Source organism: Oncorhynchus mykiss, chromosome 1 (assembly GCF_013265735.2).
Source record: "Oncorhynchus mykiss isolate Arlee chromosome 1, USDA_OmykA_1.1, whole genome shotgun sequence".
Lineage (NCBI taxonomy): Eukaryota > Metazoa > Chordata > Actinopteri > Salmoniformes > Salmonidae > Oncorhynchus > Oncorhynchus mykiss.
In genome coordinates this window covers 74,162,108-74,229,649 of record NC_048565.1, presented here as the reverse complement: position 1 = coordinate 74,229,649, position 67,542 = coordinate 74,162,108, and the positions used below count along the sequence as shown (strand labels likewise).

The 67,542-nt window shown below is 40.7% G+C and overlaps 5 protein-coding genes across 8 annotated transcripts in view; 2 read left to right on the top strand and 3 right to left on the bottom strand.

Annotated features, from left to right (window-relative positions):
- The window catches only part of LOC110529206 (serine/threonine-protein phosphatase 2A 55 kDa regulatory subunit B delta isoform), a 4,870-nt gene extending 4,468 nt beyond the window's left edge, over window positions 1–402 (top strand). Inside the window, exon 10 of the mRNA XM_021611333.2 lies at window positions 1–402. This exon is cut by the window's left edge and continues 1,285 nt beyond it. The gene's annotated coding sequence lies outside the window, so the exon portion shown is untranslated.
- Window positions 403–2,884: 2,482 nt separating this feature from the next.
- On the bottom strand, window positions 2,885–10,680 carry bnip3 (BCL2 interacting protein 3). Of its 4 annotated transcripts, none has more exons than XM_021614653.2 (7): window positions 10,443–10,680; window positions 9,891–10,050; window positions 7,064–7,135; window positions 6,518–6,578; window positions 6,197–6,330; window positions 3,789–3,938; window positions 2,885–3,474 (listed from the first exon to the last, which is right to left on the bottom strand). In XM_021614653.2, exons 1-7 carry the CDS (start codon window positions 10,483–10,485, stop codon window positions 3,432–3,434), a joined length of 663 nt encoding a protein of 220 aa, XP_021470328.1. In that variant the 5' UTR covers window positions 10,486–10,680; the 3' UTR covers window positions 2,885–3,431.
- Window positions 10,681–37,229: 26,549 nt separating this feature from the next.
- LOC110529196 (alpha-2A adrenergic receptor-like) lies at window positions 37,230–39,590 on the bottom strand. The gene has a single exon (XM_021611328.2). It carries the CDS (start codon window positions 38,932–38,934, stop codon window positions 37,723–37,725), a length of 1,212 nt encoding a protein of 403 aa, XP_021467003.2. The 5' UTR covers window positions 38,935–39,590; the 3' UTR covers window positions 37,230–37,722.
- Window positions 39,591–39,968: 378 nt separating this feature from the next.
- smndc1 (survival motor neuron domain containing 1) lies at window positions 39,969–45,837 on the top strand. The gene is given in 6 exon segments (NM_001160549.1): window positions 39,969–40,079; window positions 41,385–41,504; window positions 41,651–41,793; window positions 43,565–43,720; window positions 43,851–44,004; window positions 45,043–45,837. Coding segments are annotated over 5 exon segments (711 nt in total). The 5' UTR covers window positions 39,969–40,079; the 3' UTR covers window positions 45,181–45,837.
- Window positions 45,838–45,950: 113 nt separating this feature from the next.
- LOC110529185 (max-interacting protein 1) lies at window positions 45,951–57,917 on the bottom strand. The gene is made up of 6 exons (XM_021611321.2): window positions 57,540–57,917; window positions 53,245–53,347; window positions 52,973–53,002; window positions 51,352–51,466; window positions 48,324–48,501; window positions 45,951–47,782 (listed from the first exon to the last, which is right to left on the bottom strand). Exons 1-6 carry the CDS (start codon window positions 57,754–57,756, stop codon window positions 47,619–47,621), a joined length of 807 nt encoding a protein of 268 aa, XP_021466996.1. The 5' UTR covers window positions 57,757–57,917; the 3' UTR covers window positions 45,951–47,618.
- Between the last annotated feature and the right edge of the window lie 9,625 nt (window positions 57,918–67,542).

Below are 67,542 nucleotides of genomic sequence, written 5' to 3'. Positions count from 1 at the left end.
AGATTTATGTCTCATATTACTGCTGCTATTTGTGGCTGTCTGTGAAACCAAGGTATATAATAGTCAGAGTACTGCACACCATACAGATAGATCTAGTGATAGACAGAGTTCCTCCAAAACATGGAAAGTTCTTTGTGTAGTAAGAGAAGGAGATTCAGACAAACCTCTTCTTACATGTGCCCTTTAAATCATTCATTGGTATGCCACTAAGGTCAAAACTGCATACTTTGTTTTCCAAGTTATATCAATGCAAAAATGAAGGTTAAATAGACCTGTACTGATTTTAAAAACAGGAACAACGGTAACAAAGCCTTTCTCTGTTTAATCATTCTGAACATGGTGGCAGTGTATTCACTTGTTTGATTATGTTGACCAAAGTTAAATAAAATCTAATTGTGTTCATCTGCTTTATGCCTCCATTACTTTAAATGGGTGAGAATAGTCCTGGAGCTATAGTTGAAGTCGGAAGTTTACATACACTTAGGTTGGAGTCATTAAAACTCGTTTTTCAACTACTACACAAATTTCTTGTCGCTTAGGACATCTACATTGTGCATAACACAAGTCATTTTTCCAACAATTGTTTACAGATTATTTCACTTATAATTCACTGTATCACAATTCCAGTGGGTCAGAACTTTACATACACTAAGTTGACTGTGCCTTTAAACAGATTGGAAAATACCAGGAAATTATGTCATGGCTTTAGAAGCTTCTGATAGGCTAATTGACATCATTTGAGTCAATTGGAGGTGTACCTGTGGATGTATTTCAAGGCCTACCTTCAAACTCAGTGCCTCTTTGCTTGACATCATGGGAAAATCAAAAGAAATCAGCCAAGACGTCAGAAAAAAATTGTAGACCGCCACAAGTCTGGTTCATTCTTGGAAGTCATTTCCAAACATCTGAAGGTACCACGTTAATCTGGTACGCAAGTATAAACACCATGGGACCACGCAGCCATCATACCGCTCAGGAAGGAGATGCGTTCTGTCTCCTAGAGATGAACGTACTTTGGTGCGAAAAGTGCAAATCAATCCCAGAACAACAGCAAAGGACCTTGTGAAAATGCTGGAGGAAACCGGTACAAAAGTATCTATATCCACAGTAAAACTAGTCCAATATCGACATAACCTGAAAGGCCGCTCAGCCAGGAAGAAGCCAATGCTCCAAAACCGCCATAAAAAAGCCAGACTACAGTTTGCAACTGCACATGGGGACAAAGATCGTACTTCTTGGAGAAATGTCCTCTGGTCTGATGAAACAAAAATAGAACTGTTTGGCCATAATGACCATCATTATGTTTGGAGGATAAAGGGGGTAGGCTTGCAAGCCGAGGAACACCATCCCAACCGTGAAGCACGGGGGTGGCAGCATCATGTTGTAGGGGTGCTTTGCTGCAGGAGGGTCAGGTGCACTTCACAAAATAGATGGCATCATGCAGAAGGAAAATTATGTGGATACATTGAAGTTAAAGCTTGGTCACAAATGTGTCTTCCAAATGGACAATGACCCCAAGCATACTTCCAAGTTGTGTCAAAATGGCTTAAGGACAACAAAGTCAAGGGCATTGGAGTGGCCATCACAAAGCCCTGTGCAGAACTGAAAAAGCATGTGCGAGCAAGGAGGCCTAAAAACCTGACTCAGTTACACCAGCTCTGTCAAGAGGAATGGGCCAACATTCACCCAACTTATTGTGGGAAGCATGTGGAAGGCTACCCGAAAAGTTTGACCCAAGTTAATCAATTTAAAGGCAATGCTACCAAATACTAATTGAGTGTATGTTAACTTCTGACCCACTGAAAGAAATAAAAGCTGAAATAAATACTCTATACTATTATCCTGACATTTCACATTCTTAAAATAAAGTGGTGGTCCTAACTGACCTAAAACAGGGAATGTTTACTAGGATTAAAATGTCAGGAATTGTGAAAAACTGAGTTTAAATGTATTTGGCTACGGTGTATGTAAACGTCCGACTTCCAACTGTAGATGTATATTCAGTAAATTGCAGAAATCAGAGAAAGTTAGGGAATTAATTTGAGTGCTCAAAAAAATACAATTAAGTAGCAAAGATAGCTTATATGTCTTACTGATCATACAAAAAAATTGGAGACATCTTATTTCACAGTGATATTGACTTATTTGCCTTAAAACTGCATGGTAATTACATAACTTGGGATGCTTTGAAACAAGTGCCACTGCAGATGTGGTACCAGGTACTTCATTCTTTAGAGTACCTGAAAGTACCACTTCTTAGCATATTACGTACCAAATATAGTACCAGCTGTGACTGTAAAATAGTTACCAAATAAAAACATTGTTTTGTATTTGTAACATACTATAGCTATGAAAAACAAACAAAACATTTCATCATGATTATACTCAAATAGTTGCTACATTTATGGACCTAATAGTAGACATGTTTTTATCTGATTGTCAATCACTATGCACGTTCATCCACTCCACTAATTGCATCATTCAAACAGTCCACTGTGCACCAGTCATTGAATGAATGGAAAGAGACAGTTGTTACAAAACACCAAAACATGTAATGACATCAGTGATTGTCATCAGGCCTTCACTCTTGTAGCCTGAATTAAATCATCTTGCTGACAAATTGAGCTTTTTTATAAAAAGAAAAGTTGGGACATCTGAAAAGGGCCTGAAATACAGGACGCAAACAAGTGTCTGTCCTGAGCTCATCAGCAGGGGAAACTGAGGGCTCAGTTGATAATGTTGCAAGTTTGCTAGCTGAATCCAGTCAATATAATGTTGCATGTTTGCTAGCGAAAGCTCAAGACAGACATAAGAGAGATGAATGCAATTGAAAGAACCTGAACCAACGGTCACTGGTATAAACCATGACAGAGTGGTGAGGGTGTTCATTTAATTTGGAATAAGCTTTTATTTTCATCTTTACCACTGTAACAGTACACAATAGAATTTTAAACAAATAGGAAAATAGGTTAAATTAGAGACCCCCCAAAAGTTGGACTTTTGTTGCAATTCACACCCTGCCTTTCACATGTTGCATGAAATGTATTAACCCCAGCTTTTTTCAAAGAAAATGAGTGCAGGAAATTATTTCACAATTAATATTCATTCACATTAATCATTCCCTTAAGAGTAACAAACAGGCAAAACACAAACACAATATGCGTAAGAAAATGAGAAACAATGCCAATTGGCAGCAGTTCAATATAAAACAACATTCTAAAAAAGCGAGAGGAACATGGCAGCACAAATCAGTTCCTGATTCAAGGCATTTCTGGGAGAAAGAAGCAGTCACAGCATTCAGAAGATAAGATGAGGCAATCAGCTAAAATGGAGAATGCTACATCAACCACTTCTCCTTGGATTCTGAAGTTGCCCCCATTTGAAGGCATGCCAGCTGTATGAGTCAGTGGTCTCATAATGCAGCATCAGCTTCAGTAGGTGCTGTATGTGCTGAGGCGCCTCCCAATGTATATCCTGAGAAGAAGAACAGAATAGCAAAGGGCCATTCAAAATATGATTTTGATTCAAGTAAAAATGTATCATGGCTACTCTGAAATATCTATCCATGGCCAGCGGCAAGCTTTCACGAAGCCTACATTTCCTCAACAGGGTAGTGTTTGATTTATTGTATTACAACTCTCAAAAGGCATTTAGCTAAAATACAAAACAATTCGACACCCATCTGGGGCACCATACTTTTAGTAATAGTAAAAGGCAGCTTTTAAAGTATTCAATAGACTGCATGTATTTGTACTGTGTTTTAAGTTACAAAATGCTCAGTCCCTTACCCCAGGCCAACTGCGAGTATATGAGAAATGAATAATGAAGGAAGGAAAAGCTTGAGGAAGTCAGGGGAGAGAACGCCTCCTTTCTTCATGACGTTGGTCTTCCTGATGCTGAGCGAGGCTGAGCGCCTGGGGTGTTTCAGCAGAAACTCCCTACAGAGACACAACACAGTTACAACTGGGTTAATAAATCTTATCTTAAATCAGTGATTACAGGTATTTTTCTGCCATTGAAATTCTTGGGTGGGCCGCCTAAGCATTTTTTCTGGTCGCCTAAGTCTAAACAGTGGGTATGGAAAAACCCTTTCAGTGTCAAATTAAACGACTAAAACCAGATATATAGTGCCTTCAGAAAGTACTCTGACTTTTTCCACATTTTGTTCCGTTACAACCGTATTCTAAAATTGATTCAATAAAATAAAAATCCTCTGCAATCTACACACAATACCCCACAATGACAAAGTGAAAACAGGTTTGAACATCTCTGGAGAGACCCGAAAATAGCTGTGCAGCAACACCTGACAGAGCTCGAGCACAACCTGACAGAACTCGAGAGGATCTGCAGAGAAGAATGGGAGAAACTCCCCAAATACAGGTGTGCCAAGCTTGTAGCGTCATACCCAAGATACAAGGCTGTAATCGCTGCCAAAGGTGCTTCAACAAAGTACTGAGTCAAGGGTCTGAATTTTTTAAATATTTTTTTTACCTGTATTTAAATAATTCTGTAAATGTATATTTCAGTTTTTTTTTATAAATTAGCAAAAATGTCTAAAAACCTGTTTTTGCTTTGTTATTATGCGGTATTGTATGTAGATTGATGAGGGGAAAAAACGATTGAATACATATTTGAATACGGCTGTAACCTAACAAAATGTGGGAAAAGTCGTCTCGGACCGGTAAACCATGCCAATATATCCTCCAAACACAGACTTCGAGAGAATTATCACTTTTATACAACGGGTTACCAACATTTTCAAATAATGATTTACATATTTCCATTAAAAGCGTTATTTTGATTAATGTATTCATACCATTTCATCCTTCCACAAGATATAGTCCCGACACTAATCTAGGGTTGCTACCCAAGCCGACTGGTCGTTGGTTCTATCGGTTCGTTTGCAATAGACGCAACACAGTCGTTCAGTCTTTTTGTTCTTAATGTACAGACACAACCCAGTCGTTCGTTCTAAATGTTCCATTGCCATACTGGCGGGCAACATTCTTATCCCTTGCTTGCTAGCTAGCCAACTACGACTAACTTACAGTCACGTCAAAAAGTGCAGCCAGAATAACCGCTAAGTAAATGCATTTGCGTTTGTTTAAGCTGTTTTCTAGTGACATTTATATGGATCCATCCACAACAATGAGCTAATGGTGAACAATTTCGCCCGGCATAGAAATTGAGCTCTTGTCAGGACACGGTTGTTCAGAGGCGCTAGCCAACAACACAACTAACACAACCACTTCAAACTGAAGCTGGAAAGAAATCAAACTAGCTGCAATTGCTAGCGCCTCTGAACAACCGTATATATATATATATATATATATATATATATATATATATATATATATATATATATATATATATATCCATAAAAAGTATGCTGATTCATGATTTCGACTGGCTGAGAAATGCTGCCTGTCTGTCTCATCCCTGACATGATCATTAATACAGGACAGCTGGAGATGTAATTTGAATATTGAAACAATGTTGCAAATGTCAGAGAGACAGACAGCAAGGTTTATACAAATCTCCACAGTTGAAAACTAAATGTTAGACTAAAATAAATGTGAGATAATGTTTAAATGCTTTTTATAGTGGAGATCAAGTTGATAAACTGTCTGGCTGGGCTGATGAGACAGTGGATTGTACAGGAAATGTTAACTCATAGATTTAGCAGGTGATAACTTGTGGAATAGACACCAGCTGGAATGCGGTTTTAACCAATCAGCATTCATGATTAGATCCACTCATTGTATAAAGATTATGGACAATTATTTGTTTATATATAATCTTTGAGAATTTACAAATCAACAAAATAAAAGCTAGACAGTCAGGGAAAATTGAAAATTCCCAAAACAATGACTTTAGCAGTAATGATTTTGTTATTATGTTTGAGCGAAAGAATACAGCATTAGCCATGGCAAAATGCATATAATTGCAGGAAATTAGCTTTAAAAACGGCAATATTTTTTTCTCAGCTCCATGTTAGAATATGTATAATTGCAGGACATTTGCAACATTTTCACGCAGCTGCATGTCAAAATGTGTAGAATTACAGGAAGTTTGTTTTAAAATAAGTCTCTCAGCCACTAAGACCTTTAAAATTATCTATACAATTCAGCCGTGCCGAAATGTTCTCTCTCTACATTCAATTTCTATCTTCAACATTATGAACATTGGGCCCTACTGTATATAATTACGAGGTACTATGCACTTTGGTGGGTTGTTCTCAGGACGACTGGACCAGTCCCAGATCCAGTCAGCATTCTTCTTCAGTAGATTCTCTACTTCCTGGATTATTTCTTGGTTATCTTCCTCAGACTGAAATCAATTAAGAAATTCCTTAGTAAAACCACTTTCCACATTATAATCACAAACATGTTTGTACTATTCACCGAATGTAAAGTCTGGTATTATCATGAATTATTACCTTCTGAACATCACAATACATTACATATCAGAGATCAACAGAAGACAACCTTACAACCCCTAAGGACCATGTATTTACCTGTGAACTGTTTCCCTCTGAGCCTCTAAACAGAAGAAGAGGAGTCTGTGACCTTAGTGGACTGGAAAGATAGACAATAAAGATGACTCAAGATGACTCAAGACATCCCTAGAACTTTTGAAATGTGTATTAGGTCATCTGCTAAGAAAGAGCATTATAAATGACATAATCCTTATCTCCACATTCTCAGGCCTTGAACAGGGATACCAAGGCTTTGCCTGGAAACCATATGTTGAAATGAACTGAATAAGGGGCAAAAACGAGCATTTGAATAAGGAAAGCTTCCTCTCACAACCTCTACAAGCCAAAATGTTGAATAAAATTATATTTTAATATACTTTGCTGGTTTGCCGTAGGAATATGAGTCAATATATCCACTAAGATGGCGCCGAAGAGGATGGCTGACATTTTACATGCTCCTGACCAAATTGTGCTATTTTGTTCGTTTTTTTTGCGTTGTTTGTAACTTATTTTGTACATAAGTTTGCTGCTACCGTCTCTTATGACCGAAAATAACTTCTGGACTTCAGAACAGCGATTACTCACCACAAACTTTCCTTTAACGAGTCCGACGAGAAGGATACACTGCTCTCCCGGGAACAGGCCCAAATCCCTGTCCTTTGTGTGAAGAAAATACAGAGCAAGAGAGGATGCAGATCAGGTTGCCTTCTGAGAATCCGTAGGCGAGCGAGTAAACTCCCACTGCCTTCCGTTCTACTTGCTAACATGCAAAATAAAATTGATGACATACGATTACGATTATCCTACCAACGGGACATTAAGAACTATAATACCTTATGTTTCACAGAGTTGTGGCTGAACGACGACACGGATAACTGGCAGAACAGAGATGTCACGTCTGGTAAGACGAGGGGTGGGGGTGTGTGTCTTTTTGTCAATAACAGCTGGTGCGCGATGTGTAATATTAAAGAGGTGTCGAGGTATTGCTCGCCTGAGGTAGAGTACCTTACGATAAGCTATCTACCAAGAGAGTTCTCATCTATATTATTCGTAGCCGTCTATTTACCAAAACAGACCGATGCTGGCACTAAGTACTAGAGGTCGACCGATTAATCGGAATGGACGATTAATTAGGGCAGATTTCAAGTTTTCATAACTATCGGAAATCGTTATTTTTGGGCGCCGATTTGCCCAATTTTTTTTTTTTACACCTTTATTTAATCTTTATTTAACTAGGCAAGTCAGTTAAGAACACATTCTTATTTTCAATGACGGCCTAGGAATGGTGGGTTAACTGCCTCGTTCAGGGGCTCGGGGGATCCAATCTTGCAACCTTACAGTTAACTAGTCCAACACAATAACGACCTGCCTCTCTCTCGTTGCACTCCACAAGGAGACTGCCTGTTACGCAAATGCAGTAAGCCAAGGTAAGTTGCTAGCTAGCATTAAACTTATCTTATAAAAAACAATCAATCATAATCACTAGTTAACTACACATGGTTGATGATATTACTAGATATTATCTAGGGTGTCCTGTGTTACATATAATCTGACTGAGCATACAAGCACACAAGTATCTAAGTATCTGACTGAGCGGTGGTAGGCAGAAGCAGGCGCGTAAACATTCATTCAAACAGCACTTTCGTGCGTTTTGCCAGCAGCTCTTCCCTGTGTGTCAAGCATTGTGCTGTTTATGACTTCAAACCTATCAACTCCCGAGATGAGGCTGGTGTGACCGAAGTGAAATGGCTGGCTAGATGGCGTGCGCTAATAGCGTTTCAAACTTCACTCGCTCTGAGCCTTGGGGTGGTTGTTTCCCTTGCTCTGCACGGGTAACGCTTTGATGTGGTGGCTATTGTCGTTGTGTTGCTGGTTCAAGCCCAGGAAGGAGTGAGGAGAGGGACGGAAGCTATACTGTTACACTGGCAATACTAAAGTGCCTATAAGAACATCCAATAGTCAAAGGTTAATGAAATACAAATGGTATAGAGGGAAATAGTCCTATAATAACTACAACCTAAAACTTCTTACCTGGGAATATTGAAGACTCATGTTAAAAGGAACCACCAGCTTTCATATGTTCTCATGTTCTGAGCAAGGAACTGAAACATTAGCTTTCTTACATAGCGCATATTGCACTTTTACGTTCTTCTCCAACACTTTGTTTTTGCATTATTTAAACCAAATTGAACATGTTTCATTATCTACTTGAGGCTAAATTGATTTTATTTATGTATTATATTAAGTTAAAATAAGTGTTGATTCAGTATTGTTGTAATTGTCATTATTACAAATAAAACATTTTTTAAATATATTTGTATTTTTATATATAAAAATAGGCCGATTAATCGGTATCTGCTTTTTTGGTCCTCCAATAATCGGTATCGGCGTTGAAAAATCATAATCAGTCGACCTCTATTAAGTACGCACTCAACGAGGTGTACACCGCCATAAGCAAACAACAAAATGCTCATCCAGAAGCGGCTCTCCTAGTGGCCGGGGATTTTAATGCAGGCAAACTTAAATCAGTTTTACCAAAGTTTTAACAGCATGTCACATGCGGAACCTAAAAATACAATTTATAAAAATATTAAAATACAAAAAAACTCTAGACCACCTTTACTCCACACATAGAGATGCATACAAAGCTCTCCCCTGCCCTCCAATTGGCAAATCTGACCATGATTATATCCTCCTGATTCCTGCTTAGAAGCAAAAACTAAAGCAGGAAGTACCAGTGACTTGCTCAATACGGAAGTGGTCAGATGACACTGATGCTACAGGACTGTTTTGCTAGCAGACTGGAAAATGTTCCGGGATTTATTCAATGGCCTTGTTTTTGTTATTGTGTTACTTTTCATAATTTTTTTATTTAATTTTTACTTTAGTTTATTTGGTAAATATTGTCTTAACTCTTGAACTGCACTGTTGTTTAAAAGCTTGTAAGTAAGCATTTCACAGTAAGGTCTACACTTGTATTCGGCGCATGTGACAAATAAAGTTTGATTTGATTTAGAAAAGTATAATTACATAAAGTTTTCAAAGAGATGGTATAGTGCAGTTCAGAATTCTATAACCTGAAGCATGTGCACAATATAAAAATACGTGTTTACACAGGTCTGCACATGCTTCAGATGATAGAAATCTGAAAGCACTACCAGGGCTTTGAAAATGTATATAATTATACTCTCCTGTGGATATGTTTCACATTCCTACCCTCCAAAATGACCAACTGCACGGGCAAAAGATAAAGTAGTTTAAAATAGAACTGTATTCAACATTCTTGCTTGTAGAGGTCGTGAGAGGTAACTAGAAACACTCATTTCTGCCCGACATAGAATTCAATGCAATTCATCTTCGTGTTTCCTGGGAAACTAAGGCTCAGCACTGTAACCATTTCCTTTCCCCATACCTGTCACATTGTGAGCTTCCTCTCGAGGTACTCCTGCTTGACTCGTGTTGGGCGTCTAGTAGTAACTTCTCCAGGTCTACATCAAGAGCAGTTGTTGAGATCTGCTCCTGGCACACCTGACTCCCACTGCCAGTGTTATAGTGCAACTCCACCCAGGAACCTGGGGATACATATTACCCACAGATATATAGAAACTAGTTTGGAAACTTACTAGTAACGTTAGCTAGATATTTTCATTTGTCGTGTTTAGTGTTGAATCTTGCCAGTGAATGAACAGAAGTATAACGTGATCCAATTCCGTGAGAAATATAACGTTTAATGTAGAACCACATTAACAGTCATAGGTCTAGTTAGTTACGTTAGCTATTATTTGACAGGCCTTAACAATATTCCCCTGACCTGACAATTCCAGTTGAGGCCAACATTAGCTGAACTTACGTTAGGTATATTAGCTAGTTTGTTAGTCAGCTATTGCAGACTTACATAAAAATGATGTGGCCAGCTAACGTTAGCTAAAAAATAGCGTATTTGATGTTTAGTTTCTGTACTGACCCTGCAAGCTCTCCTCATACGGAATTTCCTTCTGAAGCGACATGTTTATTTAAAACGCGTTCGAATCAACGCATAGAGCTCTGTCGACGAACTATAAAACGTTTGGTCTTATTTTAATCGATCACACGAGTAAGCACTAGAAGTTGTTGTGCAACACTACCAGGCAGCAGGAAAACAATTATAACGAAATCTTTTGTTGACATGGGCCAAGTGAAATGTGATTGGCTAGTAACTTATCGGCTGTCGTTGGTGAACATCACGCATGCGCTGCTCACATGTACACTCTGGTCAGAGGAAGAGGTAAAGAGAAAATTCGTCTCCCTCCAGCAGGTGGCGTTTTCCGACCCAGGAATCGATTCTTTTTTGTATGGCGGTCAATGAGAGAGTCAAATTTGGTCAACAAAAAAATGAGTGGCTTATTTACTGTGTCAGGTTAATTTGATTGAATATACGTTCCCTAATGCTTACGTTGTTACGAATGCACTGATATAAGTAGGACACGTGACATCCCCGCAATGTTTAGGGAAAAAAACACTATATCGGAGTTGTGTCGAGATGGCTATGCATATTCATAACATGAGGCTAGTAGCATAGCATCTCTCTCCATTGATACAAATGATTGACGTCAACAACCTTATCGAATATTCAACTATTAAAATAATGAGATGTATCTACCAATCCAAAGAAAGGATAGGCGGGAGCTAGACAGCCTGCTGTGCTGCATTGTGGACAACTAATCCAACTGTTAGGGCAGAAAGACAATTATCTTGACATTATATCCATAATATTTGTTTAGGTACAAGCCTTGGAGCTGGTCGTCACTAGTTACAACAGCCACAAAGTCACAAACCCCACTTACTCCAAATGCCCTATGCACTCTCCTGGCCCCATACACTAAGTCCGAATTTGTCCTGCTAGGTGACCTAAACTGGGACATGTTTAAACCACCTGTCGAAGTCCTAAAGCAATGGGACTCCCTAAATCTTTTTCAGATTACTACCAATCCCACAAGATAACTCCGAAAAACCCAGAAAAGTTTACTCTCCTTGATGTTATCCTCACAAATAATCCTGACAGGTATCAGTCTGGTGTTTTTTGTAAAGACCTTAGTGATCCATGTTTTACAGCCTGTGTTCGTAATGGCTGCTCAGTGAAACGACCTGTCCTGATTTGTCATAGACGCTTGCTAAAAAACTTTAATGAGCAAGCTTTCCTTCATGATCTGGCCTCTGTAAATTGGTATTGAATCAGCTTGAACCTTCTTTTTTTATATTTTCAGTGGTATTGTTGACAAATACGCCCCATAAAGAAAATGATAATTAAAAACAGGTTCAGTCCCTGGTTCGACCATGATCTGGCAGAGTTACACCACCTCAAGAAAATCAATTTGGACTAAAGGCTCGGCACACGCATACTCAGGCTGACTGGCTCTAGTTCAGGCAAATGAGAAATAAGTGCACTCAGGCTATCCGGAAGACCAAAAATGTGTTACTTTAAGGAGCAGTTCTCTCTCTGTGGGTCTAACCCCAATAAGTTCTGGAAAACGGTTAAAGACCTGGAGAATAAACCCTCCTCCTCACAGCTGCCCATGTCCCTTAATGTTGATGATGTGGTTGTTACTGACAAGGAGCACATGGCTGAGCTCTTTAATCACCACTTCATTAAGTCAGGATTCCAATTTGACTCAGTCATGCCTCTTTGCCCGTCTAACATTTACTCATCTGCCACCCCTTCCAATGTGACTAGTCCCGATGCTCCTCCCTCTTTTACCCCTGCCCCACTGCAACGTTTCTCCCTGCAGGCGGTCACTGAGTCCAAGGTGCTAAAGGAGGTCCTTAAACTTGACCCCCAAAAAACATCTGGGTCAGATGGTTTAAAGACCCTTTCTTCTTTAAGGTTGCTGCCCCTATCATCGCCAAGCCTATCTCTGACCTTTTTAACCTCTCTCTCCTCTCTGGGGAGGTTCCCATTGCTTGGAAGGCAGCAACAGTGCATCCTTTATTTAAAGGAGGAGATCAAGCTGATCCTAAATGTTATAGGCCAATTTTTATTTTGCCCTGTTTATCAAAAGTGTTGGGAAAACTTGTCAATAATCAACTGACTGGCTGTCTTGATGTCTATAGTATTCTCTCTGGTATGCAATCTGGTTTCCACTCAGGTTATGGATGTGTCACTGCAACCTTAAAGGTCCTAAATGATGCCACCATTGCCCTTGATTCTAAGCAATGTTATGCTGCTATTTTTATTGACTTGGCCAAAGCTTTTGATATGGTAGACCATTCCATTCTTGTGGGCAGGCTAAAGAGTATTGGTGTCTCTGAGGGGTCTTTGGCCTGATTTGCTAACTACCTCTCTCAAAGAGTGCAGTGTACTGTATAAAGTCAGAACATCTGCTGTCTCAGCCACTGCCTGTCACCTAGGGAGTACCCCAAGGCTCGATCCTAAGCCCCACGCTCTTCTCAATTTACATCAACAACATAGCTCAGGCAGTAGGAAGCACTCTCATCCATTTACAGTGCCTTGCGAAAGTATTCGGCCCCCTTGAACTTTGCGACCTTTTGCCACATTTCAGGCTTCAAACATAAAGATATAAAACTGTATTTTTTTGTGAAGAATCAACAACAAGTGGGACACAATCATGAAGTGGAACGACATTTATTGGATATTTCAAACTTTTTGAACAAATCAAAAACTGAAAAATTGGGCGTGCAAAATTATTCAGCCCCTTTACTTTCAGTGCAGCAAACTCTCTCCAGAAGTTCAGTGAGGATCTCTGAATGATCCAATGTTGACCTAAATGACTAATGATGATAAATACAATCCACCTGTGTGTAATCAAGTCTCCGTATAAATGCACCTGCACTGTGATAGTCTCAGAGGTCCGTTAAAAGCGCAGAAAGCATCATGAAGAACAAGGAACACACCAGGCAGGTTCGAGATACTGTTGTGAAGAAGTTTAAACCCGGATTTGGATACAAAAAGATTTCCCAAGCTTTAAACATCCCAAGGAGCACTGTGCAAGCGATAATATTGAAATGCAAGGAGTATCAGACCACTGCAAATCTACCAAGACCTGGCCGTCCCTCTAAACTTTCAGCTCATTCAAGGAGAAGACTGATCAGAGATGCAGCCAAGAGGCCCATGATCACTCTGGATGAACTGCAGAGATCTACAGCTGAGGTGGGAGACTCTGTCCATAGGACAACAATCAGTCGTATATTGCACAAATCTGGCCTTTATGGAAGAGTGGCAAGAAGAAAGCCATTTCTTAAAGATATCCATAAAAAGTGTCGTTTAAAGTTTGCCACAAGCCACCTGGGAGACACACCAAACATGTGGAAAAAGGTGCTCTGGTCAGATGAAACCAAAATTGAACTTTTTGGCAACAATGCAAAACGTTATGTTTGGCGTAAAAGCAACACAGCTGAACACACCATCCCCACTGTCAAACATGGTGGTGGCAGCATCATGGTTTGGGCCTGCTTTTCTTCAGCAGGGACAGGGAAGATGGTTAAAATTGATGGGAAGATGGATGGAGCCAAATACAGGACCATTCTGGAAGAAAACCTGATGGAGTCTGCAAAAGACCTGAGACTGGGACGGAGATTTATCTTCCAACAAGACAATGATCCAAAACATAAAGCAAAATCTACAATGGAATGGTTCAAAAATAAACATATCCAGGTGTTAGAATGGCCAAGTCAAAGTCCAGACCTGAATCCAATCGAGAATCTGTGGAAAGAACTGAAAACTGCTGTTCACAAATGCTCTCCATCCAACCTCACTGAGCTCGAGCTGTTTTGCAAGGAGGAATGGGAAAAAAATTTAGTCTCTCGATGTGCAAAACTGATAGAGACATACCCCAAGCGACTTACAGCTGTAATCGCAGCAAAAGGTGGCACTACAAAGTATTAACTTAAGGGGGCTGAATAATTTTGCACGCCCAATTTTTCAGTTTTTGATTTGTTAAAAAAGTTTGAAATATCCAATAAATGTCGTTCCACTTCATGATTGTGTCCCACTTGTTGTTGATTCTTCACAAAAAAATACAGTTTTATATATTTATGTTTGAAGCCTGAAATGTGGCAAAAGGTCGCAAAGTTCAAGGGGGCCGAATACTTTCGCAAGGCAATGTAAATAGTCCGGGTTGCCATTTGATTACTTGTTCAGCAGTCTTATGGCTTGGGGGTAGAAGCTGTGAGTGTTTTGGACCTAGACTTGGAGCTCTGGTACCGCTTGCCGGGCGGTAGCAGAGAGAACAGTCTATGACTTGGGTGACTGGAGTCTTTGACAATTTTGTTGGCCTTCCTCTAACACTGCCTAGGAAATAGGTCCTGGATGGCAGGAAGCTTGGCCCCAGTAATGTACTGGGCCGTACACACTACACTCTGTAGCGGCTTACGGTCGACTGCTGAGCAGTTGCGGTCAGGATGCTCTCAATGCTCTCGATGGTGCAGCTGTATACATTTTTCAGGATCTGGGGATCCATGCCAAATCTTTTCAGCTTCCTGAGGGGGAAAAGGTGTTGTCGTGCCCTCTTCATGATTGTCTTGGTGTGTTTGGACCATGATAGGGTGTTGGTGATGAGGATACCAAGGAACTTGAAATTCTTGACCCGCTCCACTACAGCCCCGTTGATGTGAATGGGGGCATGTTTGGCCCTCCGTTTCCTGTAGTCCACAATCAGCTTCTTTGTCTTGCTCACATTGAGGGAGGGGTTGTTGTCCTAGCACCCCACTGCTAGGGGGACTAAGCACGCACACCTGAGGGGCCCCCATGTTGAAAATCAGCGTGGAAGATGTGCTGTTGCCTACCCTTACTACCTGGGGGAGGCCCGTCAGGAAGTCCAGGATCCAGTTGCAGAGGGAGGTGTTTAGTCCCAGGGCCCTTAGTAGGGATGCACCGATATTACATTTTTGTCCGATACCGATATCCAATATTTCCCTTGCCAAAAAAAAAAACTAAGCCGATAACCGATATTTAACATTTTATAAGCATTCTAGTTAAATAGTTGAAACACACACACACACACACACACACACACACACACACACACACACACACTAACCAAAAAGTTATTTTGTTGACATTTACGTATTTCCCCATTACCAGTAAAACATAATCAAAACCTATTTCTTTCACTTACTTGCTGTGCTATTTCATTGTTTATTTGTTCATTCTCAACCAGGATTTCATCATACATGTCAAGCAGTGAAGTTTCAGCTCTGTCTGTCTATGGCCTCTCTTCCTCAGTGCGCACTGTCACTGTGTCCATTTCCATCTTGTCCAGCTATCTAACATTTCACGTAAACCCTGTTTCTTGTCTGCATCGAAATAGCGGTCCTTGTACCTAGCATCGAGCATGGTGGTGACACAGTAAAGAGGCTCAGAGAGAATGCCACCGAATCTCTTGTTCACAGCCTCTTTTACAGTACTTTTGCAAGTTTTAACACCACGGTCTGTGTCTGCAGTTTTGTTGAACAGGCGTTTCAATGCCATGACAGAGGGTATCACGTCTGCTACAGAAGCAGTTGATGAGCTTTTATCTCGTGTCAGTTGTTCGAATGGAGCTAGGAGTTTGTTCATGTTTCCAAGTTTCCAACATGCTCTCAAATGCCGTTGAAATGGCAGCAGTGGTATGAGAACCATGAGCATGCAATATGGCTTTCCTCAGTACGGAATCCTTGTCGACCCACTGTGCTGTCTGACTCAGCATGCTCATGGGGCTGACATCGCTGGTCCAAATGTCAGTCGTGAAGCTAATTGCAATGACACCCAATTTTCTTACTCTTTCAAATGACTGCTCGACTCGAACTTGTTTAGTTGTTGGTGTGCGCTTAGTATTATTCTGCTTTTGTTCTGTGTAGGGCTGTATTGTTAGTGGCGTCATTACGTCATCTACCTACATTATATAGGTATGCAAATCAGCTTTGAAATCGGTTTTGCACATCGCCATTAAACTAGACATCGGGACGATGCCGATGTTGGCATTTTTAGCTAATATCGTCCGATTCCAATATGCTTATTGATATATTGTGCATCCCTAGTCCTTAGCTTAGTGATGAGCTTTGTGAGCACTATGCTGTTTAACGCTGAGCTTTAGTTAGTGAACAGCATTCTCACATAGGTGTTCCTTTTGTCCAGATGGGAAAGGGCAGTGAGGAGTGCGATTGAGATTACGTCATTTGTGGATCTGTTGGGGCGGTATGCGAATTGGAGTGGGTCTAGGGTTTCCGGGATTATGGTGTTGATGTGAGCCATGACCAGCCTTTCAAAGTGCTTCATGGCTATTGATGTGAGTCCTACGGGGCAGTAGTCATCTAGGCAGGTTACCTTCACTTTCCTGAGCACAGGGACTATGGTGGTCTGCTTGAAACATGTAGATATTACAGACTCGGTCAGGGAGAGGTTGAAAATGTCAGTGAAGACATTTGCCAGTTCGTCCTCGCATGCCCTGAGTACACGTCCTGGTAATCCGTCTGTCCGTGCGAATGTTGACCTGTTTAAAGGTCTTGCTCACATCGGCTATGGAGAGCGTGATCACACAGTCATCCGGAACAGCTGGTACTCTCATGCATGCTTTAGTGTTGCTTTCCTTGAAGCAAGCATAAATGGCATTTAGCTCATCTGGTAGGCTTGCTTCACTGGGCAGCTCTTGGCTGGGTTTCCCTTTGTAGTCTGTAATAGTTGTAAGCACTGCCACATCCGACGAGCGTCAGAGCCAGTGTAGTAGGATTCAATCTTAGTCCTGTATTGAATGCTTTGCCTGTTTTATGGTTAGTCTGAGGGCATAGAGGGATTTCTATAAGCGTCCTGATTAGTGTCCCATTCCTTGAAACGGCAGCTCTACCCTTTAGCTCGGTACGGATGTTGCCTGTAATCCAAGAACCAGGAGAATAGAATTATAGTCAACTAAATGCATTGTGAGCAATGATGTATCTTGTGGAAATACAGAAGTTTAGTCAAAGATTCTTATTGGTTTTGCACAAAACCCCATATGTAAATACTCAGTGTCTTCTTTTCATGACTCTTCGGACAAGCTCATAGATAACATTTGGAATAATAGATTCACAATGTATATGAATAATTGAATCCTTATATCTGGAAAAGAAGAGAAGAAGAAGATTTGAAGAACATTGCCATAAGATTGGACTCTTGAGTGGTGCAGCGTTCTAAGGCACTGCATCTCAGTGCTAGAGGCGTCACTACAGACCATGGTTCGATAAATATATCCTTCAAGGCAGTATTTTGTCTTTCTGCAAGTGGCAGTGAAGGTCCATTGTAAATTCCTGGTCTTGGTGTCAAATTCTCTCCCTCTCTGTATGACTTTTTGTTTTGATTAATGTCCTGAATGGACAGATAATTGTGCCTCAAGTCTGAAAGGCTCTGGAATAAAGACAAACTTAATTTGAACTACTTGTGAACTGTAGTTTTGTTTTCTTATCCTAGGGGGACAGAAAATATAGGGAGCTGACATTACAATTGGATGCCAGCTACCTCAAAGTACTGGTTCTTGGCAGGATAAGATGGTTGAAGTTGGGCTTTTTGCTTATTGGTGAGGACTAGCTTAATACAAATTGCCCCAAGATAGAAGCTGTTAGAATCGATAGTCGTTGTAATGTGGACATGCTGTAAGGAGATAAGTTGATTGAAATTAAATTAGGCTATAACTTCAACCAATGGAGAACGTATCCTCATGCAAAGACTGTCCCTTTGGAGTGGGAAAGCTCACACTGGATCATTTCAATCCATGAAAATAAGATAATAGGATGAGAAAAATATAACACAGGTAATAAGATCCTTGAAGGCAGTTCAGTAGTTTTTCTGCAGATGGCAGTGAAGGTCTGTAGTAATTCCTGGATGCCCAACTCTCGCTTTCTTTTGCTTATGAGACCTGTCTTGTTTCAAACTGCCTCTAAATCGGAAGCTGCCCAATGCACTGGACATGACATTTCAACTTCAACACTTCTGGGAATTTATTGTGATGCACAAATCAATTCAGCTTCAGATTCCACATACTGTACCTGCATGTCCTCATTCTCTTTCTCTCTTCCCTATCTCTCTCACACTCACAGTTCAAAATGATATAACATGATATAGATAGAGCCATTGGGAATTCTCGCCAGTCCATAGATGGAAAGACTACTTTTGTCGCACTGCACCACAAAAATTACACTTCAAAGTTAGTATGGGAATTCACCAGCAAACCAGGGGATGCATCAAACAGATACATTTCACACCCGTATTACTACTATACATTCTCAGGAAAATGTATACCATATTATAGCCTGAAATCCAGTATGTTTCCACTAACATTCCCTCCTTGTACTCTGTGTCATTTGTTTGGTACATGACAAGGAGTGACAAGCAGTGGAATGATAGCTAAACAGACTGGTACACATGGTTCACATTAACTATATAATAAGGTTTTACTATATAATTTCTTCCATCCTAATGTATGAACTGAACACATCTCTTCCATGTGCTGTCTGTTGCAGATCGTAATTCTCCCAAGTTGTCCTATAATAATGTGGAACATACTGTATGTTCCCGGCAGGCCCACACAGTTAGCCATTTTTGTAATTTTATCATTAAGTAATCAACAGTATCATAATGTATGAACTGAATACGGTAGATTAATGTAGAATGCACAGTTAAATACTGTACATTTGTTTTACTGCACATTCTAAGACCTTCCTGTAATCTCAACAGTAAAACACTGTAAAATGCACAGTAAAATACAGCAAATGTGTTTTACAGTATTAATTATGGTGTATTGTGAGAAAATGTGGGCAGCGAAAGAGTCTCTGGCTCATTAACATATTTTAAGGTGTGCCTTGTAACGGGCTATATTTGTTGCACCCATGAGTGAGAAGGCTGTACCCCCACAGAATATGGTAATATAATGTTTTTTTTAGGAATTCAACAAACTTTGCCAATTGCTGCCAGTAATTGACTGTAACTCAGAATATAGTACCATACTGCATTTTTGGAATGCCAAAAGCCTTTTGAATACTAGTGGGTATATGGTATTGTTGTTTCTCACTCATTAACATATTTTGAGGCATGTCTTGTAAGAGCCTATATTTCTTGTTCCTGTTTGTGAAAGTGCTGTACCAATTTAAGTGATATGTGGTAGTGGTACTCTAACAATAAAATGTTTAAAAGGGACAGATTAGAATGGCAGCAAGTCTCAAACTTTTAGTGGTTGAGTGGCTAGCCATGTCTTTTTGTTCTGTTTTGCTCTTTAGTCACAGTCAGTTTAGAAGCCTTTGTTAAGACTTAAAGTGCAAATGATATCAACACCAAATATCAGTTGGTATGTTGTATTATAAACTGTGTGGTTCGAGCTCTGAATGCTGACTGGCTGACAGCCGTGGTATATCAGGCCATATACCACGGGTTAGACAAAACATGTATTTTTACTGCTCTAATTACGTTGGTAACCAGTTTATGATAGCAATAAGGCACCTCGGTGGTTTGTGATATATGGCCAACATACCACGGCTAAGGGAAGTATCCAGGCACTCCGCAAACAGGTACAAAAGTATCTATATTCACAGTAAACGAGTCCTATATCGACATAACCTGAAAGGCCGCTCAGCAAGGAAGAAGCCATTGGTCCAAAACTGCCATAAAAAAGCCAGGCTACGGTTTGCAACTGCAAATGGGGACGAAGATCATACTTTTTGGAGAAATGTCCTCTGGTCTGATGAAACAAAAATAGAACTGTTTGGCCATAATGACCATCGTTATGTTTGATGTAAAAAGGGGGAGGCTTGCAAGCCGAAGAAAACCATCCCATCCGTGAAGCATGGGGAGGCAACATCATGTTGGGGGTACTTCGCTGCAGGAGGGACAGGTGCACTTCACAAAATAGATGGCATCATGAAGCAGGAAATATATGTTGATATATTAAAGCAACATCTGAAGACATCAGTCAGGAAGTTAAAGCTTGGTCGCAAATGGGTCTTCCAAATGGACAATGACCCCAAGCATACTTCCAAAGTTGTGGCAAAATGGCTGAAGGACAACAAAGTCAAGGTATTGGAGTGGCCATCACAAATACCTGACCTCAATCCTATAGAAAATGTGTGGGCAGAACTGAAAAAGCGTGTGCGAGCAAGGAGGCCTACAAACCTGACTCAGTTACATGAGCTCTGCCAGGAAGAATGGGACAAAATTCACCCAACTTATTGTGGGAAGCTTGTGGAAGGCTACCCGAAACATTTGACCCAAGTTAAACAATTTAAAGGCAATGCTACCATATACTAATTTAGTGTATGTAAACTTCTGACCCACTGGGAATGTGATGAAAGAAATAAAAGCTGAAATAAATCATTCTCTCTACTATTATTCTGACAATTCATATTCTTAAAATAAAGTGGTGATCCTAACTGACCTAAGACAGGGACTTTTTACTAGGATTAAATGTCAGGAACTTTGAAACACTGAGTTTAAATGTATTTGGCTAAGGTGTATGTAAACTTCCGACTTCAACTGTATATTTACTGCAGCATACTGTAAATGATGGTGCATTGTGGAGAAGTATTGAGGGAGGAGAAAGAATCGCTGGGACATTAACATATTTTAAGACTTGCTTTAAGTGCCAATATTTGTTGTACCTGTTAGTGAGAGTCCTGTACCAATGTAAGTGATATATGGTAGTAGGTCCATAAGAATGAAATGTCTGTAGGGAACAGATCAGACTGGTAGTGTGTCTTAAACGTTTTAATGGTTAAATATTTACCCATGTCCATTTGATTTGTTTTGCCCTGTATTCACAGACAGTTTGGAAGCCTTTATTTAGGCCTCTACAAGTGCAAGTGACATAAAACATCAAGTATTCTTTAAAATGCAAATGCCTTTAGCCAACCTGCTTGCCCTAATCCCTTGTAATTACAGTAAAATACTGTAGAAATTATTGTCTTACAGTTTAATAGTCACTTTTAATGTATTATACTGCGCTTCATTGCTCTGGTATCAAGTTACTGTGAATATCTCAGTATATCAAAAGATAGCTTGTTGTCATTTTTTTTGCTCCTTCTTCAAAGTAGCCATCCTTTGCCTTGATACTTCTACATTATTCATTATTCATCTCATATGTATATGTATATACTGTGCTCTATATCATCTACTGCATCTTTATGTAATACATGTATCACTAGCCACTTTAACTATGCCACTTTGTTTACATACTCATCTCATATGTATATACTGCACTCAATACCATCTACTGTATCTTGCCTATGCCGCTCTGTACCATCACTCATTCATATGTAACAGTACAAGTTTTAGACCGTTTTAGACCTTCCTCCTTTTTCCGCAGCAACCAGTAATCCAGGTCAACAGCATCAATGTAACAGTACAAGTTTTAACCGTCCCCTCGCCCATACCCGGGCGCGAACCAGGGACCTTCTGCACACATCAACAGTCACCCTCGAAGCATCGTTACCCATCGCGCCACAAAAGCCGCGGCCCTTGCAGAGCAAGGGGAACTGCTACTTCAAGGTCTCAGAGCAAGTGACGTCACTGATTGAAACGCTATTTAGCGCCCACGCTAACTAAGCTAGCCGTTTCACATCTGTTACACATATATCTTTATGTAGATATTCTTATCCCCTTACACTTGTGTCTATAAGGTAGTAGTTTTGGAATTGTTAGCTAGATTACTTGTTGGTTATTACTGCATTGTCGGAACTAGAAGCACAAGCATTTCGCTACACTCGCATCAACATCTGCTAACCATGTGTATGTGACAAATAAAATTTGATTTGATTTGATGACAGCTTTGCACACTCTTGGAATTATCTCAAACAGCTTCATGAGGAATACTTTTCCAACAGTCTTTAAGGAGTTCCCAAATATGCTGAGCACTTGTTGGCTGCTTTTCCTTCCCTCTGCAGTGCATCTCATCCCAAACCATCTCAATTGGGTTGAGGTCAGGTGATTGTGGAGGCCATGTCATCTGATGCAGCACTCCATCACTCTCCTTGGTCAAATAGCCCTTACACAGCCTGGAGGTGTGTTTGTCCTATTGAAAAACAAATGACAGTCCCACTGACAAATGACAGTCCCCGCAAACCAGATGGGATGGCATATCGCTGCAGAATGCTGTGGTAGCCATGCTGGTGGGAACCACACATGCAGAGATCATCCATTCACCTATACTGCATCTCACAAAGACAAGGCGGTTGGAACCAAAAATCTTAAATTTGGACTCATCAGACCAAAGGACAGATTTCTACCGGTCTAATGTCCATTGCTCTTGTTTCTTGGCCCAAGCAAGTCTCTTCTTCTTTTTGGTGTCCTTTAGTAGTAGTTTCTTTACATCAATTCAACCATGAAGGCCTGATTCATGTGGTCTCCTCTGAACAGTTGATGTTGAGATGTGTCTGTTAGTTGACCTACGTATGTGAAACATTTATTTGGGCTGTAATCTGAGGTGCAGTTAACTCCGATGAATTTATCCTCTGGAGCAGAGGTAACTCTGGGTCTTCCGTTCCTGTGCCCAGTCCTCATGAGTGACGGTTTCATCATAGCGCTTGATGGTTTTTGAGACTGCATATGAAGAAACTTTCAAAGTTCTTTCAATTTTCTGGATTGACTGACCTTCATGTCTTAATGTAATGATGGACTGTCATTTCTCTTTGCTTATTTGAGCTGTTCTTGCCATAATATCGACTTTGTCTTTTACCACCCCTACCTTGTCACAACAGAACTGATTGGCTCAAACACATTAATAAGAAGGAAAGACATTTCACAAATTAACTTTTAAAAAGCATACCTGTTAATTGAAATGCATTCCAGGTGACTACCTCATGAAGCTGGTTGAGAGAATGCCAAGAGTGTGCAAAGCCGTCATCAAGGCAAAGGGTGGCTACTTTGAAGAATCTCAAATATAACATATATTTTGATTTAACACTTTTTTGGGGTGACTACATGATTCCATATATGTTATTTCATAGTTTTGATGTCTTCACTATTATTCTACAATGTAGAAAATAGTAAAAATAAAGAAAATGAGTAGGAATGAAATTAGTAGGTGTGTCCAAACGTATGACTGGTACTGAATGTACAGTATTTGTTGATTAATATACTTCTACTTTATGCTTTTTGTTAAGTTTTACAATCGTTTTTTTGTTTTAGTGCATTCTGCGGTTTGAAGATCATTCAAAAAACAAAACATGTTGAAATGTCCCATCTTATTGCAGGGAAGACCCCTCTCCCCATTCTGTTCCATCATCCTTTTCAGATCTGCTGGAAATGGATGACTCATTACTTTTTGACAAGATAGTGTCTTCCATCAAAGTGAAGGACACACACACACACACACACAGCGAGAGAGAGAGAGAGAGAGAGAGAGAGAGAGAGAGAGAGAGAGACATTCTGACTACCCAAATCCGCAGAGGACACGGAATATATCCAAATTCATTAGCATTCATGGTCTGTAGCTCCGGGATGTTCTTAGTTCTTTTAATCAAAATTACAACCAGGGGTATAATGAAGGCATGCGTCATGCATGGTCAGCTATGCATACATTACAATTAAAAGCTTTGGTTGAGCACAGTTTTTAACTGACACTAAAATGGTTGAATGTGAATGCATGTGTATTAATCTCAATTGTTCAAAGTGATGAGGAAATTGTGGAAGCAAAGACGGTAGCCTATTTGTTGAACCTTTGAATTGATAATTGCTGAAAGTAATGCTGTCATCACAGATAAGTTATGTTCATTTACATATGGATGTTACAGGCATGATCAAACAAATATGACCTTTGAACCTATAACCCCTTTGATTTAGCGTCATTTTAACGCTGATTTTTGCTTTTATTCCCGGTTACGATAGCATTGCTACACATTCGCACACATACAGTTTTTACTCTGGATTTACGTCAACGATTTATTTCCCACTCTAAGGCTCTCGAACATGGTCGCAATTTATGGCTGGGACACCAAGGCTGGTAAAAGTATGCTTTATAAACTGCGTATGGCAGTAGTTCCCACTGCTTTCACATCGCTCTCAAGTCTGCCTCTCCCTATTTCACCCTTCTATATAAGCCACAGTAAGTCACAGTGATTCTGGAAAATTCGACTGTGCTGTCTGAAACATTGCTGGTGTAGTCAGTGCCAGAGGGGGTTTCACGCAGTAGGGAGAGAGGGTCAAATACAATACTGAACAGGTTGAGGGAGGAGCGCCTGTAAGAATGAGAAAAAGTATGAAACCAAGGCACAAAGTGTCAGAGCACATGCCAAGAATACTGAGAGGGTCAAGTGTACATAATCAAACAAAGATCCTGCAAGACCACAACAAAGAGGGGAATAGCTAGGCCTACTAGAAAAGCAAAAGGAAAAATTCTAACCACAAATAGGTGTGAAGTGGCATACAAAATCCAAGTCCAGGGACTTGTTAAAAAGCCTAAGTGGGCTCCTGAGTGGCGCAGTGGTCTAAGGCACTGCATCGCAAAGCTTGAGGCGTCACTACAGACCCGGGTTCGTGTCACAACCAGCCGTGACCGGGAGTCCTATAGAGTAGCTCACAATTGGCCCAGCTTCGTTAGAGGAGGGTTTGGCCGGGGGGAGTTTACTTGTCTCATTGTGTTCTTGTGGCAGGTGGGGTCCCTGCAGGCTGACGACGGTTGTCAGTTGAGCAGTGTTTCCTCTGACACGTTGGTTAAGCAGGCAGGTGTTAAGAAGTGTGGTTTGGCAGGTCATGTTTTGGAGGATGCATGACTTGACCTCTCCTGAGCCCGTTGCAGTGATGAGACAAGATAGTGATTGGATATCATGAAAAAGGGGATCAGTTTTTAAATACACCCTGATGATGGTGTAAGCCTATAAACTGAGCAGAGTTGGGACAATGTTTTGAATAAATACAAAACAATGGCAATGAATTGAAAATATCACTCTCTATGGACCATCTCTCAAAAGACAGTTGAAGAAGTTGGTCTAGTTTTTTCTTATTTCTGATCTTCGAGTGGACATTTGTAGACAAGGGAACATTTATTAATTTCAGTCTTCTCTTAGCATGAAGTCGGCTAGGCTATATTGTGTTGGGGATATTGCAATATTTTTCCTTGTGTAGGACATACAGCAACCGTACCTCGCTATTAACAAACGGTACCCTATCTTTGCCAAGGTAATTGATTGTGTTTTTCTTGCCCTTGTACTAATTGTATTGCCAATATTCTTGAGATTTACCAGATACAACATAGGATTATATATGGTACATTTTCTACACCTCTACCTCACTGAGTTGAGTTGATTTTAATTTTTACAGGGACAGTGCACATTAATCAACGTTTCAGTATAAGTGTCGGTTTTAGCCAGCCGGCTCATTTTCAACCGCAGTACCTGGGCAGGTAATTAAAAACAATTACAATATAGACAATCATTGAGCAGTGAGCACACGCAGAGCAACATAGGACAAGCAAAACGTAGCATACAGACAGAGCAACATAGGACAAGCAAGACGTAGCATACAGACAGAGCAACATAGGACAAGCAAGACGTAGCATACAGACAGAGCAACATAGGACAAGCAAGACGTAGCACAGAGTACAGATTACAGAGTTTCTATTTTCAGAGGTAGGCCAACTTATTATTCAGCCACTGTAATACCACAGCAAGTTGTTGAATAACTTAATGTTTGTATCTTGAAATTCCCATATTTTCAATGACAGCCTACTAGGGAACAGTGGGTTAACTGCCTTGTTCAGGGGCAGAACGACAGATTACCTTGTTACCTTGTCAGCTCAGGAATTCGAACCAGCAACCTTTTGGTTACTGGCCCAACGCTCTAACCACTAGGCTACCTGCCGCCCCAGCAAATGAGCTGCTAAGTATAGTCTGTCCAATTGGAGTGCTCATTAATCTGCCTCGCTACTGTTTGATGACTGATCAGGCTAAAAAGAGATGACTAACTTGTCTTGCAGTAACTCAGCTCTACTAAGCAGTGTTTTCTATTAGATCAAACCCCTGGTTATTCTCAGAAAGTGATGCTAGTGTACTGTTTTGTGGCCATTGAGACCACTCCTATTGGGATGTTATTAAACGGCTGAGCTTTTAACAAGCATGAGATCTCTCTTCCACGAGAAAGATAATGAGAGAGAGTGATCGCTTGGATGAACAAATTCCATTGGTTTCTTTCTTTGCTTTGCTCATCAGAAAATGCAAAACGTGCTTGTCTGAGAAGATTTCATGACCCCCATGGGAAACTCACAGAGCATAGTGCATGTGGATTTAACAAAGGATAACACACCAATCAAAAATGGAGATTTCAGTTTCTATGGGACAGCCAGGGGAGCTTCTGTAGAGTACACTCAGACTGTCTGTGTTTTACAGACTGTATCAAATAGCAAAGTTTGATTTTTTATTTATATAGGCCTATTGCTTTGAAAGTTTGATGAATTATTCAAACACTACACAACACTTTCACAAAGAACATCTCATCTGGTGTTCAATTGTAGCACTGTGAAAACAAAATACAGAATACCTTTTTCAGGTGCTAAGAGTAAAAATGTGTGAGCATTTTTTATAGTGATTACATCTGTACACTAAGCCAGGTGCTTCATTACTTAAAGATGAAAAGGTCAGGACTATGGGACATCAAATCAGGATCAGATATCTCCAAGCAGTCAAAGATTATGCACTGTATGTTCTCAAAGCCATACCCATTTTTACGTGCTTAAATTTATATCGATATTCACCTGATTAGAACTCATCTTCATATTCATGTAGTTAAAACATAGCTACTGTATATCAGCAGTAAACCTACTATCTCACACGTCAAAGACTCAAAGACTTTATCAAATGGTGTATGATTGCTAGATGGTTTGGATCATCAGTTTGGATTACTTTCTCTGATTTGTCACTGAAACCCCTACTGTGTAATGATTGGCCAGGATTTAATGTGGTATTCGTAAATCAAACATTCTTATGAGAAGTCTATTAAGTTTGCCTCACTAGAGGTCACTACTTTCCAGACAAATGAGGTACCAGGATTTTCTGGAGACACTCTGCCACAGATTGTATTTTGAGTGCATTGACACACATTTATAAAGTCCTCCCACCATATAAATGTAAACAACTAAAATACACTAATGGATCCTTTGAGTGAACTTATCTGACCCCATGAGAGTGAGTGAGTGAGAGAGAGAGAGAGAGAGAGAGAGAGAGAGAGAGAGAGAGAGAGAGCGAGAGAGAGAGAGAGAGAGAGAGGGCATATTGTTTACAGAGGGATGTACTGTATCATAAGTTGTCAAGTCCTTGAACATTTCCAGTCGGTTCAACACTCTTAGAAAAAAATGTTCTTTGGCAGACACAATAGAGGAACCATTTTTGGTTCCGTTCTTCAAAGGGTTATCCTATGGGGATAGCCGAAGAACCCTTTTAGGTTCTAGATAGCACTAATTTTTTAACCCGTTTTCTCCCTAATTTCGTGGAATCCAATTGGTATTTACAGTCTTGTCTCATCGCTGCAACTTCCATAAAGACTCGGGAGAGGCGAAGGTCAAGAGCCGTGCGTCCTCAGTAACACAACCCAACCAATCCGCACTGCTTCATGACACAATGCCCACTTAACCCGGAAGCCAGCCGCACCAATGTGTCGGAGGAAACACCGTGCACCCGGCAAACGTGTCAGCGTGCACTGCGCCCGGCCCGCCACTGGAGTCGCTAGTGCGTGATGGGACAAGGACATCCCTCCCGGCCAAACCCTCCCCTAACCCGGACGACGCTGGGCCAATTGTGCGCCGCCCCATGGGTCTCCTGGTCGCGGCCGGCTGCGACAGAACCTGGACTCAAACCCAGAATCTCTAGTGGAACAGCTAAGCTCCTTTTTTTCTAATAGTGTACACTCTATTCAAATAAAACTGCCAAAGAGTGTGTCTCTGCTCATAGTTCTTCTTACTAATGGAATGGTTTTTCACAACTCATCACATGAATCAGAAGTAAAGATGCTCTCCCCTGCATCCACTTGCAGCTCTCGTTTCTCTCTGTAACAAATTCTACAGTACATTGATGCCAAACCCTGCTCTGGCTAATCTCCCACCCTGGACGCCATAATTCTCTTTTAGTCGCCTCACCTTGTCTACACTATCAATCTACTTCAATTCCAGCCTGGCCTTTTCCTCTGCTCTGCTCTCCTCCCCTCCCCTGTTGTATCCACCTTCCCTGATGCCTGGTTCCACCTCTACCCAGCAGCTCAGATCAGATTCCCATCATTGCTGTATTTTATCTCTCTAGTCAGCAGTCAGCAGTGCTGGATCACAAATTACCCCTCAGTATGTTGTCAATTACCATTCCACTCGCTGTATATTACGGTGCTATGTGCCATAAATCACACCTCAATGGTCTTTCTGCTTCTGCTAGCCGCTGCAAGTGCCATTGGATTGTCCAGACATCCAGATATTCTCTCATTTAGACAGGTGTTCTCTGGCAGAATGATAAAATACTACACATATCCATCCAATAGCACTGTCAAGTGCTGCATGGCTTTAGCACTGAAGGACTTCAAGATGTTTCCATTGTTACATATCTCGTGATTAAACGTCCTGGTAGACACAAGAGCCTGAGAATTTATCAGCAAGAGGGTAGAAATGTCTGTCAACTAGGTGCAAATGTATGGTCTTTTAAAATGATAAACAACAACGGCACACATGAACACCCACAACAGAGGACGATGGTGTGATTGACCATCACACTCAGATTTGTAGGCGCAAGGAATCTCTCGAAAAGGAGCGGTGTTCTGCTTTTGATGTTTGGATGAAAAACGTACCCAAATTAAACGGCCTATTTCTCAGACCCAGAAGCTAGAATATGCATATAATTGTCAGATTAGGATAGAAAACACTCTACCGTTTCCAAAACTGTCAAAAAATTGTCTGTGAGTATAACAGGACTGATATTGCAGGCAAAAACCTGAGGAAAATCCAACTAGGAAGTGCCTCTTATTTTGAAAGCTCCCTGTTCCATTGCATGCCTTCCCTCCATTTAAAGGGATATCAACCAGATTCCTTTTCCTATGGCTTCCACATGGTGTGAACAGTCTTTAGACATAATTTCAGCCTTTTATTCTGAAAAAATGAGCGAGAACGATCACATCGCGTCAGTGGATGGCTGGGTGCCAGCAGAGTTTTGCATGCGCAACAGCTTGGAGCAGACATTTTCTCTCTCTCTCCTATTGAAAAAGCTATGGTCCAGTTAAAATATTATCAATTATTTATTGTAAAAACAACCTGGATGCTGGCCTTCTAGGCAGAGTTGCAAAGAAAAAGCCATATCTCAGACCTGCCAATAAAAATAAAAGATTAAGATGGGCAAAAGAACACAGATACTAGACAGAGGAACTCTGCCTAGAAGGCCAGCATCTCAGGGGTCGCCTCTTCCCTGTTGACATTGAGACTGGTGTTTTGTGGGTACTATTTAATGAAGCTGCCAGTTGAGGACTTGTGAGGGGTCTATTTCTCAAACTAGACACTCTATTGTACTTGTCCTCTTGCTCAGTTGTGCACCGGGGCCTCCCACTCCTCTTTCTATTCTGGTTAGGGCCAGTTTGCACTGTTCTGTGAAGGGAGTAGTTCACAGCGTTGTACGAGATCTTCAGTTTCTTGGAAATTACTCACATGGAATAGCCTTCATTTCTCAGAACAAGAATAGACAGACGAGTTTCAGAAGAATGTTCTTTGTTTCTGGCCATTTGGAGCCTGTAATCGAATCCACAAATGCTGTTGAAGGCCAGTTTTATTCCTTCTTTAAATCAGTACAACCGTTTTCAGCTGTGCTAACATAATTGCAAAAGGGTTTTCTAATGAGCAATTAGCCTTTTAAAATGATAAACTTGGATTAGCAAACACAACGTGCCATTGGAACACAGGAATGACGGTTGCTGATAATGGGCCTCTGTAAACCCATGTAGATATTCCATTAAAAATACGCTGTTTCCAGCTACAATAGTCATTTACAACATGAACAATGTCTTCACTGTATTTCTGATCAATTTGATGTTATTTTAATGGACAAAAAAAATGCTTTTCTTTCAAAAACAAGGACATTTCTAAGTGACCCCAAACTTTTGAACAGTAGAGTACATTTATATCTGTCACTTTAGCTTCCTTGGATTTAGCATGTAATCAGTTACTGCCAACCCTGTGCACGCACACACAGTATTTGCATTCTGGCAACCTGAATTCAATGCTCCAACCATTTATTCTTAAAGAACATTATGAATAAGGCGCACCCATCCCTTATTCTCAAAGACTTTGGAAACCATATGAAACCATGTTGTCCCGTGTAGAGACTCAAATAGAGACTCAAATAGTTTATTAAATTAAACTATTATAGTATGTGACTCCTGGTGACAGCTGCAACTGGCTAATGCTATTGTCTATGTTATCCGTAATGTAACTCAACTTTATATAGCGAGGTACCGTGGCCAGCAAAATGTTTACATCTTTGTGTTTTATTCCATAACAACAGGCATAAGGATGTGTTTCTGGCAGAGAGCCTTTGTCTGTAGTTACCATGGAGATAACACAGCACCATTATCTCTCTGTCCATCCCAACAGGACAGGCTGGTCTCAGACTCTCAGCAGGATGTGACATAATGAGGTCACCACACTGCAAATGTCCTTATTTCAGCCAAGTTGCTCTAAATGGATGTCGAAATTTGACATATTTCCATATCCTGAGGACCTCGGGAAATGACTTCAAAACCAGACACTAGGACAACAGTGAGCGCTGTTGCCATCAAGTAGGGTTGGGTATTGCTAGGGCGTTGTGGATAGGTGTAATCTCATGACTCTGGATCAGAAGGTTGTGTGTTTGATCCCAGTCCTAGACACAGTTGTTTTATGTTGACCATGAGAAGCAAGATTAACTTCACCATTCAGAATGATTGCCTAAACTTAACCCTTATTAACTTTTAAAAAATTTGACTTTTGGAGAAACGGAATATACAGAGCAGCAGGAGCAACAGAAACACAGAGAACGTGGATCAAATCAAATCATATTTTATTGGTCCCATACACATATTTAGCAGGTGTTAGAGAAATGCTTGTGTTCCTAGCTCCAACATGAACATCTGATGCTGCAGTGAGACTGTGAGAGCTTGTTGCTTATTTACCAAGGGGGTCATTCCGACCTGAGTTAAGCGCAGGTAAATGGAACGTAATTCCCTTTTTATGCACTTTCCTCCCTAGGTGTATTCTGACCTTGAACTTAAGCATGAGAATAGCATGCTATTTTCACCTGCTATTCGTTTGGGGTGGATATCAAAGAAATCAAGGTGTGGCAGAGGTGTGTCTACAGATACACCGTATTTTGGCCTTGACTTAATTCCCTCATAATTCCACCACCTTTATGCATGATGAAATTATGAATAAGGTCGGGCAACCTAGCGGTTCCAAGTGGAACAACATTTACTTTATTTTTTCTCATAGAAATAACACCAGGCATGCTCCATATATTGTAATTTACAAATTGATAAGAGGCTAAAATATTGATAAGAGCTAGGTAAACAAGGACATTCAGAGACTTGTCCTGAAGCCACTCCTGCACTGTCTTGGCTGTGTGCTTATGGTTATTGTCCTGTTGGAAGGTGAACATTTGCCCCAGTCTGAGGTCCTGAGCGCTCTGGAGCAGGTTTTCATTAAGGATCTCTCTGTACTTTGCTCCGTTCATCTTTCCCTCGATTCTGACTAGTCTCACAATCCTTGCAGCTGAAACAAATCTCCACAGCATGATGCTGCCACCACCATGCTTCACCGTTCTGAGGCTGTCAGGTTTCCACCAGACATGACGCTTGGCATTCAGGCCAAAGAGGTCAAGGTTGGTTTCATCAGACCAGATGAACTCCAAGTGGGCTGTCATGTGCCTTTTACTGAGGAGTGGCTTCCATCTGGCCACTCTACCTTAAAGGCCTGATTGGTGGAGTGCAACAGAGATGTTTTTTCTTCTGGATGGTTCTGCCATCTCCACAGAGGAACTCTGGAGCTCTGTCAGAGTGACCATCGGGTTCTTGGTCACCTCCCTGACCAAGGACTTTCTCCCCCGATTGCTCAGTTTGGCCGGGCAGCCAGCTCTAGGAGTCTTGGTGGTTCCAAATTTCCTCAATTTAAGAATGATGGAGGCCACTGTGTTCTTGGGGACCTTCAATGCTGCTGACATTTTTTGGTACCCTTCCCCCAGATCTGTACCTCGACACAATCCTGTCAACATTTCTAAAAACCTGTTTTCTCTTTGGCATTATGGGGTATTGTGTGTAGATTGATGAGAAAAAAAAAATATTTAATCAATTTTAGAATAAGGTTGTAACGTAACAAAATGTGGAAAAAGGAAAGGGTTCTGCATACTTTTCGAATGCACTGTCAGATGGTTCGTGGGAATCCATCAAAGATGGATCTATAATTTACCATCTGTGGTGAGTAATAGTTGTTGTATTTTAAGACTGGCAACATGGCTAACCCCAAGTATGTGTAGCACAGGAATGTTAAACAGCAGAACTTATGCAACAGAGACATAGTCCATCAACTGGAATGAGAAAGGACTTTTGGAGATGAGTTATGAGAATAACAAAGGGTGTGTATTTTACTGTGTGCCTTCCTCACTGGCAAATACAGATATGAAAATGTTTTATAACAACAACAAAATGAAATAACTAACATTTGAACTGATAATAAGAATGCCGCCATCATTCTGTTGTATAATACTTGAAGAACGAGTGCAAACTTGTTTCAAAAGGAAACAAATAGAGTAGCCTCTAACATTTCCACAGAATAAAAGAGCATGCTAATCAAAGAAACTGTCTGGCACAGAGGCAACCATAAATAAGGCTGTGAATATAACCTCACAATGAAATTACATGCACCATAATGTGTGTGCAGGGCCTATAACAATAACCAATAAAATGTGGCTCTTGGTATGTTTCTTGTTTGACTTGGGGGAAGGATGTAATGATATCTCAAACTGTAGCGTTATCATTTCTTGAGAGCTGAACTGTTCTGTGTTCAATATTGTTGTGCCAGCCATGACCTTGTAGGCATAATTTCCCTCTCATTTGATTGCCTTGTTCTCATTGGTAGTTTGGGGAGGAGGGGGCTCTTTGAAGGCAATGCAATTTGTTTTGATCAAAAGTTTCATCACCCAATTGTGAGCAGATGATGAAACATAAGGAGATCTTGGCTCCCCGGAATACACTTATCATGTTCCAATTGCCCTCCTGAATAGGGCTTAATGTAATGTTCACGTTCTAGATTTTCTGCCATTTTGATTTGATTTCAGTGCTATATTCCCTTGCTCATGTTCATAATATGTCATTCTCAAATAAGCTTTTATTCAAATGTTTATTCCTTATGGAGACCATTTCTAGTCCAATTAGCCTGATGAGCTAAGGAAGGACATAACACAGAATATGGTGTGTGATGAATTAAAGGAGAGTTCCACAGCATGTTGCATAATCCTTACTTATGTGATAACGTAAACAGAACAATTTCTAACTACAGCGCATTCGGAAAGTATTCAGACTCCTTGACATCTCTGCACAGCTATTTTCAGGTCTCTCCAGAGATGTTCGATCGGGTTCAAGTCCGAGCTCTGGCTGGGCCACTCAAGGACATTCAGAGACACTCCTGCGTTGTCTTGGCTGTGTGCTTAGGGTCGTTGTCCTGTTGGAAGGTGAAACTTCACCCCAGTCTGAGATCCTGAGCACTCTGCATCAGGTTTTCATCAGGAATCTGTCTGTACTTTGCTCCATTCATCTTTCCCTCAATCCTGACTAGTTTCCCAGTCCTTGCCGCTGAAAAACATCCACACACCATGATGTTTCCACCACCATGCTTGACCGTAGGGATGGTGCCAGGTTTCCTCCAGACATGATGCTTGGCATTCAGGGCAAAGAGTTTGATCTTGTTTCTCATGGTCTGAGAGTCCTTTAGGTGCCTTTTGGCAAACTGCAAGCGAGCTGTCATGTGCCTTTTACTGAGGAGTGGCATCCGCCTGGCCACTCTACCATAAAGGCCCGATTGATGTAGTGCTGCAGAGATGGTTGTCCTTCTGGAAGGTTCTCCCATTTCCACAGAGGAACTCTGGAGCGCTGTCAGAGTGACCATCAGGTTCTAGGTAACCTCCCTGACCAAGGCCTTTCTCCCCTGATTGCTCAGTTTGGCAAGGTGGCCAGCTCTAGGAAGAGCCTTGGTGGTTCCAAACTTCCTCCATTTAAGAATGTTGGAGGCCACTGTGTTCTTGGGGCCTTCAGTGCAGCAGAAATGTTTTGGTACCCTTCCCCAGATCTGTACCTCGACACAATCCTGTCTCCGAGCTCTACGGACAATTCCTTCAACCTCATGGCTTGGTTTTTGCTCTGACATGCACTGTCAACTGTGGGACTTTATATAGACAGGTGTTTTGCCTTTCCAAATAATATCCAATCACTTGACTTTAACACAGGTGGACCACAGGGGGACTCATCTCAAGGATGATCAATGGAAACAGGATGCACCTGAGCTCAATTTCATGTCTCATACTAAAGGGTCTGAATATTTATGTAAATAAGGTATATAATAAGGTATATATATATAATTTTTTTTCACCTTTATTTAACCAGATAGGCTAGTTGAGAACAAGTTCTCATTTACAACTGCGACCTGGCCAAGATAAAGCACAGCAGTGTGAACAGACAACAACACAGAGTTACACATGGAGTAAACAATAAACAAGTCAATAACACTGTAGAAAAAAAAGAAGAGTCTATATACATTGTGTGCAAAAGGCATGAGGAGGTAGGCGAATAATTACAATTTTGCAGATTAACACAGGAGTGATAAATGATCAGATGGTCATGTGCAGGTAGAGATACTGGTGTACAAATATGTATATATATATATATACATATTTTCAAACAAGTTAAGGGGTCTGAATACTTTCCGAATGCACCATATATAGTATGGAAACCCGTTTTTTCTTCCGGTCACATTGATAAGGCAATATTATTCCTCTATTTGGATTCATTCAAGCTATCTGAAATGGGGGTGTTAAAGCAAATGCAAGTCCCCAGAGAGAAGGAAGTGAAGACAACTGCATAGACAGGTTGGTTGTTTAGCAACAAAACCGATGCGTGCACAACTATGGGGCAAAACAGACAGGGTTGGCATAGATTGTTGACAACATGTAAACTATATTTAGTCTCCAATGTTTCTTGAAAAAATATATTTACACAGTGAGCACCTCTTGTCTCTCAAATACATCGTTACAGATGTTGGTTACTTGGCTCGCAAATCTTTTGCTATATTAGCATTAGCATAGATATGACATCTGTCAAACACCTCAAAACAAGACACGGTATCAAGAACAAGATAAAACTAGCTGAAATGAGCCACATACGATTCCCCACATGGCAGCTTCTTGTCATTGTTGCTAGCTATCTGGCCATCCAGAATTATAACCACACACAGCCTTCCGCTCCATTGAAGCACACATCGTTTCGTGACATTGTCAGCTAACCGGTCTATACATACTATGATTATATAGTTTGTTTTGCTATGGATCATCAACAGGGGTTGCAGTGACTCATGTGTGCATCACTAACATAGCATAGTTTACTACTCTCTGATGGCAGAAATCCAACACCCATCAATTAAAGGAAAATTCCACCCAAAAACTATCTTTTGTTATTTGTTTCATTAGTTCATTGTTGACATAGTCCCAAAATGTTTTGCTTGTCAGCAATCAAGTTTTCAAGATATGCAACTTTCAAAATATAAAAATCATCCCCATATGATGCATTATGCATCATATGATGCAACAAAATATATCTATTTTGAAAGTTATATATCTTGAAAACTTGATCGGTGACAAGCAAAAACATTTGAGACTCAACAATGGGCTAATGAAACAAATACCAAAATATATTTTTGGGGTGGACTTTTCCTTTAATGTATTGATGTTTCACTGAAAAAAATGATAACCTTTTCTTTTTTTGTGTTCATCCTGCCTATTTGCAGGCCGTGAGTGAAAGATCATATAAATAATATACTGTATTTAGCATGCACCATAAAAATCAGTTGATTCTGGGTGGATTACCGGCATGGTGTTTCCTCTCGCTACTGATAAAGACAGAAATAATCAAATTATACTGGTAGGGATGTCTGCAGTAGGATGATTCAGTCTGTCTTGCCATGTGGGAAACCAGGGATCTCTTTCTGTTATCTCCTCTGGGTCTGTGCAATATGGTACATGAAGGTTGAAACATTGTCCTTATTCAGTAGGTAGAATACAATGAACACGTTTAGAGCGTAGTGTTTTGAGTTATAGTACTGGTTTTCTGGAACATTTACATCATGTACAAAAATCATACCCCTCAAACTCAATTGGTATCCCAATGCATGTATGCTTATAGAACTTACTGTAATATTCAGGGAATACTGTAAGATTCAGGGAATACTGTAATATTCAGGGAATACTGTAATATTCAGGGAATACTGTAATATTCAGGGAATAAGGTAATATTCAGGGAAGACATGTTTAAATATGTTTATTCATAATACATGCATATGCTCCCTGACAGTATGCATGAAAGAATTATAGCCTAGATATTAACATTTAGCATTACATCATGGGCAGCAGTTAGCCTAGTGGTTAGAGGGTTGGGCCAGTAACTGAAAGGTTGCTGGTTTGAATCCCAGAGCCTACTGGGTGAAAAATATTTAGCTCCAGGGTCACCATACTACCATGGCTGATCCTGTAAAACGTGACATCTCACTGCACCTATCCGGTGTATGTGACAATAAAAACATACTTTTTAAAATGTATTTTTATTAAGCAAGATCCATGGAGATATTAGCCAGCTCCCTCACAACATGCGTGAAGTAATAAACAACATGGCATTCATTAGTTTCAAAGTCAAATACATCTAAATGGTTGTAGTGGGATTAAAGATTGTAATGAACTCAAAACTGTTGTACATTGACACACACATAAAAACAGTAACAGATGCATTACAAATTGATCACAGTTTGCTTGCAGCACCCCACTGGGCACAAACGTCAATTTAACGTATATTCCAAATTGGTTCTACGTAATTTCATTGAAATTACGTTGAAACAACATTGATTCAACCAATGTGTGCCCAGTGGGACCGAACTGAATATGGAACATTTTGGGAAGTTGGGAAGTTTTTCCAAATAGGTACATTTTCTTTTCATAAGAGACTGTACATGACTCCAACTTGTAAACAATGAAATCTGTATTCAGACAGGAAATAGTAGCTAGTCCAGAAAAAAGCTCATTCATAGCCCTCGTCGATCCCTTTTGCAAAGGATCTTTTTGAAAGACCTCCTGAAGTCATTGTTGAATATAGTGTATATGACTGGATTCAGCGAGCTATTGCAGTATCCGAACCAGAAAAAGAAATTGAACAATGACTCAGGGACACAGCAAGAGTCACATATTGCGGTGAGTGTGTACGTGAAGAAGAAGGGGAACCAGCAGACAACAAACACTCCCATGACCACAGCCAGAACAAATGTGAAGCGTTTCTCTCGGTTCTGCCTTCCTTTCCACCGGCTCACTTTCACATACTGCTGTGCATCATCACCTTTAGGGGACGGTTCTGCTAGTTTCACCTGACACACTTTGGTCTTTTCCTTGCTCCGCTTCATTTTGATGGAGCACTGGTTCTCATTCCCATCAGACGAGGAGCACTCTTCCTCCATATTTAGTCCATTGACCTCCGCGTCCTCCTCCACTCCATCTCTCCCTCCTTTGTTCCCTCTCTCCAAAGGGTCCTGCTGAACTAAGCCATACTGACTTTTCTCTGGATTATTGTTTTCTCTTCTCCTCTCACCCGGAGGGGCCCTGGTTCTCTTCTTGGCAACCTGGTAAATTCGAACGTACACCAGAATCATGATCACACATGGGGCGAAGAATGAGGCGGTGCTGGAGAATATGATGTACCACTTCTCCTCATTGATCTTACATGTGGGACCCTCCTCTTTGGCTCCTTCCTTCTCCATCGAAATGAGAGGTGGGAATGATATAATGGCAGCCAGCACCCACACGAATAACACTATGCATTTGATCCTGCGTGGCGTCCTTTTTGAGTTGTACTCAATGGCTTGAGTGACCGACCAGTATCTGTCCAGACTTATGGCACACAGATGTGTGATGGACGAGGTGCAGAACAGAACATCCAGGGCCAGGTAGATCTCACACCACACTTGACCAAAGTACCAATATCCCATCAGTTCATTAGCAAGAGAAAAGGGCATTACCAGAGTGGCCACTAAAATGTCTGCACATGCTAAGGACACTAAAAACAAGTTCTGAGGGGCTCTTAGGGCCCGGCTGGTGAACACAGCGATGACCACTAGGACATTGCCGAACACTGTGAGTAGAATAAGGATACCCACCAGTATTGTCAGAGGCACAGAAGTCTGCACAGTGTAAGGGAGCCTAGCAGGCAAAGTCCCGTTGCTGTTGGTCAAGTTATCACAACCCATAAGGATGAAGCATGTGTCTGTATAAGAAGAGTCCTTGTTCGAAGAGCCACAACCGATCCACTATTTTCACACATTTGTTAATGAAGCAGAAGTAGCCTTCATTTTTGCCCACTGGGGAAAATTATGTCATATGAACAATCTAACAAACAAATAATCTCAATGTTAGTTATTTTTGTTGATAAAAAAAGTTGATAAAAAAATAAATAACCAGGTAAAAGAGAAAATACTCCTTAAACAGAACTGTAGTTTTACTCCCTCTTTGTTTTCCAGCATCCAAAACCTCAGCTTTACCAACTACATATTCAGGAAAAAAGTGGTTAATCGTTATCCTTCAAAAACGTCAAATGGCCCCACGTTGTGCGTAGAATAGCATCTGAGCAGGATGATATTTCTCTGCCCACTGAAACAGTAGTTGGTGAAACAGACCTTTATGTGGCAGAGGATGGGATTGCTGCTTTATATATGGTTTGGAGACTCCGGTTCCCAGTCAGTATATTTCAGTGAGAATTATGGGCGGGGTCCAACTACCATCGCAGCTACAGATTAGTTGTATTGCTGCTTTCCAAATTGAACATTGACAAAATATCGTCATTCTGAATATTCTCCGGATATACATATATATTTTGTATTTTGTGACTACGTCTACTGTTTATTAATGAGCCAAATTAGACATTGATAAAAATGTTAATGACAGGAAATAGCCCAAGATAAACGCTGCAAGGAGTAAATTATAGTTTAATATACTAATTGGAGCGGGGGTTAAATTGACATGACATGTTGAAGACAACATAATGGCTTTTATTTAAGAAGACAATATATTATAGAATAAGATTTACAGTCAGAGTTGACCTTTTACAGGTAATTCGTTAGGGAGTCGAATCAAAGACACAATTGTTAAATTTAATCACCATGGACAGAAATTATTGGGATAAAGCCCCATCTGCTGACAAAGTGCGATATGACACTTTAGGATACTGTAGTATCGCGAGAAGAACATGTTATATCAACAATCGGCATTTCCGGTCAAATTTGCTGAGGAGGAAAGGAACTGTTTTGTTGTTGTCGTCTACGATTTGAGTTATTAGAAACAATTTAAGTGAAATCTGAATATCCTGAGTCTATTAATTTGAAGCAAATACGAGAAGGTAAGATTATTAATGAACATTTAATCATTTTGAATTAGTTTTTTTATTGCCAAAATTGTCATTGCTGCCAGCGGTCGCTGTGTTGTGATGATGGCCTAGCTGCTAACGTTACTTGCTAACTAGTGGTAGCTAACATTCTAGCTAGCGATGCCTATTTGAAATTAATTTGAAAAGTCGGTAGCTAGATTTTCATACCTATCAGAGTATGGAAATATAGGTCAATAACTAACTAGTTACTTTAAAAACGAGTGAAATGTGTTAATTAACCTTCCCCTAACACCGAAATGTAACTAGCTAACGTTAGCTAAGCCTACTACTACTTAGCTTTGTAGCTAGCTAACTTATTTGCTATTTGTTGGTCGTCCCAACTTGCCACAAAGTCATAATTATAGATAAACCGCCTATATCTACAATCTCTGGTTATATTCAGTTTTTAAATCTTACCATAAACTTTACCACACTGCTAACCTTATGCCCAACCATGTCCCTTGATCATGACTCAGTGTCATTCAATTTCACACAAGTATTTGCTTTGGACAAAGCCGTCTTCGGAAGGGGGGGACTTTTGTTAAGAGCAGCGACGCTCGGCCTGAACATTAACACGCATCGCTTGCGTTTATGTTTTGGAAGCATAAGGAGCAGATTTCATATCTTTTCAAATCGGCGGAAAAAAGGTTCATACTCACCTTTTATGGATTTTGGGTTCCCGCGCGGACATATTTCCATGTTACAGCGCTTGTTTATGAAAACAGATGGAAGACCGAGTGGAGTAGCTGTGCTAATAGGCTGTCAAACACCAGTGGCGTAAAGTACTTAAGTATTACTTTAAAGTATTTATACTTCAAGTTGTTTTTGGGTGTATGTGTACTAAACTATTTATATTTTAGACAACTTTTCCTGCAATATATTTCTAAAGAAAATGTTGTACTTCTTACTCCATACATTTTCCCTGACAACCAAAAGTACATTAAAAAATGTCTAGGATAACACAACTTATTTCCATTGTGGTCCTCTTCAAAAATGTAAATCGTGTTACACATTCACAGCTAAAAGCTGAATTGTAATAAATATCACCAAAAATAATTAAAGTAAGCAAAGACCAAAACAATAACACATTTAAAGTCCTTCACTGTCCAACCCCGTTAGTTGCGACTACTTGCGTGTAGCCTGGCTCGGCCTTGCACGTCTTTCCACTGCCTTGCCACTGCCTTGCCATCCTTGCTGAGTTGTTTATTTGCTATTGTCACTTTGCTTCAAGTGTAATTTTACTATGTTGTATCCCCCCTTTCATTGTCCATTTATTAGATGTCAGAAGATTTGTTGAAACAGTTGGGCAGCTACAAAGCCCAGTTACAACAAGTGGAAGCCGCCTTATCAACCGATCCTGAGAACGAAGACCTTCTCAAATTACAGAAAGACTTATCGGTAACTAGCTATCCATGTCACAAGTATTATCCATTACATTTTTTTTTTTAAGTCAATGAGTGTCAATAGGTTTCTTAGTGTGTCGGCCTTCAAATGTGATTATTATCTAGGAACAAAATGACCTCAATGTTATGTATCCTTCACAGGAAGTCATAGACTTGACAAAAGACCTCCTGACGTCGCAGCCCTCTGAAGGTACTGCTAGTGCCAACAGCTCTGATGCAGCCCCCTTGAAACACAGCTGGAGCGTTGGGGACAGGTGTATGACTGTGTGGAGTCAGGATGGACAGTGAGTGTCACCAGAAGTTCCTCAGTCAATATTAACATACACTGAACAAAAATATAAATGCAACAATTTCAAACATTTTACAGAGTTACAGTTCATATAAGGAAATCAGGTAATTTTAATTAATTAATTAGGCCCTAATCTATGGATATCACATAACTGGGAATACAGATATGCATCTGTTGGTCACATATGCCTTAAAAAAGGTAGAGGCATGGATCAGAACCAGTCAATATTTGGTGTGACCACCATTTGCCTCATGTACCGCGACACATCTCCTTCGCATAGAAATTGTCAGGCTGTTGACTGTGGCCTGTGGAATTTTGTCCCAATCTTCAATAGCTGTGTGAAGTTGGTGGATATTGGCGGGAACTGGAACGCGCTGTCGATCCAGAGGATCCCAAACATGCTCAATGGGTGACATGTCTGGTGAGTATGCAGACCATGGAAGAACACGGACACTATCATCTTCCAGGAATTGTGTACAGGTCCTTGCGACGTAGGGCTGTGCATTATCGTGCTGAAACATGGGTTGATGGTGGCAGATGAATGGCACGACAATGGGCCTCAGGATCTAGTCACAGTATATCTGTGCATTCAAATTGCTATTGATAAAATGCAATTGTTAGTTGTCCGTAGCTTATGCATGCCCATACCATAACCCCACCGCCACCATGGGGCACTCTGTTCACAATGTTGACATCAGCAAACCGCTTGCCCACACGATGCCATTAACGTGGTCTGCGCTTGTGAGGCCGGTTGGACATACTGCTAAATTCTCTAAAATGACAGAGGCGGTTTAACATTAAATTATCTGGCAAGAGCTCTGGTGGATATCCCTGCACACTCCTTCAAAACCCAGCGGGGCACTCTGTTCATAATGTTGACATCAACAAACCGCTTGCCCAAACCACTCCACACACGGTCTGCCATCTGCCTGGTAAAATTTAAACTGGGGTTCATCTGTGGAAAGCACACTTTTCCAGTGTGGCAGTGGCCATCGAAAGTGAAGATTTTTCCATTGAAGTCGGTTTATGACTCTGAAATGCAGTCATGTCAAGACTCTGGTGAGGACGACGGGCATGCAGATGAGCTTCCCTCAGAAGATTTCTGACTGTTTGTGCAGAGGTCCTTCTGTTGTGCAAACCTACAGTTTCATCAGCTGTCCAGGTGGCTGGTCTCAGACGATCCCACAAGTGAAGAAGCTGGATGTGGTGGTCCTGGGCTGGCATGGTTCCATGTGGTCTGTGCTTGTGGGGCCGGTTGGACGTACTACCAAATTCTCTAAAACTACGTTGGAGGCGGCTTATGGTAGAGCAATTAACATTCAATTCTCTGGCAACAGCTCTGTTGGACATTCCTGCAGTCAAAATGCCAGTTGCACGCTCCCTCAACTTGAGACGTCTATGGCATTTTAGTGGCCTTTTATTGTCCCCAGCACAAAACAATTATGGGACCAACACTTTACGTGTTGCGTTTATAGTTTTGTTCAGTGTAAAATAATCAACTGATAAATGACTAATTTTACAATGATGCTAAGTGGGATGGTAATCTTTGTTAATCTTGCTTGCACACCATGGTCTTGACTTACCATTTGACCTACACTCTAGTAATTTATTTGTTCAACAAAACTATTGTGAGATATTTTTAATTAAGAGCCTAGGCCCTAAATAAGAACAATAACGCACTCAACTGTATTTCTTCACAATGTTGTGTAGTAGGGCTTGGGTCTGTGGCTCGTACTCACCTGCTTACAGCCGTGATTCTTTGACAGGGTGTATGAGGCTGAGATTGAGGAGATAGACGGCGAGAACGGCACGGCGGCCATTACCTTCTTCGGCTACGGGAACGCAGAGGTGGTGCCACTGCAGAACCTCAAACCTGCCGAGGAGGGCAAGCATTCTGAGGAGGACGGGAAACCCAAGTCCAGGTAGGAGAGACGACACTTATGTTAAATATGTCCTGTGTAGTAGGGTCAGGAGTTTTTCACTTTTCCGTGATGTCCCGAACAGTCCGTGGAGGATCAAAAATTGTAACTTTGTGTGTGCATGCCATGACAGGAAAGAGCAGATAGCAGACCAGAGGGAGTACAAGAAGAAGAAGGCCCAGAAGAAGGTGCTGAGGATGAAGGAGCTGGAACAGGAGCGAGAAGACCAGAAATCCAAGTGGCAAAGTTTCAACAACAAGGCCTACAACAAGAACAAGAAAGGACAGGTAACACATGTTCATCTACTTTACACACACAACTTAGCACTAGAAAAGCCAGGCCCCGTCATTTTTTTTACTCAACATTCAAACAGTCAAATACATTTCATGTATGCTATTGCAAAAATAATAAATACAATAGCATTTTCATTAGTTTGTTACTGTAGACTATACACAAAAATGAAAACACACCACAATTCAGTATTAAATCCATCACAAGGAAATCCATCATTATTCCATTTTGGTAGGTCTTAAGAAACACCCTAAGAAAATCTATTTCAAAAGAACAGAATACCATATTTGAAGTTGTATTATGTTACTAGTCTGTGTTTAGTAGCCTGGGCTATATGCTGCAGCGGGTGCTCGTGTGTGTTAAATGCATGAATTTTCAGTTGTTCTTGGAAAAAGTGATATTTTGAAATGCAGCCTGTTGTGGTTTGGCAAAAGTATTTTGTTTTTTTAGAATCCTTAGAATATGCTATTTCAAAACGTCTTACCTGTGTGAACCTCGGTAGGGTGATTTGAAGAAGTCGCTTTTTGGTAAACTCTGGTCCCCCCTTTGTCAATTACGCAAGCATCAATTACAATTTGACAGATGATAATATTGTCGCCCATCATACTTTTGTCAATTTAATATTTTCTTTAGGCTACATCTATTATATATGAAATTAGTTTTGATATAGTTTAGGTAGGTGTAGTTTCGATGGGCCCCGTTATCAGACGGGCAGCCAACTGTCCGGTGAAAAGAGGGGGGGTTACATTTCCTCCCCAAACTGCTTACAACACGAACTCTGTGATATTGAAATTCTAACAACATCAGCGGGTTAAAGACTTATTTAGGAAAATGGCAAAGATGAATGGGGACGCGACTTAGAAAATGGCAAAGATATTACAATTTGAAATTCATGCGAAGTTCAAATGAGTCTCTGCGCTTCAAGTCTTAAACTAAGTAACATTTCAGATGTTATTTGTGCATTCTCAGCCATTGCGTTGTTGCAGGAGAGAGTACCATCACAAATAGTCTGAGATTTGCATTGTGTGTTGCAGGTGAAGAGGAGTATATTTGCATCGCCGGAGAGCGTAAACGGAAAGGTGGGAGTAGGAACATGTGGCATAGCAGACAAACCCATGACCACGTATCACGACACATCCAAATATAACGTCAGGCATCTCATGCCACAGTGACCAAAAATGTTTTCTTGGTGTTTGAAGTATCCCATTGTATAGTAGGAGGATCAGTGTTTACCATTGTGTTTATATGGCTTAGGTTACTCAAGTAAAGGAGCTTTGAAACTAATCGCTTACTCACCATTGGTTGGCTCATTGGAATATTGTTCTTACCGGTATGTCATATAGAACAGCAGAATTCTTAATAAAATAAATTACCCCTGTAATGGATCAGCACAAATAAGTGTACTCAAGTGTTTAGATTGTGGTGACATGTCTGGATTGCTGTATCTTTCTGAATGCAACAAAGGCAAAAACTATAATATGTGCATGTTTCAATGTTACACATTTATTATAGCTTTTTCAGGGTGAACTGGGCTATATTAGACATTTTTACTTTTTGCTGTTTAGTGGTAATAACTATTTTTAAAGCATTTCAGTTTTGTACATTTACAGTAAAACAAATTGTCATTTTTGTTGAGGTAAGATGTCCCTCTCATTTTGCCCTGAAATTACGAGTAGGTTTCCATATTGGTACTGAATGTTTAACAGTTCCTCCAGATGGCAGTAATGCATTTTGTACCATCTTTGTTTCCGTGACGTACATCAATGACCTTGTATCACTGCTGGCGACGTATGCTTTTCTTTTTCTCAATTAAAATCAGGGATGAGTTGTGTAGTCTCCTGTTTGTGATTTATTGCCAGATTGCATCTGTCTGGTGCTAGCGCAGAAGTGTACTGCATAGAAAATACATTATTTCAGTAATGAAGTGTATATATGATTATAGCTTTGGACACACCAATAACAAGGAACAACTGGACACTATAGGTACCTGGGGTGGTAAAGGTTTATTGATCTAGTTTAAGGGACCACTACCAGGAAACACAAAATGGTAGCAGGGGGCCAGCAACATGTTCTTTTGTAAAAGTCACCTTTGATGGCTGATTTAGCACAGTAGTGTTAAGAGACACTTTCTTAGGACAAGTCTTTTTCATAGTGCGTTTTACAAATTACCCAACACTGACACTGAATAAAGACTTGGAACTAAGAAACCTGTGCAAGAGTCAATTTAGCCATGTTAAGACACAGTTGGTGGTGATAATCTATTTAGTTGTACCACAAAAATATGGGTATGGTCATAAGATGACATTTCCAATTTGGTTAGTGGAATAGTCTTGCAGTGCAATTAGGGGAAAGTGATTTTTGTACATAAATACTCAGAATATACAGTGTCAGGGTTTTAACATTGGAATGCTTCTTAGCTACAATGCAACAAATAAGTTACTAAGTAAAAACTCTTGTCATGTGTTCATCAATACAAAGACATGAGCTCTCAACTGGTCAATCTAAAGCCCATGATGAAAAAATGGAGAACTACATTCAATACACATGCAACATGACTTGTTCAAACCATTATCTTAATATTGATTACTATTTGTAATTAAAGCTATTGAAGTTACAAAATAAGCACATTCAATTTGGTGTTGATGGCCAAAATGGTGTGCCTAAAACAGCCAACTTAAGAGTTGACATGACTGGCAAGTGTTATTGCTTCAGAATTGTGCTTGGGCCTTGAAGTGCGGTATATCTCATAGCTGCCTAATGTATACAAACAATTATTTTGAAATCTCAACGGGGATAAATGTCACTCACAACAGACCAGAGTGATACATTTAGCGTGTTGTGTACCATTGCACTAGCTTTTGTCTAAGAACTTGTCAACGCTCAGTTCAAAACCACAAGACTTATATAAAACCAAACATTACAGTTGTCAAAACATCCAAATAATATTATCCATTCATTTCATAATTCAAGTGTGACCAAGACAGTACAGCACGATAAATATTGGGAAAATAAATACATTTCTCAATCATATGGTAGGAATAACATTGGTGGCTTGTCAAAGATTTGGGGTATAACTGTGGGTACTGTATAAGAAAAGCGGTTTGGATTGGAGATAGAGAAGCCCTAGTAACTTGCTTGGTGATTGACAAGAATTGTTTCTTTTCTCAGATGGTCATCTGCTAGGGGTTTCCAAAGTGGGGGGGAAAGTTGCCCTTGTCACTGGTGAGCTTCTGGCTGGTTTTATGTCATTTTTGTGCTGGTTTTAGGAGGAGACGGGTAACAGACACATCAGAGTCAAGATTTTACAGTTGAGGTAAGATCTGTCCTTTCAAACTGTAGGTGGGGTTTAGCTTTTAGCTGGTTCTTGATTTAGGCTGGTTCTTAGGTGAGTCCAGATTTAGACTGCATAAGGAGTAAAACTTCAGGTTGGTTCATAGTATAGGACCAGTTATAGACCGCAGGTGGAGTGGAGTTTTAGACTGGTTCTTAGAAGCCCAGTTTAGACTGCAGGTGTGGATGAGGAACTGCAGGTGTGGATGAGGAGCGTCAGGATGATTCTTAGAAGGCCCGTTTAGACTGCAGGTGTGGATTAGGAGCTTCAGGCTGGTTCTTAGGAGGAAAAGGCCAGTTTTAGGCTGCAGGTGGAGTAGCCCTCGTCGCTGGCTAGGCTCTGCCGACTGTTGTGGTCTTCCAAGTCACTGCAGCCATTGGTGCTGATACTGTCCAACTCTCCGTGGGAGAAGTCGGTGCTTTCCACGTCCACCTTGATCTCTTCTACAGAAATTAGAGTCAGAGGAAAATATTTAATAATGATCCTCCCACACTTATTAATCAGGTAAATGTATTGAGTGACAATTAATGCTTGATGACACCCAATGCTACACTATATAGACTGTAACACATGTAAATTCTATTGACTGGTTTGAAATGGAACTGAAATATAACATTGCCACAGACAAAATACAGTGAGCTACAAAAGTATTGGGACAGTGATGGTTTTGTTTTGGCACTACTCCAGCACTTTGGATTTTCAATTTGAAACAATGACTGAGGTTAAAGTGCAGACTGTCAGCTTTAAATTGAGGGTATTTTCATCCATATCGCGATGAGCAGTTTAGAAATTACAGCACTTTTTGTACATAAGCCCCCCCCCCCCCCCCCCCATTTTTGGGGACCAAAAGTATTGGGACAAATTCACCTATATGTATTAAAGAAGTAAAAAGTTTAGTATTTGCTCCCATATGTTTGGGGTGTGTTTCAGATTATTCTGTTCCCTCTAAGGGACTAACTAAGCTCTGTGGAATGGTTGGCTCACCTTGGTCCGAGTCAGAGTGCTCTGAGGCCAAAGGGGAACCTAGGCTGTCCATACGGACCCTGTCCCTGTCTCCGCCTCCGGGGGTCTGCAGGTGGGCCAGCTGCCTCTGCAGGTGCCTCTGCTCTCGCTCCAGGCTTTCCAGCTGGTGCTGGCTCCTCCGGTCCATCTCCTCTAGTTTCTACAAACATTCAGAGAGGACAGAGAGTTAATCAACCTAATGTGTGCATAACCCTTAATATTTTATTAATAATAGTTGCATATATATATATTTTCTAAATGTAACCTTTATTTAACATTTAAATGGTGTAGGCTAAAGAGCAGCTATTTATCAAATTTCCTCATACATCTGCACATCCCAAGTGGCACAGTGGTCTAAGGCACTGCCTCTCAGTGCTACAGACCCTGGTTCGATCCTGGGCTGTATCATAACTGGCCATGATTGGGAGTCCGATAGGGCGGCACACAATTGGCCCAGCGTCGTCAGGGTTAGGGGAGGTTTTGGCTGGGGTAGGCCGTCATTGTAAAAATAAGAATGTGTTCTTAACTGACTTGCCTGGTTAAATAAATAAATACAATGAAACTGAAAACATTCAGTTTTACTGTACAAATGATAAAATCTTCAACAGCTGCCATTTACAAACATTTTAAATGGAATGTTTTTATTTTCATTTTACTCTACTCTTGCAACATTCAAGATTGAGGGACAAACTGTGTGTTGTGAGCCTGAATAATCATATGTGAATTCATCAACATCAGACCAGGCTAAAAATACCAACAGATCCAAACGGCTGTAGTGGCAAAGTAATTCCTGACATTTTTGTATGATGGCCAATTGTAGACCTGAATTTGCTGCTTGGTGGAAAACAAAAGGCAACAGCTGTGTTGGTTAAGGCTGAACATACAAGCCACACTTCCTTTCATTTTGTATTTTAATTCCGAAACACATTAATGTGCCAAAAATCGCAGATCAATTGCAAAGGCTTTTTCCGAGTTAACAAGGGGGAGACAAATAGGTTCTCCAGACTATGGGCCGGTTGCAGGCTTAAGCAGTCACCCTCCCCCTCCAAGAGAATACATTGTATTCGTAAAGTACTCAGACCCATTTACTTTTTACACATTCTGTTACGTTACATCCTTATTCTAAAATGGATTCAATTGTTTTTGTTCCTCATCAATCTATACACAATTCCCCATAATGACAAGGCACATTTTTGCTAATGTATTCAATATAAAAAAAACTGAAATATAACATTAACATAAGTATTCAAACCCTTTACATCCACACAGCATGATGCTGCCACCACCATGCTTCACCGTATAGATGGTAGCAGGTTTCCTCCAGACGTGACGCTCGGCATTCAGGCGAAAGAGTTCAATCTTGGTTTCACCAGACCAGAGAATCTTGTTTCTCATGGTCTGAGAGTCCTTTAGGTGCCTTTTGGGAAACTCCAAGTGGGCTGTCACGTGCCTTTTCCTGAGGAGTGGCTTCCGTCTGGCCACTCTACCATAAAGACCTGATTGGAGGAGTGCAGCATAGATGGTTGTCCTTCTGGAAGGTTCTCCCATCTCCACAGAGGAACTCTGGAGCTCTGTCAGAGTGACCATCAGGTTCTTGGTCACCTCCCTGACCAGGACCCTTCTCTCTTGATTGCTCAGTTTGGCCGGGCGACCAGGTCTAGGAAGAGTCTTGATGGTTCCAAACTTCTTCCATTTAGGAATGATGGAGGCGACTGTTCTCGGGGACCTTCAATGCTGCAGAATTATTTTTGTAACCTTCCCCAGATCTGTGCCTTGACACAATTCTGTCTCGGAGCTCTATGAACAACTCATTCGACCTCATTGCTTGGTTTTTGCTCTGACATGCACTATCAACTGTGAGACCTTATATAGACAGGTGTGTGCCTTTCCAATCAATGGAAATGGGATGCACCTGAGCTTAATTTCAAGTCTCATAGCAGAAGGGTCTGAATACTTAGGTAAATAAGGTAGTTCTGTTTTTGCTAAAATATCTAAAAACCTGTTTTGACTTTAATTATAAGGTGTTGTGTGTAGATTGATGAGGAAAATGTTTTATTTAATCAATAAAAAAAAAGCTGTAACGTAACAAAATGTGGAACAAGTCAAGGGGTCTGAATCCTTTTCGAAAGGTACTATATATATATTTTTTTTTTAGGAACTCTATTGGGGTCTCAACTTACTATTGAGAGTAAGAATAGGAAAATACACCTGGTGAAATTTGGTTGTGCATCAGCAGTTTCTCTCTGGTTAGAGTAGGCTGTGTCAGTCACTCAATTAGGCATGTCGGCTAACTATTTTTAGATTGGTAGTTAGATAGCTGGCTAGACTATCTAAACTTGTAGTAATCATGGCCGAATACCAACCGGACATGCAGGGCACGTGCCCAGGAGCCCTGACCTCCAGTGGGCCCCCATAGATTTTTTTTGTCATTCTCACTCAATTAGCTGAGTGAGAATTAGCTGTAAAATTAGCTGTAAAACTGCAGAAATGTTCCATAGCAAAACTAATAGAATTGCATGACATTTTGTATAAAATTGCCTCATTGCAAAATGACTTAATTTATAACTGCAAAATCTTCTGTACACACATTGCAAAATGTGTACAATTTCAGGAAATTAACTTTAAAATGTACATTTTTCTCTCATTAGAGCTGGCCCTGTCCAAACTACCTCTACAACTAGATAAAATGGGGGAAAAACCTTTCTAACCAATCATGTTTGATCAATCAGTTAGACCCATTGAAAGGTATATTCACATTTTCATTGGATTTGCTTGAGTTCCATTGGATTTGCTTGAGTCAGACCCAGAAGTGTGCAGTCAGGAGTAGCAAGTGATTTACAGGCTGAGAAAGTAGATCACATTGTGTTTCTGTGCTGCAGTGCTATGGCAGGTCATGGGAGCACAAAGCTTCTCTATCCATAGGCTAGGGGCTTCAATTTAACCATTCACCAGATCCCATGACACCATGGTCCCCATGACACCACCATGGCGGCATTGTTGACTACAATACCTTAATGTGACCCTTGGCCTTGTTAAGCAACCCCAGGGTAGTGTGCCGACTGCAGTCTGGTCCCAGTGGGATCAACATCTTTAACCTCTCCAAACACAGGCGGAGATGTGCTCGTCTGAGAGGGGGAAGAAACAATAGAGGACTAATCTTTAGTGAAAACAGTAATAGGAACAGTCCCTCTACATCCAGATGCAATTCTTGGAATTGAATGACATGATTGATTTTATACATAAATTAATACCTTGATGAGGCCCTATTATTCCCATCCCCTCCACATCAATGGATGAATACATTCATATATTTGGACAAATTAGACAATCTGTTTTTTTTAGTAATGACATTACCTATAAAAGCAGACCCTTTATATTTTTTTCCATTTTGTTGGATAGACAGGCTAATCCATTACTTAGATGGAATACATAGTCTGTGCCCAGAGCTATGAGCTGACAGGCAGGCAGACAATCTCATTTTAAGGCCAGGGCCTTTGCGCCATAAGAACTGAACATCCTAGTGTCTTGATTTGGAAGGGCATTATTCTTACTATCAAATGTTTTGAAATGTAGGTCAAGTTGGGATGTCAACTCCTGTCTGGCTAATGATGACCAACCCTTTGTAGTGCAAAGAGTCTGTTTGAGATTACGTTTTTATCATCCAGATGCCTGGCCCTTCGCTCTCTGTGATCTACATGATTCCCACACTGGCTGCTCTCTACAGATTAGCACTTGTATTTTGGGAACCGTGCCCTGACATGTGCTTTTCATTGGAAACAAAGATCAGGTCCTATGCAATAAGATGATTTTCAATGCACAGAAAAGCTTAGTTTATGTGGAGGGAGGCACACCGTCTAAAACAAGCAGTTCCAGTTCCAACTGTGGAAACGTATGGTTAAGAACCTGTACTGGACTACACGCCCTAATTTGCCTTGCAAAACAGACATATTTGTTCTATGCATTATGCTTCCCCCAGAATGCTAGCAATGACCACCACTGTACAAACAAGCTTGAAATGTAGAAGATATTGATCAAATAAGTGGTGTTTGAAGTCCAGCCATCAAATAATAAATAAGCCAGTATTACATTTTCAAATTGTGGGTCAATATATTTAGCATATCACCAGGATATGCAAATAATATATGCAGCCTCCAGAGTATTTTGGATTATCAGCTTGAAGTTCCATTTTGAAAAGACAGCTTGCTCTAGAGATAAACTCCCCGGAAATAGCTATTTGCCACATTACTTAAAATTGTATGAAATTTGTAGAAAAACAATATTTCCATCCCTGTATTACATGTGTGCTATCAAGCAATGTATCGGTCTGCACAGTTGAATGATTTTGTGGACACATACGATATAAGCATAAGATATAAGACCATAAGATATAAGTACAATATCTCTTTGACTAATGAATTATCTTGTAACTCAAGTGTTTTACCCCGTGGGACACAGTTGTGTGAGCAAATCACAGTTCGGTGGGGAACGGAGTAGAGAAGAAAATGGCAGATTAATGCAAATGTGGTACTTACAGAGACCTTCAATTGATCAATAATAACCATTAACTGTCAATGGAAATACTCATAATGGACTCTAACACAGAATGATGGTCACAACCCCTTCTGACTCACCTGTTTTTTTCCAGCTCATTGTGTGCTGACCTGGGTGTAAAATAAAATGGACAGGTTATAGACATAAATCAAAAAACAAGATTTTAGCAAGAGAGAGAAAAAAAAGACTGGTTTGACAGTTTTTCTAGTTGCACTGTTTTTCCACCCACATTTGACTGATGTTGGAGCCAAGTCCAATAATGAAGAAGGGATAAAAATGAAATGTTATCATGCAACTGTAACATGGGTATTTATAATAAGAGTTATGAATAATTATGACAAGATTAATTTACCTGTTGTGAATATTGTCCATTTTCTTATTCTTGAATTTCCGTTGTCTCTGATGATGCGTGCTTTGAGTTGCAGGGTATGTTGAGGCATATCCATGTTCACATTCTGGTGATGAAATATACACTAAGTATACAAAACAGTAAGAACACCTGCTCTTACCATGACATAGACTGACCAGGTGAATCAAGGTGAAAGCTATGATCCATTTTGGATGTCACTTGTTAAATCCACTTCAGTCAGTGTAGATGAAGGAGAAGAGATGGGTTAAAGAAGGATTTTTAAGCCTTCAGACAACTGAGACATTGACTGTGTATGTGTGCCATTCAGAGGTTGAATGGGCAAGACAAAAGATGAATGTGCCTTTGAACGGGGTATGGTAGTAGGTGCCAGACGCACCGGTTTGTGTCTAGAACTGAAAAGCTGTTGGGTTTTTCAAGCTCAACAGTTTCCTGTGTGTATCAACAATAGGGGGGTACCTAATATTTGGTATACTCAGTGTATATAAGTAACACATTATACACTACAAATTCTGTCATTTCCGTCAGACAAAGACTTACTTTCATGGTAGTGTTTTGTTCTGTAACATTTGTGACATCAAGCTATAGTCTAAAGTCCCAACACAACGGGGAATGCACAGACAACATGTCACATACCCCACTCCCTCCTCTTTAGATATGCTGAAAATTCCAATAATCTTTCAATGTTGGCAAACAGAACTCATATACTGTTGATTATTGTAATATATACACTACCATTCAAAAGTTTGGGGTCACTTAAAAATGTCCTTGTTTTTGAAAGAAAAAAATGTTGTCCATTAAAATAACATCAAATTGATCAGAAGTGGAAACGGCTGATTTTTTATGGAATATCTACAGAGGCCCATTATCAGCAACCATCACTCCTGTGTTCCAATGGCACATTGTGTTAGCTAATCCAAGTTTATCATTTTAAAATGCTAATTGATCATTAGAAAACCCCTTTTAAATGATGTTAGCACAGCTGAAAACTGTTGTCCTGAATAAATAATTGACTGGCAGCTTCATTAAATAGTACCTGCAAAACACCCGTCTCAACGTCAACAGTGAAGAGGCGAGTCCGGGACACTGGCCTTCTAGGCAGAGTGCTTCTGTTCAGTGTGTGTTCTTTTGCCCATCTTAATCTTTTCTTTTTATTGGCCAGTCTGAGATACGGCTTTTTTTGCAACTCTGCCTACAAGGCCAGCATCCCAGAGTCACCTCTTCACTGTTGACATTGAGACTGGTGTTTTTGTGGGTACTATTTCATGAAGCTGCCAGTTGAGGACTTGTGAGGCGTCTGTTTCTCAAACTAGACACTAATGTACTTGTCCTCTTGCTCAGTTGTGCACTGGGGCCTCCCACTCCTCTTTCTATTCTGTTTAGAGCCAGTTTGCGCTGTTCTGTGAAGAGAGTAGTACACAGCAATGTATGAGATCTTCGGTTTCTTGGCAATTTCTCACATGGAAAAGCCTTCATTTCTCAGAACAAGAATAGACTGAAGAGTTGCAGAAGAAAGTTCTTTGTTTCTGACCATTTTGAGCCTGTAATCAAACCCACATATGCTGATGCTCCAGATACTCAACAAGTCTAAAGAAGGCCAGTTGTATTGCTTCTTTAATCAGTACAACCGTTTTCAGCTGTGCTAACATATTTGCAAAAGGGTTTTCAAATGATCAATTAGCCTTTTAAAGTGATAAACTTGGATTAGCTAACACAACGTGCCATTGGAAAACAGGAGTGATGATTGCTGATAATGTAAATGTAAATATTCAATTTTTAAAAAATCAGCCGTTTCCAGCTACAATAGTCCTTTATAACATTAACAAGGCCTTCAATGTATTTCAGATCAATTTGATGTTATTTTAATGGACAACTTTTTAAAATTTTCTTTCAAAAACAAGGACATTTCTAAGTGACCAAACGTTTGAACGGTAGTGTATGTGTGTATATATATATGCCTGTAGCTTGACCCAACACTGTCGTTTACCTTCTCAACAGCTGACAAGAGGACAGTTTTAAAGCCACCTGCAATGCATTTTGGGATAAATTCCATAAAGGTTATTTTGTTTGAGCAGCAACCACTGATGTATATATACACACTAGATTACTGATAGGGGGCTCTGTGTTGAAGCCACTGTTCCTCCATCTTGGCACACCCCCACCACTAAGGCAGTCGTCCTGATGAGCCCTTCCCAGGCCCAGCAAGGTTATGCTGGCTAGCTGGCAACAGCAGCATGGTGCTAGTTGAAACTTGTCATCTGGATTTGTTCACCATCTCCAATTCTTTCCATTCCACTTGATTTTATTTAGAGTAGGATAGCTGCCTACACGAGAAATAACTTGTAATATTGATTGTTACCATCTGGATGTCACTGTGATGCAGTCTACACTGCTCAATGGGGAGAGTTTGCGCTGAAAGCCGGCAACACAACCACACTGGACACAGTGTCCATTGCTCCCGCTTGCCACAGTAAGGAGAGGGAAGCGGCCGCTAGATAGTGCAGCCAATATCACGCCAGGGTGACAACTAAAGAAGATTTATTGTAGTGATTTTCACCGAAAATGTACAAAGTTATGGCTTTAACATTAACATTTCATTTTTGTAAAATAATCACTCTTGTAAAAACAGAATTATTCTAAACACTCCCATGTCCTAACTTTGGCAGACAAGTTTACAATTCCAGCTGAAGTTCCTATCCACAAGCATAAAATAGCTAGATGGGAAGGGCTCATCAGGACAACTGACTGAAACGGACTGAACTGAATCTGTTCATCTCCACTCATCAAACGTCATCAATTTGGGCACCAAGCATGTCAGTATAGCTTATAAATGTTTTGGAAGCTATAGAAATGCATTTATTAATGTCTACATTCGTTTTTGACACATTGTATTAAATTACAAACACCTTAATGCATACTTTTAAATTATATGTGAGCTAAGTATGAATTATTTCAGATAACTAATGTTACTGTCCCCACTACAAAAAAACAAAAAATATTAAATACATGTAATTGTGTCCTTGAAACGTTTAATTGAATTACTGTATAATTCCATTAATTCCTATGGAGGCCTGCTACTACCGGGGAGTGCCAATATGGCCGACATGTTGCTTCAAAACCACTCAAATGCCAATAAATAGCAACGTCATAAATCCAGTTTATATACATCATTGGCAGCAACCTAGTGTTCGTGCTGCAAAGCACGTAGGCCTAAACCTATATTTTGTACATGGTTTATTGAAAAATACCAACGAACTCTTTCTTCAAGACATAGGCCTATTCATTAATTAGGTAATGATGGAATATCACATAGTAGGCTATTACAGTACGCAATGAAATGCATATAGAAGACTAAAATGTCCATAAGCCTACAAATCCCAGAGACACATTGCAAATCGGATTTCGACGTCAAAGTTGAACCTGTGTTTGATTGGATATCTGCAAGGACTCGCAAGATGGGAACATGTGTTTAGTCCAATCAAAACGGTACATTTTGTTCCATGTGGATAGAGAGGAAGCGCAATTGACAGGAATAACGAAATTATAGGGATGGAATAATAGGGGTTCTCTATTTAGTTTTTGCACAATATGCCGAGTTTTCTCAAATAAAATTAATATTTGTAAGAGGTTTGATTTGCTTCATTTGACTTTGGTCTGAGATAAACAGGCCGCATAGGAATTAAATTGCTTTTCTTCGGCCTGCAGGCACCCACAGATAGAAGTTGAAGGAAACCCTATGCTAAATGTTGAGTAAACTAGATTTGAAAAAAGAAAGGTGAGTGAGTTTGATAGATCGATTAGCCTATTATGTAGCCTAAATATTTTAATGCGTAATTCGACGTGCTCAAAGGAAGACAGTCTATTTTACAAACACAGGGATGCCTTCACGGATACCATTAGGCTGTTTAGTTTAGACTGTCTCTAAGGAAAGGAATTAATGGAGCCATAGGCAAGTCTCATCCAATTGGAAAATGCGCAATGTAATATACATTTAAATACGGTTACCGTTCATGGAAAATGCCAGAGGGTGAGAAAGTAATTCGATGTCACGGGTTTGTTTTTGACCATGTATTGTTATTTGTAGGCTATAGGCTCTATTTCATTTAAACCAATTTGCATTGGCATAATAGGTTTAAATATTATTCACAATCAGGCAAATTGCCTCATGTTTACGGTTGCCTCTCATGTTTGCGTCTTTTGTCGCCATTTCGGTCCATTGCATTGTTGTCTGCCTTGGCCAGTCTGCGTCTGAAATCACCAGAATAGACCACATTACTTACTTCCGTTGTTCTTTTCATGGTTTTCAATGTAATTTGCTGCATCCAGCAACACCTGAACGTTTTTCATAAAAGTGTCGATTTGCTCCATTGCGGAACATTCGGAGTATATGACGTCGTTAATAGAATAACCAGACATCTCGCTAAAATCTTGTTGGTCCATGGACTCATCCGACTCCAAAACAACCTCGTTGGATTTCAACTCGCTCTGCTGTCTCATATATTTAACTATTTTATTTTATGACAACTGCCAGTGAGACTGAAGGTCCTCTTGTCCAGACTGTACAGTGCAGAGAGAGACTGAAATGAACTGGAGTAGATGAAATTGTGCAGTCCTTGAGCCACTTGCCCTACCTACTTGGTGGTTAATCCCTCCCACCAACGCATGCGTCGCATTCAACATTGTCAACTGTATTGAAGCGTCATAAACATATTGCTGGAAAGTAACATTAATACATGTAGCCTATGTAGTCTTAAACGCACTACATCAGTATGCTCAATATAGATAAACAATTACAACTACCTGAAATGGACTGAACAATATACTTAAAATGTTTTGCTCAAGTGATCACTCCACCTTCATGATACAAATAGTTCACATAATTTGTAACACATTATTTCATATATTTGGTTTTAGACTGGTTCAAATAATTGCTTTACTTGTCTTGTATATTGTTACCATCATTATGACTAGCATCTGTATAAAAAAAAACAAACTTAAGTTATGAGGTAAAAACAAATGAGGCTGGAGGTCATTGAATGTTATCAGTTCTAAAAAATCAAGTGTGACCAAGGAGAGAGGAAATGAACCTGCTGGAAATGTCTTCCTCTACCTATCACATCAAGTCCTCACATAAAGTGCATTGTCATCCGGCCTCAATCACTTTGATGTATTGAAATTGGATGCTCTGCAGGGCCTTGATGTGGTTGGGAATGTGCCTCCAAAGTTACAGTTTAGAGTATGAGTACACACTGTGGAAGCATTTGGGATTATAAATCCCACGTGTTCCTTCCCCAAAGTTTAGGGCTCTATACAATCACGGCTGTAAAGTTCAACTTCCGGGATGCGGGTTGAATAGAGCCCTTAGTTACTTTAGCACCCCCTGTTGCTACTTTGAGACAGTTTTAAAACATACAGTGCCTTCAGAAAGTATTCATATCCCTTGACTTATTCCACATTTTGATGTGTTACAGCCAGAATTCAAAATGTATTAAATACCTTTTAACCCAGCTACACACAATACCACATAATGACAAAGTGAAAACATGTTTTCAGACATTTTTGCAAATGCAGCCACCACCATACTAGAAAATATGAAGAGTGGTACGCAGTAATATGTTGTGTTGGATTTTCCCTGAACATAATGCTTTGTATTCACAACATAAATTTCATTACTTTGGCAAATGTTTTGCAGTTTTACTCTAGTGCCTTATTGTAAACAGGATGCATGTTTTGGAATATTTGTATTCTGTGCAGGCTTCCTTCTTTTCACTCTGTCGTGTAGGTTAGTATTATGGAGTAACTACAATGTTGTTGATGCATCTTTAGTTTTCTCCTATCACAGCCATTAAACTCTGTAACTGTTTTAAAGTCAACATTGAAATCCCTGAGCGGTTTCATCCCTCTCCAGCATCTGAGTTAGGAAGGACACCTGTATCTTTGTAGTGACTGGGTGTATTGATACACCATCCAAAGTTTAACTTCACCATTCTCAAAGGGATATTCAATGTCTGCTTTTTTTTTTACCCATCTACCAATAGGTGCCCTTATTTGCAAGGCATTGGAAAGTCTCCCTCGTCTTTGTGGTTGAATCTGTAGTTGAAATTCACTGCTCAGCTGACGGACATTGCGTATAATTAAATGTGTGGGGTACAGAGATGAGGTAGTTGTTAAAAAATCATGTTAAACACTATTATTGCACACATAGTGAGTCCATACAATTTATTATGTGACTTTGTACTCCTGGACTTGCCAGGACTTACTCCTGGACTTGCCAATTTGTACTCCTGGACTTTGCCATAACAAAGGTATTAAATACTTATTTACTCAAGACATTTCAGCTTTTCATTTTTTTGTAAAAATCACAAAAGACATTCCACTTTTACATTATGGGGTATTGTGTGTAGGCCAGTGACACAATCTCAATTTAATCAAATTTAAATTCTGTCTGTAACACAACAAAATGTGGAAAAAGTCAAAGGGTGTGAATACTTTCTGAAGACACTGTAAACATAACATATTCTGGAGACAAGCTTTATTTACCAAGTTAGCATTTTGTATTGTTATGTTTGACTTCAATAGACTTGACTTCTGAAAGAGTCAACTCTAAATAAATTGTTCCATTGTGGGACCACTTCAAATGAAGTACAGAATAATATTTATTGGCCCATATATATAGGATACCATGAAATGACCATATTTCACCATCTAAAATTGAAAGCCTCAGAGCTCTACAATAAAACTTACTTTGAAATTGAATTCATTTCTAGTGGACGGTCTATTACTATTGTGCCTTTGACTGATTAAGAAGTCATTTTTTCCTTGGCAGGAAAGGAAGGGGGAGGACAGAGGGTAGAGGGGCTGGCTTTTAGGGGGCAGCCATGCGTGTGAGCCTGTGTTGTGCAACTGAGACAATGGCCGCAGATGGCTGCCCCACTGCAGAAGCAACCGTGGCTGTGGCTGTCACGGACGCCTGGGAGAGAGAACACCCTCCCACGGAGTCTATTTCAGCTGCCTGGCAAAGACTCTCTCACACACACACACACACACACACACACACACACACACACACACACACACACACACACACACACACACACACACACACACACACACACACACACACACACACACACAGAGAGTTAGAGAAAGGGAGTGAGACAGATGCTCATGTTAAAAGCGTATGAGGACTGGGTTTAGGTACGAATAGTCAAGGCCTTTTAGTATAAAACACGTTTTGTGTGGTACACTGAGGCTCAGCATTTCTTAAGAAAAACTATTTCAGCTAGCACTCTAGTAGGCCTTTCCTACAGTCTGTCCCTTGCCAGGACTTGCTCGGTGCAATCCGCTGTTATTAACTATATTCGTTGACTTGCTGAGACGCATGCTCAGGGATAGTCAGCTGTGTAGTGAGGTTAACCAGGTTCAATCCGCTGTCTTTTTCTTATTGGATAGATATACACTTAGTTTTTTTACCTAATTAATATGCAAATTCAAAGCACACTCATAGAGCAGAGAGGGTGAGGATTTTGTCGAGACTAGAGAATGTCCTGTCCATATTGCAGACTGGGCTAGTGGACAGACTGTCAGCTCTCTACTTTGACACAGACAACATAGAAAACTGACCCAGTGTAGGATGTGACCCCAACTGGAGTAATCTGAAAAGCTTGAGGATTACACCAGTGGCTCGGCTGTCACAGAGGAGGCAAAGTCACACGTGTGTGTGTGTGTGTGTGTGTGTGTGTCAGTCAAACCAGCAGTCCCTATGGTTACCCTCAGTAGGGAGTGTATCACATGTAATGTTCTGAACAGCAAGCTGTGTGTTCTTAAAGAGGAAGGAAAACTATAGATAATAGGCATGTGGAAATTACTAACATTGTCTCTTTCAGCGTGTACAGACATCATGTGGGTGATTTTTCTAATGCAGGTCACATTTTGAATTGCAATTGTGTCTCCTGACTAATAACAAATGCTATCACATAGTGGACAGAAATAAGTCATATTGAACATATATAAATGCAACATGCAACAATTTAAAATATTTTACTGAGTTCCAGTTCATACAGTGTAAGGAAATCAGTCAATTGAAATAACTTCATTAGACCCTAATCTGTGGATTTCACATGATTGTGCAGGGGTGCAGCCATGGCTTGGGCTTGGAGGGCATTGATTCTAACATACAGCGACAATAAAAAGTATTTGAACCCTTTGGAATTACCTGTTTTTCTGCATAAATTAGTCATGAAATTAGATCTGATCTTCATCCTAGTCACAACAAAAGACAAACACAGTGTTCTTAAACTAATAGCACACAAATGATTGTATTTTTCTTGTCTATATTGAATACATCATTTAAACATTCACAGTGTAGGTTGGAAAAAGTATGTGAACCCCTAAGCTAATGACTTTTCCAAAAGCTAATTGGAGTCAGGAGTCAACTAACCTGGAGTCCAATCAATGAGACGAGATTGGAGATGTTGGTGAGAATTGCCTTGCCCTATAAAAACACTCACACAATTTGAGTTTGCTATTCACAAGAAGCATTGCCTGATGTGAACCATGCCTCGAACAAAAGAGATCTCAGAAGACCTAAAATGAAGAATTGTTGACTTGCATGAAGCTGAAAAAGGTTACAAAAGTATGTCTAAAAGCCTTGATGTTCATTCAATTTAAAAATATATATATTTCACCTTTATTTAATCAGGTAGACTAGTTGAGAACAAGTTCTCATTTGCAAGTCCGACCTGGCCAAGATAAAGCATAGCAATTTGACACATACAAAAACACAGAGTTACACATGAAATAAACAAAACATAGTCAATAATACAGTAGAACAAAATAAAACAAAAAGTCTATATACAGTGAGTGCAAATGAGGTAAGATAAGGGAGTTAAGACGATGGTGGCTAAATAATTACAATATAGCAATTAAACACTGGAATGGTAGATGTGCAGAAGATGAATGTGCAAGTAGAGATCCTGGGGTGCAAAGGAGCAAGATAAATAAATACTGTATGGGGATGAGGTAGGTAGATAGATGGGCTGTTTACAGATGGGCTATGTGCAGTGATCTGTGAGCTGCTCTGACAGCTGGTGCTTAAAGCTAGTGACGAAGATATGAGTCTCCAGCTTCAGAGATTTTTGCAGTTCGTTCCAGTCATTGAAGGAAAGACGACCAAATGAGGAATTGGCTTTGGGGGTGACCAATGAGATATACCTGCTGGAGCGCGTGCTACGAGTGGGTGCTGCTATGGTGACCGTTGAGCTGAGATAAGGTGGGGCTTTACCTAGCAGAGACTTGTAGATAACCTGTAGCCAGTGGGGTTGGCGACGAGTATGAAGCGAGGGCCAACCAACGAGAGCGTACAGGTCGCAATGGTGGGTAGTGTATGGGGCTTTGGTGACAAAATTGATGATACTGTGAGAGACTGCATCCAGTTTGCTGAGTAGAGTGTTGGAGGCTATTTTATAGATGACATCACCGAAGTCAAGGATAGGTAGGATGGTCAGTTTTACGAGGGTATGTTTGGCAGCATGAGTGAAGGATGCTTTGTTGTGATATCGGAAGCAAATTCTAGATTTAATTTTGGACTGGAGATGATTAATGTGAGTCTGGAAGGAGAGTTTACAGTCTAACCAGACACCTAGGTTTTTGTAGTTGTCCACGTATTCTAAGTCAGAGCCATCCAGAGTAGTGATGCAGGTGCGGGCAGTGATCGGTTGAATAGCATGTATTTAGTTTTACTTGCATTTAAGAGCAGTTGGAGGCCACGGAAGGAGAGTTGTATGGCATTGAAGCTCGTCTGGAGGTTAGTTAACACAGTGTCCAAAGAGGGGCCAGAAGTATACAGAATGGTGTCGTATGCGTAGAGGTGTATCAGAGAATCACCAGCAGCAAGAGCAACATCATTGATGTATACAGAGAAGAGAGTCGGCCCGAGGATTGAACCTTGTGGCACCCCCATAGAGACTGCCAGAGGTCCAGACAACAAGCCCTCCGATTTGACACACTGAACTCTATCAGAGAAGTAGGTGGTAAACCAGGCAAGGCAATCATTTGAGAAACCAAGGCTGTCGAGTCTGCCAATAAGAATGTGGGGATTGACTAAGCCTTTGCCAGGTCGATGAATACGGCTGCACAGTAATGTCTCTTATCGATGGCGGTTATGATGTCGTTTAGGACCTTGAGCGTGGCTGAGGTGCACCCATGACCAGCTCTGAAACCAGATTGCATAGCGGAGAAGGTACGGTGGGATTCGAAATGGTCGGTAATCTGTTTGTTAACTTGGCTTTCGAAGACCTTAGAAAGACAGGGTAGGATAGATATAGGTCTGTAGCAGTTTGGGTCTAGAGTGTCACCCCCTTTGAAGAGGGGGATGACCGCGGCAGCTTTCCAATCTTTGGGAATCTCAGACGATACGAAAGAGAGGTTGAACAGGCTAGTAATAGGGGTTGCAACAATTTTGCCAGATCATTTTAGAAAGAGAGGGTCCAGATTGTCTAGCCCGGCTGATTTGTAGTGGTCCAGATTTTGCAGCTCTTTCAGAACATCAGCTATCTGGATTTGGGTAGAGGAGAAATGGTGGGGGCTTTGGCGGGTTGCTGTAGAGGGTGCCGGGCAGTTGACCGGGGTAGGGGTAGCCAGGTGGAAAGCATGGCCAGCCATAGAGAAATGCTTATTGAAATTCTCAATTATAGTGGATTTATCGGTGGTGACAATGTTTCCTAGCCTCAGAGCAGTGGGCAGCTGGGAGGAGGTGCTCTTATTCTCCATGGATTTACAGTGTCCCAGAACTTTTTTGAGTTAGTACTACAGGATACAAATTTCTGTTTGAAAAAGCTAGCCTTAGCTTTCCTAACTGCCTGTGTATATTTGTTCCTAACTTCCCTGAAAAGTTGCATATCACGGGGGCTATTCGATGGTAATGCAGAACGCCACAGGATTTTTTTGTGCTGGTCAAGGGCAGACAGGTCTGGAGTGAACCAAGGACTATATCTATTCCTAGTTCTATTTTTTTTGAATGGGGCATGCTTATTTAAGATGGTGAGGAAGGCACTTTTAAAGAATAGTCAGGCATCATCTACTGACGAGATGAGGTCAATGTTATTCCAGGATACCCTGGCCAGGTCGATTAGAAAGGCCTGCTCGCAGAAGTGTTTTAGGGAGCGTTTGACAGTGATGAGGGGTGGTCGTTTGGTCGAAGACCCATTACGGATGCAGGCAATGAGGCAGTGATCGCTGAGATCTTGATTGAAAACATTTGTATTTGGAGGGCGAGTTAGTTAGGATGACATCTATGAGAGTGCCCGTGTTAACGGATTTGGAGTTGTACCTGGTAGGTTCATTGATAATTTGTGTGAGATTGAGGGCATCAAGCTTGGATTGTAGGATGGCCGGGGTGTTAAGCATGTCCCAGTTTAGGTCACCTAGTAGCACGAGCTCTGACGATAGATGGGGGGCAATCAATTCACATATGGTATCGAGGGCACAGCTGGGACCAGAGGGAGGTCTATAGCAAGCGGCAACAGTGAGAGACTTGTTTTTGGAAAGGTGCATTTTTAGAAGTAGAAGCTTGAATTGTATGGGTACAGACTTGGATAGTAATACAGAACTCTGCAGGCTATATTTGCAGTAGATTGAAACACCGCCCCCTTTGGCAGTTCAATCTTGGCGGAAAATGTTGTAGTTAGCGATGGAGATTTCAGTGTTTTTGGTGGTTTTCCTAAGCCAGGATTCAGACATGGCTAAGACATCCGGGTTGGCAGAGTGTGCTAAAGCAGTGAGTAAAACAAACTTAGGGAGTAGGCTTCTAATGTTAACATGCATGAAACCAAGGCTTTTACAGTTACAGAAGTCAACAAATGAGAGCACCTGGGGAGTGGGAGTGGAGCTAGGCACGACAGGACCTGGATTAACCTCTACATCACCTGAGGAACAGAGGAGAAGTAGGATAAGGGTACGGCTAAGTGCTATACGAACTGGCCGTCTAGCACGTTCGGAACAGAGCGTAAAAGTAGCAGGTTTCTGGGCACGATAGCATGGATTCAAGGCATAGTGTACAGACAAAGGTATGGTAGGATGTGAGTACATTGGAGGTAAACCTAGGCATTGAGTAATGATGAGAGAAATATAGTCTCTAGAGACAACATGGTAGGAGGTGGGACAACATGGGTGGTTAAGGCATATTGAGCAGGGCTAGAGGCTCTACAGTGAAATAAGACAGTAATCACTAACCAGGACAGTAATGTACGAGGCATATTGATATTGGAGAGAGGCATGCGTAGCCAAGTGAACATATGGGTCCAGTGAGTGGTTGGGCTGACTGGGAACACTGCGATTCAGACAGTTAGCAGGCCGATGCTAACACGCTAACAGTTAGTAGGCCGGGGCTAAACAAGCTAGCAGTTAGCAAACCGGGGCTGGCAAGCTAGCAGTTAGCAGACCGGGGTTGGCAAGATAGCAGTTAGCAGATCGGGTTAGCAAGCAAGCAGTTAGCAGGGGCTAGCAGTTAGCAGACCGGGAAGGCAAGCTAGCAGTTAGCAGACCGGGGTTAGCAAGTTAGCCTTTGGGGGACGCCGCGATGGGGGTAAGTCTGTTTTTGCCTCTTCGTGCGGTGACGTCGATAGTCCAGTCGTGGAATTAGTAGGGTTCCATGTAGCTCTAGGTAGCTAGCAGGCCTAGCAGGTTAGCAGAATGGGCCTTCAGCGGGCGTCGCGCCTAAGGAGCCTGTTGGAATCCTTGGGCAGATTATGTCGGTATTCCAGTCGTAGAGGATCGGCGGGGTTCCGTGCCCCGTACCGGCAGTAGAAGGTTTCCGGATATTGTAGCCCAGGAGTATGCTTCGGTGGTAGCACAGGAGCCCTGTCCTGGCTAGCTTCAGGCTAATTGGTGCTTGCTCTGGGATGGAAATGCTAGCCAGGAGTAATCACCCAGGATTGAGGTTAGCTAGTTGCGAAGATCCAGATGGAAATGTTCAGAGTTTGCGGTAGGAATCCGAGGATATGGAGAGAAATAGGTCAGTTATGCTCTGGTTTGAGTCACGTTGTTCGAACTGCCGAGAGCTTTCTGAGCTAAAGGTTAGCTGATGACCGCTAGCAATGTTTTGCTAACTGACAGCTGGTAGGTAGTTAGCTGGCTAGCTTCAGTTGAGGGATTCCAGATCCGAAGTAAATAGAAATACTTTAGAAAAAAGCAGATCCACGCCACATTGGGTGAGGCGGGTTGCAGAAGAGTAGTTTACAAGTTGAGGTTTAGGAAAATATTTTAAAAAGATATGTGAAGAAGAAGATGTAAAAAGATGTATAAGGGACACGACCGGACAAAAGACAAAGACGTCTGACTGCTACGCCATCTAAGACAAATTGTCTATAAATGGAGAAAGTTCAGCACTGTTGCTACCTAGGAGTGGCCGTACTGCAAAGATGACTGCAAGAGCCCAATGCAGAATGCTCAATGAGGTTAAGAAGAATCCTAGAGTGTCAGCTAAAGACTTACAGAAATCTCTGGAACATGCTAACATCTCTGTTGACGAGTCTAAGATACATAAAACACTAAACAAGAATGGTGTTCATGGGAGGACACCATGGAAGAAGCCACTGCTGTCCAAAAAAACACTGCTGCACTTCTGAAGTTCGCAAAAGAGCAACTGGATGTTCCACAGCACAGATTAAACTAAAGTTGAGTTTGGAAGGAACACACAACACTATGTATCGAGAAAAAAAGGCATAGCACACCAACATCAAAACCTCATCCCAACTGTAAAGTATGTTGGAGGGAGCATCATGGTTTGGAGCTGCTTTGCTGCCTCAGGTCCTGGACAGCTTGCTATCATCGACGGAAAAATGAATTTATCAAGACATTTTGCAGGAGAATGTCAGGCTATCTGTCCACCAATTGAAACTCAGCAGAAGATGGGTGATGCAACAGGACAACGACCCAAAACACAGAAGTAAATCAACAACAGACTGGCTTCAACAGAAGAAAATACACCTTCTGGAGTGGCCCAGTCAGAGTCCTGACCTCAACCCAATTGAGATGCTGTGGCATGACCTCCAGAGCAGTTCACACCAGACATCCCAAGAACATTGCTGAACTGAAACAGTTTGGTAAAGATGAATGGTCGAAAATTCCTCCTGACCATTGTGCAGGTCTGGTCCACAACTACGGAAAACATTTGGTTGAGTTTATTGCTGCTAAAGGAGGGTCAACCAGTTATTAAATCCAAGGGTTCACATATTTTTTCCACCCTACACTGTGAAAGTTTACACACGGTGTTCAAAAAAGACA

Coding starts and splice junctions, on each gene's coding strand:
- bnip3 (XM_021614653.2), bottom strand. CDS start 10,485: ATGTCGCTTCAGAAGGAAATTCCGTATGAGGAGAGCTTGCAGG. Junction 6,579..7,063: donor TCGTTAAAGGAAAGTTTGTG/GTGAGTAATCGC, acceptor CTATCTTTCCAG/TCCACTAAGGTCACAGACTC. Junction 3,475..3,788: donor ATACTCGCAGTTGGCCTGGG/GTAAGGGACTGA, acceptor TCTTCTTCTCAG/GATATACATTGGGAGGCGCC.
- LOC110529185 (XM_021611321.2), bottom strand. CDS start 57,756: ATGAGACAGCAGAGCGAGTTGAAATCCAACGAGGTTGTTTTGGAGTCG. Junction 51,467..52,972: donor AATGAGCTGGAAAAAAACAG/GTGAGTCAGAAG, acceptor TCCCCCTCTCAG/ACGAGCACATCTCCGCCTGT. Junction 47,783..48,323: donor GCACTCTGACTCGGACCAAG/GTGAGCCAACCA, acceptor TAATTTCTGTAG/AAGAGATCAAGGTGGACGTG.
- LOC110529196 (XM_021611328.2), bottom strand. CDS start 38,934: ATGGGTTGTGATAACTTGACCAACAGCAACGGGACTTTGCCTGCTAGG.